This window comes from Clinocottus analis, unplaced genomic scaffold (genome assembly GCF_023055335.1).
Source record: "Clinocottus analis isolate CAN_PGR_092001 unplaced genomic scaffold, fCliAna1.0.p SCAF_1, whole genome shotgun sequence".
NCBI classification, from domain to species: Eukaryota; Metazoa; Chordata; class Actinopteri; order Perciformes; family Cottidae; genus Clinocottus; species Clinocottus analis.
In genome coordinates this window covers 21,930,125-21,982,773 of record NW_027175820.1, presented here as the reverse complement: position 1 = coordinate 21,982,773, position 52,649 = coordinate 21,930,125, and the positions used below count along the sequence as shown (strand labels likewise).

Below are 52,649 nucleotides of genomic sequence, written 5' to 3'. Positions count from 1 at the left end.
CCCCTTCCAGAAAATGATATTTTCATTGTTGTGTTTTTCCAATTATACCTCAGAAGAGTGTTTAACATAACGAGCAACAATCACGCTGACAATCCCTATCAATCAGTTCACAGCAGGTTTTCTTCCCTGAATTGTTTCTCTGCTTATTTCCCCGAAGGTTTCTTTCTGGTTTGGCATCGAGCAACAAATCTCCACTCTGTTTTCAGTGACAGTATTGACATTCAGCGCGTTTCCTGTCCACACGTTCTCGTTTACTGGAGCTAGTAATCATGCAGACGCCCTAAGGAACAGTCATGAATTAACACAGCACAAAAATAAGCAGAATGTTATTTTGTATGAAAATCATGCACAAAATCCCTCTGAGCAAACTGTTGAATGAAAGTAATCAGTGCTTGGTAAAATAAACTGGAACTTCGCAAAAGGAAATGGGAGCAGAGTGAAATAGAAACAAGCTCCTGTGTCAGTGTCAAGTACACAAGAATGCAGATGAGTCGCTTAATCAAATATGTATATATATATATATATATATATATATATATATATATATATATATATATATATATATATATATATATATATATATATATATATATGGCTGAACAATAGACAGACATATTACAGTTTAAGCTTCTTCAAAAATTGCTTCCTTGGATCTTCAAAGCCCACATGCAGTGTTGTAGATAGTGCAAAATCAAAATTAAAGGTTATTTGAGGGGTTCAAACAATATCCACTAGCGCACGACACTGTGGAGACATCCACTAAATCATTTAATAAACCATTTCAAATGTAAATACCACATTTGGTGTCTGAGTTCTCTTGTTGTCTCTTCTAGAATATCAATTATTGACGGGAAGAAGAAGCCTTTCTATCTGATAGGTGACTTTAAATGATAGTGTACGTCTCATGTGGATCACGTTCTGCTGCATGTTTACATAACCTCAATCTTTTTCACATCACTTGACTTGTGTTTTGTATAAGTGGAAGCATTTATCATATTTTATGCTGTGCGTGTGATTGCATTCATTATTTTTGTTTTCCCACTCCACATCCTACTACATTTGCCCTACAACAATCTATTTCCTCTCTCGACGGTGAGAGGGAGTTGACTGAATGGATCAAAACCGACATCCCTGAACACAAATGGCCGTTCCACTTCAGCTCACCACGCGGCAGCTTGATCTGCCCAGTTATCGTGTTGTGGGCTGGGAATGAGCTTTGATCGGTCGGCGAAATGGATCCTCGTTATGCCGGAAGGAAACATGTTTTCAAGATTTGTATAAGAACGGGACACATGATGCAAACATGTCACTTTATACTGGCTCTGAGCCACATATCATTTCACTGCATGTTGTGCACCCGAGGTTTGAAACTAGCATGCAAATTGTCTGAAATTCATCTTCAAAAACGTTTTCAATAAAGCTAAATTGTGCTTGTCTTTATGTACATTTAGGATATTTATAATCACCACAAATATGAAGATGATCCACTTTGATTATTCGCTTATATCACAGTGAGTAAGGTCCACCTCACTGGTGGATAAAGAAATCTTTCTCAAATGTTTTAAAAAAGAAGTTTTTCAGGTCTGTTTCATCCTCACGTACACTGTAAAAAACACACTGTGAAATTGACAGTTATTAACTGGAAGCCACTGACAAGTAACCTACTGTAAAAAACAAAGTGTACAACTACAGTAGATAATTAGTTACTCTCATTTTCTACAGACCTTTTTTTGGTGCATTTTTTTACAGTGAATTTTTGGTTTCTGTGATTTTCCCACAGCAATACTGTGTTTTTTAAAATACATTTTTACAGTAAAGCTTTGACTACTGTAATATTTGAATGGATACACAGTATTTTAGTAGGCTACTGCTCACAAACACAGTTAATTTTACAGGCGTTTTTTACAGTGTAGAACAGCGTTGTCTGAAGGAAGACCAGAGGCCGGGAGGGTCAAACCAATTGATCGGTTGCATTACAGGAAATGTAGGATCGGCTGTTTCTGGATCTCGACGCAAACTGAGAACCAAATGTTAGGAAGTCTCGACGTCTGCTGCTTTGATTCTGACCATTCATTTTGAAACCATAAAAAGTATCTTTCTTTAAACTTTTGTTAGTGTGAGCTTTTGCTTGAAAGCAGTGTTCAAGTGTGTTTCCGGGGGTTTTATTTTGAAAGGGGAAAACGGAAGGAGAGGTGGAGAGAAATGTTTTGTTGGGAAAGAAGGGAAATAAAGTGGTTGCCGACTTGGCTGAATGAACTATCATCGTGTTGTTCTTTTCTTATGATACAGTACAGGCGCAAGATAAACCCTCAGCTACATTAGTATAAGAGAAATTGTAATTCTCTCTCTTTCTCTCACCCTGGGTATCCCCCTCTCTCTGTGTTATATATATACTAAAATGATTATGAATAAACAGCACTTGATGTTCTCTGGGCTGCGTTTCCTCGGGTGTAGATCACAAAGACATTCACAGACATATACACTGTTTTATTTGTAAGAATATTACAGCTCTTCACACATCATCAAACAAAACAAACTGACATTCGTTGGTAACACCGGGAGGGTGCTGACATACTGTAAGCAATGTGCATTTACCGGACTCGTCTTTACGGCATCCGATTGCGACTCAGTTCCAGTTCCTCGTGAGAAATGCTTTGTTGAAATCCATGATGCCTGCAGAACTTTCTGCACATCCTTTTGCTCTGATGCAGTGCATGTTAAAAGGCATGCAACGTCTTGTAACTGGGTCAGTGACACAAAGCATTGTTGCTTAACTTTTAAAGTAATGCCGCAAACCACGTGGAAAATACTGAAAACCATTATAATATTTGAAAGGGTATAAAAAGGTACTTGACTATTTACAAAATTCAAGTTGATTTTGTACAAAAGTGCATTAAATGTTTAATGTTTTCCAGGAAGAAGTGAACTCTTAAGATGCAGGTTCAGAAGATTCTTCGCTGTCGAAAAAGATCAAGAAACGTCTCCAAGTTAAAACACTGTGAATCTTCATTGTACTCTGGCGACTTTCGTTCAGTTTTGCCTTCTCATAAATTATTTAATATGCAAGTGAGCTGAACATGTTGCAGATAAAATCATTCCAACATCGAATTCAATATACAGTATCGTTACTTTACATTTGTGGAAGCTTTTTTTTGGGTGGAAAAATCACCCCTGAGGTTTGTCATGCGTCTCAAAATTGACCATAAGAGTTAAATAAATACACATCAGGAAGAGACAAAAGAGTGATTGGCTAACGTTCGCCTCGAGGGCAAATTGTGGACGAAAACACTCGGGGACAGATCGTTCAAAAGCTCGCTCTGTTCTTCTTTGCAAAACGGACGGAGAGAGCCGAGGAGACGAGAGCTCGGAGATCTGTGGCGGTGCGACCCGAGCGGGGCGGTGAATACACAGGCGAAGGAGGCCCTAATGTCGCAACAGTGCAGGAGCGCAAAGTGTGTGTGTGACAGTGCTGACTCTGGGTGGATGGTGGGGGTCGTGGCGAGGGACAGATCCAGTGCACTGAATAAGCCTTTTGCTTCAGCGGTCATGCGGAGCCGTCCACTGTGGCGTCGGGGAGCAGGGAGAGAGGGAGGGAGGGGGGGGGGGGGGGGGGAGATGGGTTGGTCCCTGAGTGTCGGGTCCCCTGTGGAAAAGGTGTCTGCTGGGGGGCCCTCAGCCTGCGTTACCGCTCTTTGGCCACTTTCCCGTTGGCCTCCTGCTCGTCCTCGTCCCGCCGCTTCTGCCTCCGGAAGAAGCCCATCTGCGGAGGGAGTGAGACACGAGGTACAGCGTGTTCATCGTGGAGCATCGGTACGTTAAGTGTGATAACATCAGGATTTTAGATCCATTTAGCACTAGTGGTTCTCAAACTGTGGGGCGCGACCCCCTAGTGGGGCGCAGAGGTGTTACGGGTGGGGCGCAAGGGGAGGGGAAAATGTCGATGTTTTTTTATAATCCTTCATGAATCCCACAGTGGGGAAAGTATTCTCTGCATTCAACCCATCCTTGGTTATTAAGGAGCAGTGTGCTGCTGTGAAGCGGCCGGGGAGCAGCTGAGTTCAGAGTCTCGCTCGATGACCTGGAGCGGAGATTGGCTTTTTGTTGGGGCGTGACACACACAAAAAAAGTTTGAGAACCACTGATGCAGCGGCTTCCTTTCCTGAGCGCTCAACTGCGTCTTACAATCCTCATGCAGTGAAAGGAACAGGCTCAGGGGTTATTACCGGAGTTCATGTGATGATTCATGCCACTTCCATGTGCCGGGCTGTAATAAGCCGCTGTAAAAGTGCGGCTTATTAGTGTGTGGGCGTACTATGAGTGTTCGGGGCCTTTGAGTTTGATCAATGTTGTTGAGGCATTTCTTTGCCTTACATAAAGCACTTTTCACATGTATGTAGACAACAACCACAACAACAACAAATCAATTACATATAAACATCTTTACTTTTCCTACAAAGGGAAGATGACTTCTGAATGTATACATTCAGAGATGAAGTCATCTTGAGTGTGACTTCTCTGCGGGTGAAGCGAGTTGCAGTGTGTGTTTCAGTCAATGGCTGCTGTGTTGGCCGTGGGTGTGAGGCGGCCTTTGTTGTTTGTTTGACCTTCTTCTTCAAAATAAGCTTCTGCAAAAGGTTTCAGCTGCACCGTTATTTCTCCAAGTCGGGAGCTCACATGGTTTAACTGTTCAACTTTCAGATTTATTTGACTGTAGACAAAATACGAGGCAGACTTTAAAAGCTATCCTTTGCTATAGAAGCACTTTTTTCAAGTGAAATTTGATCACAGCCTCTTCATGCTATCACCGTCACATTCAACCTTTCTATATTTCAGTACAGATGTTATTTCCTTCCCGACCAGAGGGTGGCAGCATTGCCCCACACGGCATTAGATTGACAATAGAACAAAATGTGACTCCCTTCTTTAGAGAGTAACAGCAGCACTGAGGCCCACCAGCTCGTTGGCATGCTCAACTAATATTCAGCATCTTCTGTAGTTACTCTCAAATATGATGACTTACCTTCCAAAGAGCCAGACTGAGCAGCGCTAACAATAAGAGTCCTCCCAGCGTGCTACCAATGATAATCCAGTTAGAGATTCTGTAATCGCCCTCCTTCCTGATCTCCAGTATTATCTGTGGACCACATTCAAATCATTGTCATCTATTGTAAAGTGTTATGATGCAGAGTTTATTTGCTCACTCTTTACAACAAAAACAAATGTATAGTACATTATAATTCGGCACAAGGACACTCACAGGCCATTTATTGAACATGAGACAATGGTAATATTTCAGAACAGTACTGGCAACTTTCTTTCTGAACGTATAAAATGTCAGAACCAGGTTTGCCATTAAATCCCCTCCTCTTGTTACATCAATAAGACATTTAGAGCTTACATCAGCTCATAGAAATGGGTACATTGTGCTTACACAAGCACTAAAGAGAGACGCTGTATGGATGTTTGTACCGGCCAATAGATGGCAGTAAAGCTCAGTGTAGGAGTCCAGACTGTTACATGTTGTGCCGCTGGTCCTTTCGGTCCCTAAGCACCACACAGCACGTGTGCTCTCCGTTACCGTCTCATTCTTCACCGCTTCAGGTCTGCAGCGCCATGAGCTCCCTGCTATACTTCATAAAGCAGTCACTGCAGCAAAATATGATCTTGTTGAGTGTTATTATTTGTAATAGTTTCAGTTTGTGATTCCCCCCTAAGCACAAATCCCCGTATTCACACTTAGGATTGGACGTGTGATCGGATTTTGGTGCTATTACGAGCTCAGATTTGAGCCAGGGACCGAAGCAGTTCACAGAATTAGTCGGCGTTAACTCACATGTCTGACAGGCCTCTCTTCGTGTAAAAACATGGGACTGGAGGAGGGAAGCTCCACGGATGCACTGGTTCCCAGCTCCAAGATTTTAAACTTCAGCTGGAGGGGAAATCAAAAACACGCCGCCAGTTTTCACAAACACATCACACAGCTGGAAGACAAAGCTGTCGTCGCGACGGAGTCCAAGCAGGATAGCAGTGGGATGAAGAGTGTGTTGTGATGAAGCTGTAACTTGATGCACTCATGTTGAGCGGTTTCATACTCACTGCGTGTAAGGTGTCTATTCGGAGCGCTCCTGTGATTCGAACCGCTATTTCTTTGTAGGAGGCCACGTTGACGGCGCATTGGATCGGCAGAGTGAGAGTGTTGGATCGATTCTGTGCGAAGAAACCAGGCGTCAGTCTGAAGCTGACCCACGAAGGATGGATGGTTTGGTTGGTTGGTTGGTTTGTACTTTACCAAGCGGGAGAAGCGGGAGAGGTCCTCGGGGGACGCCCGGCTCTGTGCCACATGCTGAGGCGGTAAACAGCGGGATCCGTCTCGCTGAGGAGGGACAAGAGGGAAAACCCACCTGTTAGTGTGTTTTCCACCCTCAACTCTGAAGAGGACAGGTGATGTAACATAGTGACACGTTGAGAGCATTAACATTACAAAAAAAGCACATTAAACAATTGAATGCTGATACATCCTTGCTTTTCCTTAAAAATACAAGAAAACTTGATTTGAATCATTTGAATTTATTTTGTGACTTCTTCGTGCAACAACATGCATAAATGCATGAATGCATACATTCATATATGCATGTTTGTATGCATGCATGAAAGCATGTATGCATGTTTGTATGCACGCATATCCGTCTTGTTACACGTAGAAGTCCCATGGATGAATTCAAATCATTCAAACAGAGTTATCTTCCATTTTTAAGGGAAAGTAAGAATGTATTTTTGATTGTGTATCAGCTTTCAGTTGTGTCATGTGCTTCACATGTAATTGATGTTTTGTAATGTTGATGCACACATGCATCATTTGGAGGGTCTCTAAAATATTTTTACCACAAATGTGTCACTTGCAATTGAAAATACATTTTAAAAGCTGAGGCTACTGTGTAGAGAGAGCGGTAGTCATATTTCAAACGAACAAACAGTTTCCACATACAAATACCAAAAGAGAAACAATTTTCCGCTGTTATTGTCACAGCCAACCAGAGCCACAACAGTTTCAGGTTAAGAGTCTTCGCAACATGTGTGGTTGCTGAGTGTGTGGCCTCACTGTTGACGATGTTAGCCTTGGTGATGAGTGTGCCACGCAAGTAGCCTACTGCCATCGTGATTGTCTTGGCCTGCTTTTTAGTGCGCATTGAAGCACCATCAGGAACGTCACTCTGAATCAAACTAACCTCTAGTCTCCGCACTCACCTGGTCAATGTAAAAGTCAGATATCTGCAGGAGTTGGTTCCCATTTTTCGTCATCTCAGGGATCTCAATGTTCAGCTGCAGATCCTTTACGGGAAAGTAGCCGAGGTTCTGGATCTGAGAGGCAACGGAAACAAAAAGGAGGCGACGAAGGATGTTGTGAAAGCAGCGTTGTCCTGTGCAGTCGATATACGAAATGGTGACGACGATGCTCTTGGCTCTCACCTGGAAAGTGAAGTTGAAAGGAGGGCCGATGACTCCGGGCTCTTCCAGCGACAGCTCGGACTTGATATCGTATCGGGTCGGATTTGAATCCCTTTGGATGTACAGAATAAGCACAAAACAGGTATCATGTGAGAATCGTTCACTCATCTGGGCTTTAAAGCGACGCCGATTCAATGACATTTGTAATAATACAATATGACTTAAGTAATATGACTCAACTAAGACATTCAGAAATGGACAAACCTCGTGAAGAGAAGGTCTCCCTCGTATTTCAGTGAGTAATAGATATCATTGAAATTATCCGCTGTGCTCATCTCCTCGCCATCGCTGTCGAGACAACGGGATGAAAGCATTCAAAGAACGTAAGCAATGATGTCACAGCGGCACGTATACCAGTTGAAATATGTGTCCTTGTCGCTCAATTGCAGTTTCAGCTTTTGTGTGCGGTGGCAGTAATGCTGAGTCGCCTTCGTGAAACATTTGTACGTGTGCGACGTCCTTCGATGCAAACAGGAAACACAAGTAGAGGTTCGCACCTTCTGGCCTCCAGGATAACCCTGACGTGCTCGAGGAAGACGGTACGACTGAACTCAAACTCCAGACGAAATGAGACCTGCAGAGGAGGAAATAAAGTTTAGAAATAAATCATTTTCAGCAGTTTATTGTCAGACATTTGCACAACAAGAGGTCCATATGCTGCTGTTTAAATCCTGGCCAACGGCAACCCTCCTCTTGTGTTAGGGTTTTAGGCTTAAAATGCAAAAAAGAACCACATCAAATGTGTTTATTGCATCAAGGCTTTTTGACTTTGTCAGGAACTTCTATTTCGACAAAATAAAACAACCACTTTTTTTTCACTAAATGATAAAATGGTTGAAATGACGACCTTTGTGTTGTTGGGGTCGGTTCAGACCCAGTTATAAACATAAGACTTGCTTGATTGGTTGTTTTTACATTGCAAGTCTATATGTTGTGTTGTCACTCTGCTTTTCATTTTGTGTTTGTATTAAAGTGCTACTGCTGAAAAAAAACAACTTTTTAGCCTTTTTCTTGAAGTAAATGTACATAGGTCCAAATTGACCCGTAACACCACAGATGTTACTGTAGTTAATGATATTATAATAAAAGAAATAAATAAAACACATTTATTAAAGAGGTTCTAATATCCCTCAGTATTAGTCAGGTAACACAACAACCTTTTATTTATTGATATGATTCTCTTGAGGTTGATGTTTTAAATGAAATGACTAAGTGCACACATACAAGCAGTGAGAGGGTCAGACTCAGGGCAAAACAGAAGCCCAGAGGCGGAAAAGAGAAGAGAGGAGACACAGACAGAGAGAAAAAAGACAACGGGTGTGTCAGAAAATGGAAATCATTAGAGGAAGTCTAAACAGAAACAGAAGGAGAACCCGAGAGGAGAAGAGAGGAGAGGGGAGGAGAGGAGAGGAGAGGAGAGGAGAGGAGAGGAGAGGAGAGGAGAGGAGAGGAGAGGAGAGGAGAGGAGAGGTTATGAGAAGAGAGGAGAGGAGGGGAGAGGAGAGGAGAGGTTATGAGAGGAGAGGTTACAAGAGGAGAGGAGAGGAGGGGAGAGGTTAGGAGAGGAGACTGAGCCGAGCATTGTTTACAGTCCTCCGTGTCGTAATGAACTCCTAACGGACGTCTGGCCGAAGAGGAATGCATCCTCTCTATGCAGCTTCCCTCCTCCATAACGTAACCGCAGATAAGTTACATACATACAGAAGTTATGACCCATTTCCAGTGGTGGAAAATAGATTTGCTTAAGTACCGTACTCACGTATGGTTTGGAGGTACTTTGAGTACTTCCATCTTCTGCTACTTTTTACTTAATTTAAGGAAAATGATTGTGCGTTTGACCCGACTGCATTCATTTCACAGCTAGAGTTATTAGTAAGTTTTCAGTTGAAGATTTTACATTAAAGCTATTTGATTGAACTTACCCCAAAAATGTTTGCAGCTCAGAGAAGTAACAAAGAAGAGGTCCTTTACTTTTAAAACGTCTATTTTACATTTTGCTGATACTACTTTGACTTCAGTGGGAATTTGAATGGAATACTCTCTTTGTAAGGAAGTATTCCTCCACCACTGCCTATTTTCATATAATTGCATCCTATTAGTGGACAATTATCTCTTGTTTTTGTCTTTGTTATAATGACCTGGAAAAGAAAGCTTCAGCTTTCTGTCCGTTTCAAAAAAAAATTTGGATGAATCTATGTTAACGGAAGTCTATGAAGATCTATGTTGATTTCAAGGAAAGTTCGATACAAATACACACAAAAGTGCACAGACACACACATTCATCTGGGTTTGGAAGACGTGTCCGAGCGAGACGATGTTCATGCGCCAGAATAGTTGAACATGGAAACTCAGACGGAGCGTGAAGCTCCTCTTCCTCCTCCTCCTCCTCCTCCTCCTCCCAAGTTCGGCGTCTTCCACCCGCATCCTCGAACCACATCCACTGTCACCCGTCAAACAATTCATTTGCAGCGCTGGCGTTCCTCGTTCTCTGCGTTCGGCCTCGAGAACGCAGCGGCACGGACGTCACCACCAGCGCCCGGTCCGTAGGCCTCACTCTGCGGCCGCCGCAGTGAAGTTTACAGTACGTGCTACTTTCACGCAGGTCAAAACCAACCGGAAACGTCAAAACAAGAGTGATAACTGGCTGTTTTTAAAAGCTCGCCCCACGAGGTTACTACTTTCCCCTCAGATGAACGGCGGTTTTTTTGGCGGCGGGCTTGGCAGCGGCGCCGGTGTACAATCAGCCTCGTTTAACTCTGTGCCGCATATTTAAAATGCTCCCGAACCAGAGCCCATCAGCCTTGTGGCTCTGGATGCCGTCCTGGCTGCAGGAGCCGGTATGAATCACTCGGGGAGTTTGAAGGGGCGACCAGAATCCTCTCGGTTCAGCGTTGCAGAACCCCCAAAAAAAAAAACGCCGTGATATTTCCGTTGCTCCCAGAGACGACGATTGTTTGGGATAATGACGTCGTGGTTGGGACATTTCTTGAACTCTTTAAATCGCCTTCTTTATTCATTCCTACATTTGTCAGCAGACTTGTGATCAGACATCCGTGGAGAAGATGTCTCGGTATAATCTGCTCACCGTTTAAAAGCTTTTAATTGTTCCTTTAGTGTCATCCCTATCAAAGTTAGTTCAAACATCACCCTCTTAAAAATAAAACTCGATGCCTTGCCGTAAAACAAACGGGAGTCTCATAAATATCGTTGACATTACAAGCTTGTGGAAAGGCTTGAAACAGTAGAATTGAACGTGAGAATCAGGAACAGATGAGGACAAAAGGTCTCTTCCACTCTGTCTCACCTCGTTCGCCCGGCTAAAGCGGAGAGAAAATGATCTTAACGGCTGAGGAAGAAAGTGTTTTTGTTCTATTTACCGTGTTGCTAAGATGGTTTAGTGTAATAACAACCGAATGGGATGCTAATTTATTCTTTGGTGAATGTAGAGGGCATGATTTTTGTCTAAAAAAACCCCCCAAAACAGTTACTTTAAGAAATTGCTTTCAAAAGTTGAGAAGTCTTTGGTTAACAGGACTCACACATGTTTTAGCTTGTGTCCCAGAAAAACCCCAAACTGTAGTTTTGCAAACACACCCATATGTTTTCACAGTTAGCGTGTCCTCTCTCTTCTTTACTGAATGTTAAACATGTGAAACATGAGGAGGTTCATGCGTGACCTTGAGAACAAACTAAATGAATGAACTCAAATGAAGCTTCCTTGTCCTACTTGCAAGTTCAGATTTCTGTATCGGTATATGAATATGTGATTGAGACCATACACACCGCGTACAATGAGAAGTTTACTCATTTTCTCATAGTTCTTTTTGTTGTTGTCACAATTAAGTTGCACCATTGATATATGCTACCCTCCTTTATGCACAGTACTGTCACTATATATATATATTAAGAAAAGGATGCTGATCTTAACCTTTAATGTGTGTTTTTTTCTTGATAAGCCACCGAAAGTATGTAATAACAAAGACATGTTTAAGATTAAATCTATATTAGAGTTGCTTTCTACTCACATGTGTTATAGTTAGAGAGTTAAACAGAGAACGGGATGTTTTGGTGTCGACACTCTGGACTTTCATGTCAGAATTGAGGACGTTTAGTTCACAAATTAATCTTTTGGAAACCGTGCACGAAAATCCTCCAACTCCAATTTTAAGTCCCAGCATGCCCCATTGTGACAATCTTTTTGGCATGAAATACAGAACGACAGTCTTTTTGACTGAAACTCCTTCATAACAGGCCAAGGCTTTGTTTTATTGTGATTTTTGTTGGAGACTCCAATTCTTAAGGTCCTAATCTTTCCAAAAAGATGTCTTATTGATCGCTCGAGGAGGCATTTTTGAGGAATCTGGCTCATATCATGCTGGATATTCATAGTTATGATCAACACATCTTTTCAAAGTGATTTTTTTTTGCAGATATACATTTTTTTCCCAAGACTTTACTGAACAAATACATACAATAAACACAAGCATTGGAATTAATTTGGGGTTCCTACGATGACTCAAACACAGGGAAAAAGAGGTGCGTAGCCTAAATTGGTTCCACAGTTTCCAAAAGGTTAAACTGCGCTCTCCTGGTTGTCTTGTGTGTTTTACATTCACCAGCGTGGTCTGTCGCGGTCGTCTGAAGCCTGCAGCGTGTTTGGGCCCCTGTGATCTCATGTGGATGTCGGAAGCGTTTCATCACATTACGTGAGGGCTGAGCTGTTGCTCTGTCGGGGATTATCTCAGTCACAAGGGCCACCATCTTAACAGATTTCCATCATATATGGGAATCAGCATGAAATTGTTTTTTTTTTTTTCTCCATGATTGGAAAGATCAAAACGTCAAAAAACGTCAGATTTAATGGAAAGAGGAAAACCTGCCAATCCGTCATTTTGATTCAACATCAGCAAAACATACGTCTAGTTTTTTGGCTAAACAGCTGGATGATAAAATATGAAATCATTGTATTGATTCAGAGTGTGACGTCTCACCTGCGTTTTGGCCCTCATGAACGGAGCGCTGACATTGCAGATCTTCTCATTCCTCAGTTTGTCCTCCATTAAACACTCGATTTTGATGTCAGAGTTGTCCTGGATCAAAAAGAATAATAGTTTTTGGTAACACTTTCTATAACATCCATGACGTTAATGCATTATAAACATACTCAATGCATTATAATCTAATAATAGCACTGTATAATTATAATTATAAGCATGTATAATATATATAATGCTTTAAAGTATCATAATAATACTTCAGATTTGCTGGTCACTCAACATCATTCACACACAGGATCATAGTGTATTATTAATCTCATAGTTTTAAGACATTATCATCTTTTTTATTAGTGCATTATAATGTGACAGATACTTTAAAAGGTTAACTGGGTGTTTCACGTAAAATGCAAAATATCATTATATCTAAAAGGTCACTGAGTGACCAGCAGTGATGACATATTATAATAAAATGTTATGTTATGGAATAAAATTACAAATCCATTGGAGATTTGATGTGATGTCATAATTAAACTTGACCTGAATGTTTCCCACCTTCTTTAATATAGCATTATGAGTATTTATGAGTGCTTATAACTATAATCATGAAGTGCTGCAAGTGCTGTTTGTTGTCAAATACAATACTCGTGGCTTAAATTGATCTCATCTCATTTGTTGGCTAAGTCATCGACACACTTGAAGAAAATATCTTCTCATCATAATAGCGTACCTTGACGATGAGGCTGGAGAAGCGTAGATTGGGCGTGTAGGTGATATTGAGGCGAGCGTTGTAGGCGTTCTCTCCTTTGTTCTCCAACCGGACATCCACCACCATCCTCCTCCTGTTGCCCTCCAGAACGCGCAGAGAGCCCTCGCCGCCTCCTTCACTCAGGTGGCGGCAGAAAGCCCCGCGAGACTGAACAGGCTGCGCACAGAAGTGTCTGGGAGGGCGGGCAGGGGAGGAAATGTGAAATCATCAAGTACAGAGCGGCTGAGCACCAGTTTCACTCGGGCGCCTGCGTGTTCTCATGCTGGACTTGACTTCATTTATTTGATGTGGACCTCACAATGGCATTAGAATTCCTAGCACATATCGACGCACAAAAGGAAACCAGATGCACTGTGTTGAGAGTATATAGCGAATGCTAATTTCCAACACCTGTTCACAGGAGGCTTTTTTTTAAAAATAAAAAATAAAATATACAGTATATATATAATAAAATGTGATAAAATGGAGTAAAAAAGAGAATACATCCACATGTACACTGTAAAAAACGGCTGTGAAATCTACAGTTATTTACTGTGATTTAGCTGCTAGTTATTTACTGTTTTTTTTTTTTTTTAACAATAAGTTACTTGTCAATGGCTGCCAGTTATTAACTGTAAATTTCACAGTATGTTTCTTACAGTGTACATACATAGATACATACACAAAGTATGAGGGTGTTAAATGTGTGAACAATGTTGTTTTTCCTCTTAACCGTAATTGAAGACCTTGATGAAAAGGGCACCTACTTTCGAGTCATCAGGTCGGTCATGCTCTGCAGAGCCAGGTCCGGGATGCAGCGGTCGTCCTCGTCACAGCCGTTCCAGAAGGGCAGCTGGACAAAGAGACGAGCGACCGGCAAGTCAGAGAAACGACAAATTCTTTCCTTTGCATATTTGATAGAATCTGATCCATTTCTAGTGACTTTCAAAGCACAGAAGGGATAATCGGTCAGCTTGTCTCGCACCTCAGTCCTCACGACAGTCGGCCAGTTGTCGTCTAGCACTGGTCCCTGGTCGGGATCTTGGAGCCCCACTTGTACAGCAAACACGATGGGCCGTGCGTAGTCTGTGGTCTCCTGGAATAAAACATTAGGTGGAAAGATGAGTGAGTGGATTTACTCATTTATCGAGGCACTTTATCTATGGCAGTCCGTGTGTGCTGCTTTCAAGACATTTACAAAAATCTTCAAGATGCGAAAATTCTTAAAAGATATGATTTTAATCTCATTTTAATGCGCAGTGTGTGTTGGTTTGGACCAATGTGCCAGACAAATACCAATAATGGCTTTTAAAGACTGAGGGATGATTTGCTGAAATGTTAAAATTGGACTCTTTATATTTAATGAAAAATCCAGTGATTAAGACAATAAAATTCATTTAAAAAAACAACATTTTAAAACTTCCCATAGAATCGAACTTATAATATATATTGTCCAGTCATTTCAACTATTCTATGAACACTGGGATGCATTAGTCTTAAATGCAGACTTTAACAAACAAACAAAATGAATCACACACATGCATTTTAAAGCTAATCGTCTCTAATGAGACTTTAGTCACGGGCCTCACCATGACGTGGAAGTAGATGTGTTGGCAGGCCTCTTCTCCAGGGAAGATGGTCATGTTTTGAGGCTGCAGCTTGTTTGGGTTGTCCAGTATGGCCCGAGGATTGAAACGTCTCTCCGCAATAGAGACATTATATTTGATCCCTGGTGGGTCACATAGGAAGAGTTCAACACGGACTTTTCACTGTGAAAGCATGAAAAGATCCCGTCCTATTTGTGTTCACATATTTTGAAGATAGACGGGCTGCTGCTTGTCGTCGGGTAGGATGCAGACTAACCGACGAATGGCGGCATCAGGCTTTGGTAAATGACATCACTGACTCAGAACATCTGATGAATGTGTGACCAAAATATACAAGAATCCAAACCCCATGGCTTCAGACCCGAGTCCTTTCCAAGCCACATTGTTTAAACGGCTTCTCATTTATTGCCTCGTGTTTTCATGGCATAAAGAAACATCTACTGATGGTGAACTTGTGCTTGAGCTGCGTTTGGGGTCAACTAGAGAATTTGAGAGAGGGACGAATCGCACATGATGCACATAATGGACACTGTCAGGGTCAACTATTACATATTTTTTTCATGACATCTTAAAAGTAGTTGCTTGGGTGTTTTTTTTTTCTCAAACAATGTAGATAGATATTTGCATAAATATGATTATCTTGACGAAGATGGAAAAATAAATAGTTTCATTTTATGCAATAGACCACAGCGAACTCACAAACACCAGCGCATCTGGCCTGCATTACCAGCCAGACACGACAAGGAGGAGGGAAATCAAATAAACGTCTTCTACTGGAAGTAACCAGCAGAAACTAGATAAGTCCCTGTCTTCTTCCTCTCTGTTTTGGCACGTCTTACAGATTTGATAAAGATGCCGTGAGGACAAGAGGTTAACTCAGAACACGCTCCCTCGCACCTCTGCTTGCCCCTCCCCCCCCTGATACAGAGTGAAAATTGACCGGACCATTATATCTCTTAAAACAAATTGCAGGGACGCCCTGCGGTTGCACGCAGGTGGGCTAATATCTGCAGGAGCGAGTTGTCACCACCACCACCGCAACCAAGCAATTAGAAATAACTCTTTTTTTACTGAAGAGAATCAAAACAGTGATAAACTTCAATTCCAACCAGCGTTCACACAATAAAAGGAACAGTTTGATGGCGCCAGTGTGCTGAAGATATAACAGTTTTGGAGGCAGCAGTGTAGAGCAGTGAGATCAGAATCTTTCTAAAGAAACGCTTCGTTTTGTCGCCGCTCTGAACGCACGGTGCCATCACAGATATTACGGGAAGCCGCATGCTAAGACGTCCATTGGGGCCAGGAGAACATGAAGTATATATATACAGTGTGCCTTTTCTCATTTGAAGCCAGCCACGCTCCATCCTGTCATGTATCACTATCCAAACAACAGCTGAACTAAATTGCAAATACAGATCCAAAATGTAAATGTATCTGCCCAAGCGTAACGGTAAAAAGGATCCGCTAAAGGCTTGACAATATCCAGAGGTTTAGAACTCTGTGTCAGCATATTTTTGTTTCAGGAAATATGCATTTTTGTCTTCTTTTCTTAAGACTTGGTGTTTTATCTTTAGATTTGATAAGTTGTGCAACATGTCAAAGTATCTGCTTTACTAATATATTCATTTTATGAACCTCTGGAAGATGCCAAACATCAGGCAAAGACAAGGGGAGGAACGTGGAAAGATTTACTGGCATGCTTGGACAGCAGCGGATTATTTTTGCTGGCTTACCAATTTCCTGTGTGGGAGGAACGGCCGTCCTGGCGGTGATGTTGAAACATACAATGGCTGACATGCAGGTCACGTCTTTGCCACCTCTGTGACAGTCCTTCACAAAGATGTTGATCTTACTGGGCTCAAACCTGACAGTGGTGTATATCCGGACTACGCTCTTTGACCTGTGAGGGCACAAAAGGGGTTAAATACGTCTGAAGATACGTTTGTTTCTCTCCGTTCGAGCGTTTTAACAGGAACAGCAACAGTGGGCAAATCACAGCAGGAATAAGATGGATGTGATGAAATATATGTGGAGCTAACTTTAATAATAGTATTATTTACCGAGGGAAATACTAACCAAAGGAGAACAGCAGCACCAAGCGAACCTACTGCCAGGTCCACTAAACCATCATTGTTCATGTCCATTGTGCCATGAATACTGCGGCCAAAGTACAGCAGGCCAGGAGCCACATCTGCTGCTGCGATCCTCTGAGAAACAGACAGGAGAGGAGATGTGAGCAAACAGCGATCATCACAACAACAGATCAAAGCCATACGCGGCATGTGTGCAATTAAACTGTGCAGTTAAAACAATGTAGGATCCAGATTTAACACGTGTAGATTTACAAGAATTGACTCAAGAATAACAATAAAAGCTTCCTTCATCACTCAAAAAAAGTATTTCTTCAAATATAGTTTTTTAGTGGCACTGTAGGCGCATCTTATTTATTAATGACAAAGAGACAAAAAGAGTTTAGAAGTACTTCACACACGACTTTACTTTATTTTAACAAAAAATTTGAAAGGTCTATGTTTTAGTTTTTTTACGCATTGCAAATATTTTTTTCAAATTCAGACTTATTGGCCTTGGCTAATTTTCTGCAAAGAACATATATCAAACAATATACAAACAAGGTGTTTGGGTCACTAAGTGTGGAAATTATTATTATTATTAATAATAATTATTATTATTATGAACCACATTTGCTGTTTGTATTGCTTCTAATTGAGATGAAGAAAAAAATCTGTTGAGTATTTTAACATAAAATGATTTGATTGTGTATACAGCGGGTCCAACAGACCCACAACACCTGCTTAAAAACAAAAAAGTGAACACCATACAAGCCTTAAATTGTTCACTGTGGCGCTTCCTGCTTCGGTTTAAATCAGTATCGTCACTCGCAGCCGGCTGCCTCAGATCAATATATTTTGCACAGACCATCTGGTATTATTATCTCCCGTTATTGTCCACCTGTCCAGAAGCTGCTGTCATTCCTGCATCTACAGACACCTTCTTTCCACACCGACCTGTCCACCTGCCCCCTCAAACCCTAATATTTACTTTAACCTGTCTGGATGTGAATGACTACTACTGGTTCCCTGCTGGCCTCTTTGTTTTTTTGTCTGGTTTTGTTTGCCCTCGCTGACAGTTTTCCTCTTCCAGACTTTGGCCTTTTAGAGTCCAGCCTCACATCTGGGACACAGAACTCTTACAAATATAGAATGACACTTATTTAAGACACGTTTCAAGTCTTTTTTTTTTTAATGAACATTAATCAATGGCTACCTAGGTTGCAAATCAAATCAAAAACATAACGTATCCTATATGATTAACAGTACATTAAAGTCAGGAGGCGAAAACATACAAACACACTGACATTGGCCGCGTTTCCCAGATTCGTTAACAAGCTCTTAAGCGCTAAGAGCTTCTTAGGAGCGATCTTAAGAATGCTGTGAAAGAAGGACGTGTTTTCCAGAGTCATTCTTAGCTTAAAAAGATCTTCCACTAAGAAGGAAATGTAAGATCAGCCTGACCCACACTTAACAGCTTGAGGCAGTTAAGAGAAACACCCCTATTTTAGCGCTCCTTCTTAGCCGAATCCTTCTTAAGAGCCTTCTTAAGTCCTTAAGAAAGATTGAATCTGGGAAACACGGCCATTGCCTTTCAACCGTGCCCTTTGCACCCCTCCTACCTGTTTGTATTTGCGTAGTATTCTGTTGTGCTGGCTGAAGAACACGTAAATGGCTCCTTTGTGGTCGTCTTCCAGCGGGGCTCCGACCACCAAGTCATTGAAGCCGTCGCCGTTCAGATCTGGCACAGGAGCGAGCGATGAGCCAAAGCGAGCGTTCTGGCCACCATTGTGGATTTCCAAAGACCCCTCGAGGATGAAACGATTCTGGAGGATGAAGGGGAAACATCATGATGCACAATCATTACTACACATTTTATACGCCTCGCAGAGCGTCCTAGTTTTGCTGCGATCAGAGCCGTTTATTCTCCCGTTTCCCACTTCATTAATATCTGAACGCCATCAGCTCTTAAGGGAAAGCTGAGATTTGTTTTACTCTATTCATAAGCCTTGGTTTTGATGATGATGGATAGAGATTAACTTTATTGGGGAGTCCGGCAGTGGGAGATCTGTCTGCACACCACTAAAACATCTACTGCAAGAAACGGTAAAGAAAACATTTTAAAACCACAACACAAGATGGAAATAAAAACTTTAATAATAATTTCCAAAGCTTTATTCTCTTCCCAGACCTTGTTTCCATGTAAATAAGTAACTGGAAAATGCAGCATCGTGGGACATATTTTGGTGACGTTGTGCTCTTGTGATTGCCGAACAAGAAACCACAAGAAATATTGACTCGAACCAAAGAAATACGATCTTTTAATCTGTTCTTTCAACATGGAAATACGTCATCTCTCCACAGACTCATTGTGTTCAGCTCGTCACGTGCTCGCCGCGGGTCACTTCCCACAATACACTGCACAGACGACAGCAGCGTGCATCTTGGACTGATGAGTTGGGTCATAACCCAGATAGCTCGCCTCTGTTCGGGCCCCCCAAATACAGTCTGGATTTGGCTGAGGTGTTTATTTTTCAACCCAGCCAGGAAAGCAAAAAACAAAGAAAAACAACATTTGGCTGATGTAGCTATCGGTTTCTGTTCAGACGCTCCCGTGTTCCAGATGCTACATTTACCTCACTGCCTGCGAATAAATCAATATTACGACCATGAAGTAATTCACTGCATCTTGTGTCATAAATGCTGAATTATCTGAATCAGCTTTATTTGGACAAGTGGGCGTTCTGTTACGAGGGATTTTACTCTTGCGCCTCTCTCCTTAGATTTACACAGAAAAATAAAAACAGCTCGGGACAAGGGCAACAAAGCTGATCAGATTAAAGGTAAAGGGGAGTCTTAACACCTTTACACAAGTCAAGTGTGTATATATGTATGTAAATATGTCTCCTTACTGAAAATAATGTGTATAGGATTTATCTGGCGGACAACTAGAAAGCCTGTCTCACTCACATAGAAAGTATTTACAGTACACATGTTTCTATAATATGGATGTATACACAGATACAAGCTGGAAGGGATAAAAGATGTATTGGAATTAGAAGCATATGCCAAAAGCAAATGTTTCAAAAAAAGAGCATGAATGGTAAAGAAAGTGTACGGTTCGTCTCCTCCGGTGGGCTGGTCCATGCCTCTTGGCAGAGCTCAAGTCAAAGAGCCGATCTGTTCATCAAATGATCTCTCAGATGTCTCATAATACGACTAGAGGAGATCATGTTGTCCCCTTTGTCCTCAATCCAGCCGGGTTTGTTGTTTCAATCATGTCAAAACCATCTTTAGTCAACTAATTGTGTTGGAATTCATTCACGAAAAAACATACATAATCAAACGGAAGATAACGTTCGGATCGGGGTCTGTGTTTTCCACATAATACTTTAATTCTGCCTTTTTGAACTCAAGTGAAACATCTGGGAAACAAAAAGTGAGGAATCGCGGTCGTAAAAGAGCGGCGTATAGCTTTAGTGTATTTATTTGAAGTTCTATTCTTAGCGAGCTTAAAGTCAGATGGAAAATATCCACGTCTTTGAAAGCTTCTCGGCTGTTTTTTTTAAAGGTAAAATAGAGCCAAGTACTTCATTCCATCAGTGGCCATGCATATCATTGGTCCACTTGGCATTTCAGCTCATGATATAATTTCGGGGTCAGCAGACGAAACATGAGATCACTTGTTATTCCTGTTGAATGAACGGGAGGGGAGATGATTTAGGGAGGTGGCGTTTACTTACTGGGCTACCTGATGTGTGCGTGCGTGACAAAGAGGAAGGTTGATGGAGGAATCGGGGATAATATATTCAGCAGTGTTTAAATCTGAAACATATGGTTTGTGAGGAGGCCATGGAGGGTCACAACCATTGTGCAGCGCCTCAGGAGAAGGTTTTGCATCAGAATGGAATTTTATTTTTGACCAGCTGCCAGACTTTAGGCGACTTCGTTTCTCTTTGGACTTACTGTAGTTATTATCCTTTAAGTTTTGGTAAGGGCACAAAACAGCTGAGGATCATTCTGCTATCCCGCACCACACATGCACGCCTGAGCAAGACATCTGACTCATAGAGTGTAAAAATGAAAAAGAAACAATGACATATATGTGTAGTAGATCAAACCAGGCAAGAGTCTAAAGCCGCATTAGCTGCTCTGCGAGGTTGTGGGTTCAGAAGATGATCATTCTTGAGGTAACACTTTTGATTATATTCGCTTCAGCGTTTCATCATTTCTCATTTCATACATTTTTTACAGTAATGTACGGTTATTCAACCGAGGCGGCAGACATAGGCAGACATAGAAAAACACGTCTCTTTCTTTGCTGAAATATTTCAGTCTGGACCAGCATTGCCATATAAAGCCACGCAGCTAGCACGGCAAAAAAAAAAAAAAGTACTAAATTAGTAGCAAATATGCTCAATGCCAATGAAAATGCTTCTTTTTTTTAAATCAAGTCTGCAGAATCACAATGTGGTTCTGTAATATTCACTGTAACCACATAAACACATTTTTTAACCAGGGTGTCCAACCTTAAATAGCTTCCCAGAACAATATCACGGTGCAGCATCTACAGCAACCACCTGGATCAACCGCGTCATGATTGCTGTTGCTGCCCTGGTGTTGACAGACGTTTTTAAAAGAGGGATTTCACTTTGTTTGTGTTTTGTTTCGGACTGTTCAGCTTGGCCTGCCACCTGTGATGTGGTTTTGGTGCCAGACCAGATATTTAAATGCCTCTTCCATGCCCGGTCAATGGATTAAGAAAACAGCTGAAGAGGTTTATTATTCCAATGAGCAGATTTCGAGCACCGGGAAGTTTCCTTCTATTAGAGAAACCTCTCGCCTCCAAAAGGTTTTTGCTGGAAATGGGTTAAGAAGACGCAGAATATTTTCCTGTTGAGTTCATTCTGCGGCTCTATTAAAGTCTGCACACTGGCATGGCGGCATTTAATCTGCACATTGGATCTGCACAGGGTCAGGTGTCAAATGTCTGCATGCAGAATGTCAGCTGGAACACAGCGGAGTCTGGTTTGGCGAATGTTACCGGACTCCTCCGCTGAGGCAGAAATGACTGAGGATGTCTGCAAGTTTGAACAGGTGTTGACCCAATTCTGTGTCTCGTGGATTTCATGGATTGATCCCTGCATGTGTTATACCCACCAGCTCTGTCAATCTGTAGATATAGACCTTTCCCTTCTCCATGCCACCGCTGAAGAACATGGGCGCCGCCACCAAAAGGTTGTCAGTGACGCCGTCGCCATCGATATCCATAGGCGCAATCTCGCTGCCGTAGTAGGAGCCGATCTGAAAGAGACGTACACGTCGTGTAGATCTTTTATTATTCATCGGTTTGAACCCCTTAAAATCATTCACTCAACAGGTGTTTCTGTTTTCTGACATTTTTCGGCTCCTCCTCCGCTTTTTGTTGACCCACATGTTGTTTGCTGATTTACTGATGATCTGGAGTTGCTTATGATCCTGTATATTGAAAGCAAATGGGGGTCTGCGTTGCGTAAAAGCAAGCGGTCAGAGTCGTAATGATTCTGTAGATGCTCAGACTGTGAGAGCTTTTGGGGAGTCACTGGAGTGGATGGAACATCATCTATTGGTTTTCAGATCAGAAACATCTGCCTATTAAAAAGATCTTTCCTCAAGAGTTGTGAGATCAAAAAAAAGTTTTCTGCAAAAAAACATATGCTGTTCTGGATGAGCTGCTGCTGACAAGGGACAATGTAAGCTGCTGCAGGATCACTTCTTCAGGCCTGTGAAGGGTTGGCCAGTTATGAGTGTAGCGGTCATTAACACACATGGCCACATCCCTTCCAGCAGATGATTATTTTTAAAACAGAATTTGACTCAACTAGTGAGATTCAATCCCAACGGATCGTTTTATGTCCGCTTGAAAGTCCTAAAATAAACAATAATCATTTATAGCACCAGATCAAACTTGAATTGTTGTAGGGATTACACCAAATGCCATGTGTATGTTGTTTGGACGAGTTGTTGAGCAGTCATTTTATTGAGGTTCAATTTTAAACATCTCTTTGGCTGTTGGTCTTTTCCTCTAAAACAGACTGCACGTCATGATGATTTCTAACCATTGTGTCGTATTTTATTTGGTCAATAATTCAAACAACTGCAATGCTTTCACAAGTTAAATATACAGAATAAACTAGGGACTAAAATGAAGAAAAAAACAGAGAAGATTTACCCAGAAATCTGGCTGAATTGTTAAATAAAAGTGGATGGTGCAGCAGAGCTAATAAGCTCCAAGAGCTTCCTCTATTTCAGGCACCAAAGTTCACCCAAGTTGAACTTGACAGAAAAAAATGACACATATTTTCCTAACACCCGCAGCGATTCTATTTAAAAGAAGTTGTCTCGAGGTCACTATATAATCCCATTAATCCAAAAAAAAGCAGCTTTAAAGACTCATAAAGACTTAATGAACAACGGAGCTGCTCTTTAATAACGGGACAGGCGGAGTTTTATCACAATGTTTTATGACATTCTTTGTTGCTCTGCGGTATTCTCTCAAAGAAGACATGAGGAGTACATCAGCGTGCAGCTCACACTGATGTACTCCTCATGTACTCCTCATGTACTCGTCATGTACTCCTGAACTTGTAATGGGTGAAGTGCTGGTTGCCACAGTACCTGCTGGCCTTTGAGAGCGTGCAGGATGGTGAGGTTGCCCGAGTTCTTCAGAGTGAAGATGATGACTTTGCCGGTGTGGTTGAATCGCGGCGCTCCCGCTACGAGGAGACGACCGTTTTTGGCCGACACCACAGACGTCACGGTGTAGCCTGGATTTGTAAAAGCAAACGCACATTCAATCTGCCTGTGTTCACGGACAACAGCCTTCTGAAGTTAGATAAGATAATCCTTTATTCGTCCCTCAGTGGGGAAATTACAGGATTACAGCAGCACTGCTCACAAGTAATAAGATAAAAGAAACAAATAATATAAATAAACAGTAGAACAGTAATAAACAGATTAAGGATTTAAGAAAAAAAAATAGCAGTAAAAAAGAAAGAATATTAAATTTACAGATGGAATAAAATAAAATATACGGATGGGATCAAATTTATAAAATATACAGATGGAAGAAAAATATCCAGATGGAATAAAAAAAGTAAGTTGATATAGATAGTTATAACCCGTGTAGGATAATGATTACATTTTTCTTCCATTGACTGTGGATCTGCAAATGAACAAAGTTAATTTTGTGATAAAGACGAGAGGCACTATGTTTTGTTCCACTGTCTGAGTGCACTGAGAGGGATTAGTCCTGTCCTTCAGGTTTAATTTCATAGCAGTGATCTGCATGACTCAAGGAAAAATAGTAAAACTCCGCAACTTGAGGAGTCGAAGCTCGGCGAGCTGCATTCAGTTACGCAGAACGGGATGTTCTGGTTTCTCAGGTTTCTCAGATTTCTTCCTCTTTTTGGTCTTTTTCCCCCACTAAAGATTCCACTCGCTCCCCGTATACTTTTCCACCTTCATCTCCCTTTTTTCCCCCCAAGCTTTAACTTTCTCCCTGCCTGTCCAAAAATCCTGCTTCCACCTCATATTACTATTGAGTCTAGGATGGCGTCCATTGGCAGCCTGGTGGATAAGCTCAGAGGCAAACCACTGATGGTAAAAGCAGAAGTCTGTGGTGGTGAAGTGTGATGGGGTTGGATACAACGTGAAGGACCAGGGCAATGGGTACACTTAATAGAGATGGGTTGCACCTAATATAGTTAATGTTAAACCACAGGTCTTTGAGCAGGACTTGTGTTATAAACATTGTTCACGCGTAGCCTTCATCCACATCCATCACAATCCAGACAGGAATGTTTTCCCCGCTCCATCAAAATCATTTGTAGGGTTGTTACTCACCCAAGTAGGCACCGTGGTTCTTGAGCTCTTCGGGGAACTCGTGTGTGTAGGAAGACTTGGGAGGGACCACCTTCCCCTGTCGCGTTTCCTTCAACACGGCGCCGTTCCAATCGTAAGCGCCGACTGCGCCGACCAGAATCCCGTCCTGCAAGAGAGGTGTTGTTTATTTTTATCATAAGAAACTTCAAACAGCAGAGGAGGACAGAATGATCTGGTTGCACATGTTCTCAAGATGGTAATTGCTGTGTATGTTGACGATCCTCTTATGGAATTTAACAAAGTGCAACCACCATTTTGGAGCACACCCTGAGTGTTTGGCTCACCTTAGTTTCAGGCAGATTAATGAGCGTGTGGTGAAACGTAATCTTAGTAACAATGACAAACACTTGGGAGGTTCTAATTACATATGTGGTCACTTGAAAAGACTATGAAGGACATTCATTTCAATGTATTCCTCTCTCTCTTTCCCGCAGTCGATCAGATCACTTTCAGGTGCAGATGTTGCTACAACAAGAACATGTTGATGTATAAAAGAAACCAATGGTCCTTCTCAAGGTTTATGGCTTTTTCGCTCAGATTCCTCACTGGAGAAATCTATCTATAGCAGCTAACTGTCCCATTTCAAAATGAAGACACTGTGTACCAAACTTTCTTTTCTTTGGATTAAGAAAAACATAAAAACATCTTTACATCCTTAAATTTCACAATAAGTAAACAGCTTCGGTTGACTATTTCACATCGTGAGTCCTTTTTTTTCCCATTTAAGAAACAATATCAATCTCCCTCAGCTCACACATAGCATACAAGTTGCTTATTCAGGCCCCATTTTGTTGTTTATTCTTAAGTTTGTCTATTATCGTCCATCACAATCACAACCATCATGTCATGTGTTTGGTTGTGAATAAAGGATCACACAACAACACAGACACGTTACCCACAACTTTGACAATTTCAGTCGTAGTCAACGTTAGCTTGGCTGGTCACAACATCAGCATTGCTTACTAGCGCGCAAGCTAACATTAGCAAGGTAGGTGTCAGAATCAGCTTTATCTGTGTGACCCGGTTGTAGGACTACAACTAACGAATAGTTTCATTATTGATTAACCGTTAGTATATTTTCAAGATGAATCATTTCAGCTATAAAATGTCAGAAGAAAATTGGGAAATATGTCCATCACAAGTCCTTCAAATTGTCTTTAAATGTTTGGACTGTCAGTCCCAAACCCAAAGATATTAAAAACTGAGAAAAATCATATCCCATAGCCCTGACAAATCTTCTACTGATCTATCTCCTCTTATTGTTTAAGTTGGAGCAGAGCTATGAAAAGCAAAAAGTAATGAAAACTTCAAAAAACCTGCTCATCTATAGCTATATTTCAGACTTTTTCTCTCCAGGAAGTTAAAAGAAAACTAGCACTGGAAATGAACTCATGACAGCGATGAGCTAAACGTCATCAACAATCACAAAAGCTACAGTGGAACATTTTTACACAATCACAACCCACAGTGTGCAAGGAAAGTAAGTCTGCTTTAAAGTCCATCATCGAATCCCTGCTAAGTCCTGATCAGTGTGCAATTAACTGCAGACGCAAAGGAGAGATTTTCTAGCTTCCACGGTTCACCCTACATTATATCACTGACACTGTAATTACAGGGTTGCTCTGCCTAATGAGGGATGTGTTTTTTTTTTTTACCTCACACAATATGCCGACAACACATTTTCCAGCGTTTGAGCAGATGCTGGAAGGCTTGCGATTCCTTCCTGAAAGATGGAACCGTGTGCTCGCACTACGTCACTCTCTTGACAGCAGCTTTACGCCAATGTGGTTGTCTGTTTTGGTCAAATTGGTCTCCATGGCAAATGAATAAAAAAAACCCGAAGCCGTTCAACCCAATAAACCAGTGACCTATTTCAACTGCAGTTGCATGTACTGTGGTCAGGATGTCACCTCTTCAGTGCATTGGAAGGGAACCGATGTATGTGGTTGTACATAAATATACAGAAGTGCATGGAGGATATACTGTATATACACTTTATACTAGCTCAACAAACATGTGATGCACAGTATATTCTGCATTGTGTTAAATACAGAAATCTGTTGACCAAACAATCTCAGAGCCTTGAGATTGTTTTGTTTCGTTACAGCGAATAAAACAAACAGGAGACAGAGAAACTGCAATGTATGCTGGTTCATGAAACATCTATATGGATAGAATATTGCATAAGCACCCTTCAGAGTTGGCACATGCCACATTCAGCGAAACCATCTGGGCTTTTTAAGAACTGGTTTCCTCCTTTACAGCCCCGACATTCTTTTCAATAAGTTATCCCACTCTCAACGCTCAGGTTGCTGCTGTCGAGCATCTCTGGAATCTGGCCCTGCGGACTGAATTTCCAGCAATTTTTAACACCCAGCTGCGAATTCTGCTCTCTATTTTTTTTTTTTTTAATCCTAATCGGGATATATTTTCCCCTTCCTTGACTAATTACACTGTGAAGGGGAACTGGAAAATCAATGTAGGTTGCATCAACACGTGTCTGGACAGAGCCAGTGAGAGAGGAATGGAAATGATTGGTATGAACTGCAGTTACAGTAGAGGAGATGTGTCTTATCGCCGTCTGTCCTCCAGCTGCGTCACCCTTTAAAGCCAGCACACCTGCGGCTATCTGCTTTCAGATCAAAATCTCCACGGAAAAATAACCCATTCTGCAGCAGATCTGTCTCAATCTCGCCTCAGCTGCTCACCAGTATGTTTCCCTTGGGAACAAGTGGTGTCCTATTACCCGTCACCGCACGGTTGAAGTGGAAAAAAAGCCCTGTCTCTCCTGTCTGGGGGCTCCTAAATCAGGATGACCTAAACCTCTGGGGCCACACAGCAGGCACCCCGGAGAGAGGAGGGGGGAGGGGCTGGAAAGTGACAAATGGCAAGTTGTGGGGAGGATGAAGCGCCAGAAATTGAGACGATGTGTGCAGACAAATGATATGAGGCGATGTTAGAGCAGGCTTCAGACTCACCTCGACGTTGTGTGCGGAAAATCCAGCCTGAGACATCTGGAGGCCAAACGCTGTGCCGTTCTTACTGGTTCCTGTGTAAACAAGTCAGTCTTTTACCTTTATGAACCGCTGCAGCGGCTCTGCAATGTAAGCTGCAAGCCACAGTCTCAACCTGGTAAGAGCCATTGCAGTGGAGTTTCGATGTGGACGATTCATAATAAGAGATGTTTCAGGTATATACGCATTTTGAAAGGCTTTGTGTGAGCATTCCCACAGCACTAGTGATGACGTTCATAAGTTCTCCTATTCATTGTATATCAAATATAATGATTTTTTTTAAAATCACTGTCTCAATTTCCCAGCTTAAAGTTGAAAATAAAGATGAATTTATCTTAAAACTTCTTACTTTATCCAACCAAAAGTCCTAAAGCCAAATAATTACATATGAAATGTAAGAAAACAGATAAAAGCAGAAAATCCTCACATTTCATAAACTGGCCAATGTTTGTCATTTTTGCTTGATAAATAACGTAATAACCTAATATTAGAATGGTTGTACAGCCTGTTTCTGTCAAATTGAATAATGCATCATGGCTCTCTCACTTGATTTAAGGATTATCTCAGGGAATTTGTGTAAGGTTGTATCGCTCCACAGAAAAACATCACATCCTTTGGTTTAAGTGAATAATGTTGTGCTACATTTGCATGAAGATCTTCGTGGTTTCCATGATGTTTATCCTAAGAACTTGCACTGTAACACTGAACACATTTAGTTTTTTAGAAACGAAAACACTTATTATGAGTTGTTTTAAACAGAAATATCTCATAAACTAATGTAATGTATTGTAATTGAAGTTTTTGCGAACCTTCCAAACTGAAGATGCGTTCCCCGAGTGCGTCCACAATGTCCTTCAGCGCCGACTCATCCGTCACATTGAAGAAGTGTTTGTCGTCTGGGTCGCTGGCGATGTACTTGATCTCATTGAGGAAGGCCTCAGGGTTGATTCCACGACGGTTGTAGTAGCCAAGGACCTGCGGAAGATAAGACGAAGCAATCGTTCAGTACACGAGTGAAGAACTTGAGTGTCACTCCTTTGAGTTGATCGGTCATGTCTGAATGGCCTAAATAACAGCTTAACAACTCTCTTTCAGAAGGTTTCAGAGGATTTGAGCTCTCTACATCACTGCCAGTTCAGTCACCAGTTGGTTTTCAACCAAATTACTTCAGTGGATGGAATCAAGCGTGCCACTGGCTGCAGCAGCGACGGCTCAAACCAAAAGGAGCATGTGGTTTGGAGGAGATCATTTGCACATTTAACTGCACTTCCACTGGGCTTTTACAGTATTTTAATGTTTCCAGGTGCTTGAGCGTTTTTGGCATCCATACTGCACTGAACTCCATGAGCTCATTAATGCTAATGGTGTTTTTATGCAGCACTGGAAATGTATTAGCCTTCAAAAACTAAGTTAAAACCCATAAAGTGTAAGCCATCTATTGCAGGTAAATAATGGGACTCACAGCAATGGCATAACGGGTGATGCCGTCCTTCTCGCTGTCGTCGATGGCTTGCTGGAGATCGGGACTGTCGTGCGACTCTCCGTCAGTTATCACAATCATCACCTTCTTGGCGCCGCGGCGACCTCCTTGTTTGAACGCTTGTGAGCTGCGAGAACATGTTTGATATGTTCAGTAAAACTAATCGCAGAGGGAAGTGATGCAGCGTTGCTCGGTTGCACAAAGGGAGAGATTCTGTACCGCGCTACGTTGATGCCCAGAGCCGTGTTGGTCTCCTCCCCACCTCGTTGGTTGATGCTGCGCGCTCTTTTCACCACTTCCTCAACAGATTTGTAGTCGCTGAGTTTGAATTCATGGACCACCTTCTCGCCATACTGGACAACTCCAACCTGTCCGAAGAGAAACGATGAAAATCTATCGTTCTTTGGTTGGAGTCACCGTCAAAAAAACTACTTTCATGAACATATCACAGGCACAATAAACCTGAGAAGAGAGTCACAGGGATATTTAACATTACACTACCAATGTATCTTTTCTTCTTTTAGTACTTCCTCTTTCACACACCTGTATTTGACCCGGTCCAATATAGAACTTCTGAAGAATGTTGATGAGAAAAGCCTGCACTTCGTACCAGGGGTAGATGGAGTTTGAGCCATCCAGAACGATCACTATGTCCATATAGGTCTCACATCCTGAAATGCATTTAAAGAATCAATCATGAGAGCACACATGGAGAAAACAAATATTCATAAATAAGGGACATAACCCCCCCCCCTGCTGGACGAAGAACTCTCCATGAATGTTCATCAAACAGGGGGAAATACTTGTGGACTTACTCTGAAAGGCGGGCGCAATCGTCCTGGAGAACTTAAAGCTTGCGTTGACTCTGGAGCATATGCCAGTGCTGTAGTAAGAGCTGCCGCACTCGTAGGACCACAGCGGCCCACAGGCCTGAAACACCAGCAGATGACAGAACGTTAGGTCATGCTCTCAGAGAAGCTCGCATGGAGAGCTGCAGTATGACAACCGTGGAAGCAAAAGACAATCTTCTGGTATTTTTTTTTATCCCATTTTGACCATTGCTATTGAACTCCAAAAGGTTCTGCAGCAGTGGATCATCACTGTATGTTACATCCGAAAGAGTGAGTTTTAAACTAACCACAAAGCTGTTGTCCTTGGGGTTCGATGTGAGCGTCATTCCCAGCCTCATCTTGTCCTTCCGCTCCGATACGTTGGTCAGAGATATCCTTCCTTGAGGGAAAATGAATCTCACTGAGAGGATCTTACATGCACGGATCATATATACATAAATGCATGCACTATCCTCCAGAGACCGAACAGAAGGTCCACCATCTGGGACTTTGGTTTGTTATTGCTGTCTGGGCAGCCAAAGCAGCGTCTGCATCCCCAGACCTAAACGTTTTGGTGAGCCTGCCTAACCAGCTCAGCACATGTGCAACTGGATCTATGAAGAAGCGTGCGGTGAGATATGTGGTATAACACACATGTGGAAATGTCCATAAACTAGTAAAAAACACTGTAAAATGTGGAATGATTGGTATGGTACCCACACTTCTGCCTCACATATGTCCCCATGATGTGTACTGAGACGCATGCAGAAAAGCATGCAGACATAAACACTTCTGTATGCATGCACATTTATCATGACCGTTACTGTTACTGTGTGTGTAGTGTATTTAGTGTACTGGTTGTGTAATACTATACCTAAGTTGAGCTTGGAACAACCGTTGCCATTAGTTCGTCGACTGAGTGAACATTTATAAATATCCCCTGTCTGGTAGGGGCCATTCATTTCATACGGAGCGCCCACTAATAACCTGCAAAGACACAAAATCACACAGTTAGTGTCACTGAATATGCCTCTTAAAAGTTATTTAGTGATGGTCGGGGCATGATTGACAACCATCTTTGTTCAGTAAGTCTTTTTCTGGTCTCAAGTGCTGAACGAGAAGGTTTTAAACCTTTATTTATTGAAGGAAGTCACTCAGCATGTTTAATTATGTGCACCAGCACTAGACTTCGCCTTCATAAACAGTCTCACCCAGTACAACCAGTCATCTCCAGCCAGTTAGATCCTCAAGATGATACCATATGTCCTTTAATAAATGATTTTGCATTATCAAAACATGAGGAGGCAAACATATTTTGTCCCGTATAAGGCATAAAACTATATCTGCACTATTGTTACTGTCAGTTCACAATGACAGTGCTAAATCGCTGATGCTTAGCGGGTTTAATATCTCTTATGTTCACCTGCGGTGATTTGCAAATTAGCACTAAACTAAACTTTTAACTTAGAGTTAAGTTATAGCCTAAGTTTTAGTTATATTTGTTCTAGTATTCGTTGTATCCCTGATGTAAACGTGATGGTCGAGGAGAAGTAAGGCGCTAGTTCTGTATGAATGCTATTTCTAGGTGCTACGTTTAGCGCCTTGATCAAGTCCACCTTTACATTTGTTTGGGAATCATTTATTTTTCATCATTTTATTGGGATCTGTGAGGAAACATCCATTTAGGTTCATGAGAGCAGGTAAACCAGAGGAACGCTGTCGCCAGAGACCATCGTGGGATTTAGATTTCCACAGAAAGCGGCGCGATGGGAGTTCTGGACATTCTTTGCACATGACCGAGTGTGTGTGAGGAGTCGGTTCAGCACTTGACTTCCCAGTGGGTTTCCTGTGTGGGGTCAGTGTGGTCTCATAAAAGTCACAAAAAGGGTTTTAGACCACTTGATGTGATGGTGAATATAAAGCCATCTGGCGTGTTTACTTCAGGGCTGACGGAGGGCATAAAAGCCTTAAAGGGAGCCAGGATTCACAAGTTATCTCAGAGATGAGAACTCTCCATGTACAAAATGAAAATGGCAGTTTTATGCATAATTCACGATCTCCATAAAAGTCCTATAGGGTTTCATGCTATGTCTTGAGATGTGTGTCTGTTTATCGCTTGATACCTTTAGATTCAATGCTTCACAATTTTGAACATCTCACCATTGTCACAAGGTTCAATGTCTCAAGGCCTCAGGTAACAGATACAATAACATGACAATGAACACTCTATCTCTCCATGGGGAATTTTCTACCTTGTACATACATTAGAAACCAAACACAGTTGAAACAATATTAAACCCATTGCCCTAAACCATGAATAGATACAACAATATCAGTATTTACAGTAATACAGAGAACAGCAGTAGCAATGCAGTAAACTGTGCTAATAATGCTTTAAATAATCACAGCATCCTGCTCATAAACTCCGTAGTTTATTGTTACATTTAAATAGTTGTGTAAAAGGCAGATTAATAAATAAGACGTAAGAATTTTTTGCAGGTATTTCACTTTTCTCCTTCGAATTTCCTAAAGTTGACTGATTCAAGCATTCCATGGCAATCACATTCCTGGAAAAGCTTCAATGAATACATTTGGTCAACTAAGAATTCAAACAACGGTGCCGTCCAAGTGAAAATCGCAGCGGGCAAAGGAGCGATTCCCCCGTTCAGTGATCCCCCAGAGGAAAGACACATGACACCTCGATATAGCAAAAGCAGACTGTGGACTCGGGCTTCTAGGTCAACATTTAACAACTCAAGACGGATCTTGAACTTAAGGATGTGTAGGTCAGGTTCATGATCCCAGAGCGCCGCTGAAGTCCAAAGAAAACAAATTGGTAACAAAAAGCTGTGTGTTTAGAAACCCTCCTTGTATAATCACATTAAGTTAGTATGACATAACATGATGTTCATGATGATTTCAGAGGACATCAAAGGCTCTGGAAATTGTAATGTATAATTATACACTTTATTGAGAATGCTTTTGTAGCATTTGGTATTTGATATTTTGTATTAATTTGTTGCAGAGCACGTTCTCTAAGATACAAAAGACTATTTTCATCATTTCAACTGATCAGGTCCCAACAACAGCAGGCAAGAGTTGACAATCAATCAAAGTTTCTCCAAAACAGTAATGGCTTGTTCAAAAAAAATGTTTCTGTCTCTCTGCAAGTTAGTCTTATGAGCACAGCCTGGAAAGGCATTTAGACTTTTCACTCAGCAAGAACTTTAAAATGGTTCAGCTCAAATGTCAAATGGTTTCATCTGTTAGTTCTATAAAAGCTAAAATCCTGCGATATACTCTAAAACACAACATACGTGCTACATACAATTCATCTCTTGTGTATTTTCCGATGTCATTTTTTTGGCATGCTGTCTTTATTTGTGTATTTCTTTTACGGCCGACGCACAAGGGATGCCTACATATACAGAAAATGATGTCATATTTTACAGCAGCGATGAGGACAAGAGGAAATGTTGTTCGAACCGTCCATCAGCTCGCTTCAAAGAGCGACTCGTATGGAAGTAAGCTTTCATGTTATTGCACCTGAAGCCAACTTTGTAAAGTCTCACAGACTCTGGAAGTCATTTTCACCACAGTGGCTCCAACGGAGCTGCTATTTTCATAGCTATTAATATCATGATTATGACTTCAGTTATTGCTGTCCGTTGGCGAGGCGAGGCACTGCAGCACAAGTTCAGGTCAGGATACAGCTACCTTGATGAAAAGGGACCATTGTTGGCTTTGACTTGGACGCCTGCCTCGGGACCTCCTGAATTTCACCAGAAGCTGTTCAAACAATCATGTTCCAGAGCTCATTAGGGTCAAACGCTAGCCTCGGCGCATCATCGCTGCAGGAATGGTAATGACACCGAAACGAAATAACTTGACCCAAAATGAATGCGTGGACATTTTCTACCATGGTTACCGGGAGATACAGGATTTTGTGGGTTTCGAGAGAGCGCCATCCCCCAAGCACAGGCTGTCATTAATGTGGTGATGTTTTTCATATTTGGAAGGAAGAGATGTATACGCTGTGAAACCACATCCCTGACCCAAACACGAGCGCGCTACTCCAATGTCACGACTCGCGCTTGCTCATCACATTCCGCGTGTCTGCATTACCAGGACGCACGTTCTTTTGTTAATGTTGCCTCTTAAGTCTGATGAATTGCAATGATTACATAATGGTTTTCCATTTCTCGTTTAGCGTGCCTACTTGACCAGATTGTGACAGGGTGACTTATGAGGAAGCACTCTGTTGCATTCGTTCATTGTCCCACAAAGCATGTTGGTGTTTCTCAGCTCAAACAATGAGCTGTCTATGTCTCATTCTGAGATACATTTTAAGCCACAACAGTCCACCACTTTCCTCCAGACTGAAATATTTTAAAAGCTATGAGATGTGTTGGATTGGATGACATTTGTACAGACATTTATGGCCTAAAAAGCTAACTTATAGCAGCGGCAGCAGGTCAAAGTTTTCACTTATCTCAACATCTACAGGCTGCCCATGCGTCTTAGAGGTCCAGAGTAGATCACTGTCCATAATAGAGGCTTACAATAGTCAAAAAACATGCTAACAATATACAACATCTACATGGATTACCACACATTTACAATCATGTTTCCCCTCACGATGAACTGTAATAACTTTGATAATTGCTTAACTTTAATTGGCGTGACAATTCCAATGTGACCAATATTTTAGTTATGGACCAAATACCTGCAAAACTAATGGCGTTACAAATCAGCTCAGTTGGACTCGGTGTTCAATGCGAATTAGCCAACATTTGCATGCTAACACGCAAAGCTAAGATAGGGAATTTGGTCAAAATTACCTCCTAAAAGTCTGTTAGCATTGCCAGTTCGATCATGTTCGCATTTAGCTCAAAGCACTGTTGAGCCTGAGTCAACCTCACAGCGCAGAGTCCTATATTTGCTATATTCAGTGTAATAGGTATCTCTAGTCCAATTTAAAAAGTGTAAAACACTTCAAACTGATGGCGTGTGCATTACAATGACATGTACATGAGTGTTGTGTCTAAACTAAAATTTAATAGATTGAATTCTGTTTTCCTACCGAGCTCAGGGGGGTAAAACACTTTTCTTTGAAGCCTTGCCAACGAGCTAAATAAAAGGGAACACTATTTAAGGCCAGAGCTGAAAGACTTCACAGACTACCTGTAGTTCTTTGTGGTGAGCAACTCGTAACCGAGCTAAGGAGTAAAGGTCAGGCCTCTATTGAGGAGACCTGGTACAACTGTAGAACAATAAACAGTGGGAGTAAAAAGGAGCAGGCTTCTGTGGTGTATAGCTCAAGTGTGCAGGTTTGTGTATCCCATCAGGTTTAAACAGTCATGCTCTTCACCAATTGGGAGGTGAAGTGGCCTCTTCTCAGCTCCCCAAAGAGCGTTCGCTCTAGCAGTGTTTAGAGCCCCATGATGCTCAGTAGACGCGTGAGGAAATGACACATTCTTGACATTGTGACCTTTCCTCAACTTGGTAGCTCTATCAGCACTGATGGACAGAAACTGTCAGCAGACCTGACAAGGATATCTCAACTTCTCGACGTATCTGAAGCCAAATATCGTGAAAATGGTCATTTCCCAACACCACATGCTTGGATAAGGGGGGAAAAAAAAATAATCTTCTACACACACATTCATATTTTAAAACTCTGAAACACAAAATCTATTTTATATAACGCCAAGAACACTGGAATGAACAAACACCATTTCCATTAAGTCCTCAAAGAAAGCCTTTTAAATGAATGTCGATGCCTCTCTCCCTCCAGGTTTGGGTCTTAAAACCAGAGTCACTCTCCAGCTGTGATCCTGTTCCTATACAAACACAGAACTGAGGGTTTTGGAGAAATCCGACTGGAAATGTTGACAGCGCTGCAGTCGAGCACAGATGCTCACAGGCAACGTCAGTGATTGCAACAGTTCAAATTCTCGGTTGAGGTGAAACTACTTGAGGGGAAAGTGATGGTTGGAAAGCTGAAAGGCATTTATGTCCAGGCATAGTGTGTAGACTGTCCATTGCAATACCTTATAAGTGTATCACTCAATTTCTTTTGTACAATCGGCTAATCTAAGCGTGAAGTCACATTCGTGAATACATTGAATACAAAGATCAGGACATACAAATCTAGACAATGTGCAGAAAATCCCCCCTGAAGTTCTGACACATGTGAGCACATGTGCCTATGAAGAGTGGCTGCCTGGCACTTCAAAGATGCATTTTTATTGCCTGAAACCAAAACATAGCAGATTTTGTCTTAATCAGCGCAGACCATTGACTCATCAACACATGCATCTTGAGGAAAACAAACACGAATCCATCTCAAACCTCTTAGTTGACACATGTGGAGACAAAGTCCTCACAGCAGCAGCATGACGCTGATCTGAGAGCAGTGATGCAGAACAACTGAATAATGGATTTAAGCACAAGGCTGCATATATATGGAAGCTAATTTCAGCGCCAAAAATAATTAATTAGGACCAAAAAAAATTAATTAGCACAAAAAAAATAAAGAAAAATCAATCGACTTTTTTTTTGTTGTTGGATTTTTTCAAGTCAACGAAAAAAAGTAGTTGATTCATTTTATTTATTTTTTTTTTTTTTGGTCCGAATTTTTTATTTTTTTGGTCCGAATTTTTTTGGGGTGTGTCGCGGAAATGGGCTTTCATAAAAAAAATGTGGACAAAAAATAAAGAAAAATTAATCGATTTTATTTATATTTTTTTCGTTGACTTGAAAAAAGGCAACAAAAGTCGATTAATTTTTTTTGTTTTTGTTTTTGGTCCTAATATTTTTTTGGTGTGTGGCTGAAATGGGCTTCCATAGAAAACAGTACCTCTATTTATGAAAGAGCATTTTTATATTATAGTATGTTTTCCTCTTTCTTAGTTTTCTTAGAATCTAAATACTTTTTCTACATCTCTTTGATAAAAAATGCAAATTGTGTCAAAATGGAAGACAACATTACTTTTTAATATTTCTAATAATGCCTTTAACGCAGCATTTTCACATCTCTGTCCTGCAACATTCCTGAGTCCAGCTGAGAACCGTCAGACTATGCATCGCACAAACACTCCCACAGACACAAACACAAAAATACTGCTGAGCTTCAGCTTGTGCATGCAGCTGTGCGGCCACATATCCACACCTACGCACACTGCTGCACTGATTAAACAGTATTTTTGATTAATAAGTTGTCTGACGGGAAGAAAGACGAGTCATTGATAAGCCGGGACACAGTAAGTTGAGTGGGGCAGTACACTGAAAAGCCACAACAACGCTTTCAAACATATACAAATAGGAGACGTTTGCGGAAATGTTTTCCTTCCTTGCATGAATTTGAAGACTTTCCACCACAATAATGATCACCCAGACTTCAAAGATTCTGTTGCTCATGAATAAAGATGCTTGATACCAGATGTATGAACACTTCCTAAAGAAGCCAAATCCCCCGATCCCTGCAGCTCCATTTGGCTAGAAGTTGTTTTCACAGTCTGGTCTGCACCGTTCTTCCACTGAAAGTCTTCTCACCTCGTTCTCAGACGTTCAGCTCAGTAAGCAGTGTCTCTGATGACCTGTGTTCCACAAAAATCTGCCTCATCAGACATTTTTTTGCAGTTCTGGTAGTCAAGGCTGGCTCTGACGGTTGCTCCTTTGGATTTAAAAGTGTAATCCAGTCTGTCGCTGACATGTGCAAAGGAAGACTTTGACGTCTGTGAGCTGGCAGCTCTTGCCAGTTTGTCACTTCACTCTCCAAGTTTGTCACCGTCTCTGCCTGAACACCAAGAACACACACGTTTCCAGCCTCTCACCCCAACTTTTAAGAATATGCCTTGTGATATTTAGCACTTCAGACCAGAACCAACCAGGAGTGCTGTCTTACTGTGTGTGTCGCTTATTGAAGATGTACAATCGACACAATCACAAGTAAATTGTGCATTTGTTAGCGACTATTTTGAGCTGTAGGTTGTTGTTTTTTTTTATATGTGAGACTGATTGATGTATTTTTACTTGTTTATTGGACATTTTATTGAGTCTTTTGGCTCAACACAAAAGAAATAAGCCACATCAGGGTTAGGCTACACAGACATCAGCAGCAGCTCTGGGAAGTGAGATCCAAATAAACACCTCCAATTTAACCTTAACCCTTAAACTGTGGAGACGTTTTACTTGGATGTGAACAGACATTGTGATGTGTGATTAGATAAAGCAGAAGAATAACGTGAATTCATTGCCAAGTGCAATATTTTATAGCTTCTTTGAATCAATCCAACTCTCTCTTTTCACACACACACACACACACGAGGGTGATGGTTAACTTGCCAAGAGGAACAGTTAAAACAGTCAGCATGGGACCGTATGGTGTTTACGGCTACGTTGTACACTGGTCCCTTTATGGAAGCACAGCAGTTCTTACTGTACAAATTAGAATTATACCATTGAGCTGGTGATAAAATATTTATGAGCCATAGCTCAGTTCTACCACAAAGTTGTCAAGACAATGTTTAGATTAAACAACACTTATGTTACACTTATGCTCTGACTGATGTGAGTGTCTTCTGAACCATCTCCCTTATGGTTTAGTGTTTTCAACTAGCTGGATACACATTTTTACCTAATATAGTTTGCATCAAGTTGATCTTAGTTTAAGAGTAAATATTGAACATGTACGTGTCAAGATGTATTCACAATATCATCTAAAAAGTCCAGTTTGAGTCCCGATCCACGTATGCGAGTATGATTCTGATGCCAAAATGTTGCAAAGCAGTTTATTATTGTGAGGATGACTTTACTGCTCTGGAAAGTTAGCATGGCAGCAATTATTTTATGTTCCATACGGTCAATATACAGTACTTAAATTGAAAAAAAAGTACTATATATAAATATAACATTGGGTCCCAGTCTAAATAAAGTAAAATGTACTCTTGCCTCAGACTCAGACTCTACTTCGTGTTCATATGTAACTCTACATGATGATATTGGTTCGTGTATTGTGACATGATTTATTAGAATTGGATTAAATTCGATTCAGAATTGGATGCAACTCCCTTCAGCTCTCTTCCGTCCCATAAGCTCTTTTCAGCGTCGTGAGAGGTTTCATTGCGGAGGAAACGTAACTTAAGGAATCGTAGTGCCATGCTGTTTTACTCCAATAGATTTCATTCTGAATATTTGCTCCTACTCAACTGGCTGCGGCGAGTAATTACGCTCCAAAATGATGAAAGATTACTCCGGAAAAATGACTCCCCCGTTTTTTCCTGTGTACCAGCAATCAGTTAGTTGGTCTGTCTTTAGTTGGACAATGCGCTGTTTTCTTCAGAATTAAACTACATTGCATTGCTGTGGAAGTTGAGCCAAACAGCCCTGCATATATTTGCTGGAGGGCCGTTCCCACGTTGTTCCTATTCAAGTGAAAGAGGAGGCTTCATGTGTTCACATGCTTTTTCTGTCTGAACCTGGCTTGAGGACACTGAGACTGGTTAGAGGAAACTTCTGCTTATTTTTTGTTTGACTTTCACAATTAAAACAAGGTTGATCGTTGGAAAGAGACAAGAGGTGAACCACGGGCATCGTCACATGCATTGTACACCGAAGCATCCACCTTAAAACAAATGATCCTACTCCGGGGGACAGTCATTATTTGCTTGTCATGAAGTTGTAAACAAAAGTTGTTTTAAACATTTAAACAAACTACCAAAGCTATAACATTATATGTACAAATTACACTAATGATTTACACACACACACACACACACACACACACACACACACACACACACACACACACACAAACAGAAGCACAGCTGTAAGTTGGTATGGTACAAGCACAGTGTTTGCTACCAGAGATTTGGGGAAAGCCAGAGACTCATGTTGGCCACTGCACGGTGCCAGTTGGCCTAATAACAAGGCAAGTTTATTTTCAGTGTGCATCAGGAGCCGGTTTTTGCTGCGAGGTAACATAATGAACGAGACGCATCCAGCTCACTCTATAGTTTTTGTTTTGCAAGCACAAATTAATGGGAGGAAACTGTGCACACAGCACAGAAGATGCACACTAGATCACTATCTTTCTGGGGGGGAAATGTCTCACTGCCAAGTCCGACAGTCTGTTTGCACTAACGGCTTGTCTCTTGTGTTTTACAATCTTAATGTTTTTGACCTCTGAATCTTGCAATAAATCACACAAAAAATAAATTCATGTTGTTTTATAGAACCTAACATGTGCATCAAAATAGATGTGATTGAATGAGAACATTTGTAATTCAAGTGATCACTGTGGTGGAGCGATAACAATGTCAGTAGCTGTCCAGTACTTCACAGGTTCATCGAAAAGGTTTAGGAGTTTACATGACAGAAGTCTGTTAATCATATCGGCCTCTTACCATGTTTCTCCTCCAGCAACGTGTTGCTGGACCGTGTATCCGAACTGGGCTTGTTTCGGGCCTTTGATGATCCTGGGGTTCTTTGTGTCGATATTGAAGCAGTCATGGAAGCCTTGAAACAGAAAAAAAAAGACAATTTTCATCAGGAGATGCTAATAGTGACCTGATGTTACCTAGTTCTCTGGCGTTGGTATTATCTATACACAACAGATGTTCTGTATACACTAGCACTAGATAGCTTCATGGATGTCTGTGCTGAAAGAAACATTTACATCAACACTGATTAGATCTCAACATCTGGCCAAAGTGCAACAAACAGCTGCAAGCTCACGCTTACTCATCATGAAAATGATTCTTACTCTGCCTGGTGTCTCCGGTCTAAACACAGACTTCCCTGACAAAGAAAACAAATACTAGTCGTATACACATTGTAGAGTCTGTCACATTTGACATCCGTCCATCAGAAATCTGCAGACTCTGAGGGATTTCGGTTAAGCAGCGTGGTATCAACATGACCGCCTACATGAGCAATGTTTTCCCGCCTTCAGAACTTTTTGACAGGCAACGATCTGACATAAAACGTATCATATGTCTGAAACTGTTGCAAGACAGATGGCAAATCTGTGATTTACATTTCAGAGGTGAAGGAGCTGACAAAGCTGTCAAAATGTCCTTCCATGCGCCATATCAGCACCTAATATCTTACAAAATGCAACACACGCTTTGTTAAATCACCACTGCTACTCCCACGGAGCCACACTGTCACTAACGGCACTCGCTCCATAAATATTTGTGTTGGGAAAACAAAAAGCGATTTCAGGGAGAGGCAGACAGAAGAGTTTATTCTGTATGTTTGAAGGATATATAAGGAAGTCAAACTTATTCAGAAGCAAAAACAGGTTGAAAATATAAAAGATAGATGCTTTAGCCATCTGTAAAAATGACAACATCACCTGGCAATCCAGACAGAAGACAATGAAAAGAAGGAACAACTGTTCCTGGAAAGCCGAGTTCGTAAGGAAGCTTAGTAAGAGTTTTTTTTAGGAGTTAATAAAAGGTGAATGGTAACCTGACATGTCCTCAGAGGGTACAAAGTTAAAGATGCTGTGAGGTCTCATGAAAGTGAGTCTGTTTTCCCGATTGAGAACTTCAATTTCTCTCACATCTTTTGACAGCTGACCAGGTGGTAGAAAAGAGCAGCGGACAGTCTGTTTTCAATTAAAATACCAATCCCCATTTTCTTTTCTCCGGATTTTGCATGTCACCAAGTTACCCATTATGGCTCAGTAAATGTGATGGCATTATTTGGCTTTTAAGTTTCCATCAAAAGAGGAGGACTTGGAGGTGATGAGATTTTTCTTTTGGCGGAGGAGAAGGGGAAAAAACATAGTTGTCTCCCACACTGACTTCCTCTCAATCCATCTCTCTCCGTTCATCTGTCTTTGACTTAATCTCCGCTGATCTCTGTCTCACCAGTTGCCAGACGTGTCGTGAGTGTACGTGTTGACCAGCGCTGCTCCATTGATGTCTCAGCTACTGTGTGGTCAAGGATCATGTACACTGGAGCTCACTGATACTCTAAATCCTCAAATATCCAAAGTGTGATTGGGAGCTATTTCACTTCAGAGCCAAAAAACGCATGAAGGAAGGGAAGTAGCAGGAAAGGAAGCAGACTCTATGCTTAATGAGACAAAACAGGGTTTGTTGTGTGGGAGTTCCAGATTGTAGCTTAAAAATAAAGTGCTTTCTCACAGTTTGAGTTGCACAGCAAAGCTGAAAGCACAGAGGCTTCTTATTTAGTTTAAACCACCACAAACTCTCCCACTTCTTCCATGACCGTGGCTCTTATCCACACACTGTCGGGCTTATTCAATTCCTCGTCCTCACGCTAAACGACCGCGCTCTCAGCTCACCCCCTATCTGGGAGGCTCTGGGGTCACGTCAAGTTAAGTGAGCCTTTTTTTTTGGTTTCCTTGCATGAGGAAACGCAGTTAAATGTAAATAACAAGGTAAAGGAATGCTCAACAAAGTTGGAAACAATGTAAAATTCCCATTAACCCTCAACAAAGGACAGCTGAGGTCAAATTCAAGACGGTTGTATCCGGGGTTCTCTTGTAAAGATGTCGATCAAAAGTGAAAAACTTTTTACACACCTAATGAGCCACAAGTATGTGATTGTATGGGATGCAATGTTACATAAAATATATAGCAATAAAGAGAATCGTGCTATTACTCACTTATACAGAGCAAACAGTTTGAGTCTCTTAATTTGATTACTGTTGAAGATTTTTATTATGCCAGCCAATAGCCCATTAATTGTGAGTATAGCATCTGTTTTCACTTGTATCCCAGTGATGCTCATCTTCATTGCCAAGATAAATAGAAAAAAAAACATGTTACCCACCATGCATCACTGGTTGATGTCAAGGTCTGTGTGTCCTGTAACCCCCCAGACAATGTATACCAGCCTCTCATTAGAAAACTACAGCTGTTAAAGACACCTCACAGGAGCCGCCTGGCTTTCCATGAAAAACATGAACGATCAGAGTTTGCAGTCAGCTTGATTTAGACAAAGATTTGGCAAAAAAAGAAGAACAAACCAACATTTTGATAGATGAGTTGTGTGCTTTACTTTAGTTGATTATCAAGTCATGTCAATGTGTTGGTTTGCAGCCATGTCAAATACAAAGGTTTGCCATGTAGCAGCTCTGAGGTTTAGCTTTGGAGGTCTCTTAAGTTGCCTTTATACTTCAGCAGAACCTTTTTATAATTTCTACATTTACGAAGCAGATTTCTGAAGTCCTGATACACGTATTCATGTTTCAATCAGGGTGAAACTTCATCAACTTGTATGTACAGTTATCTGCATCGATATGCGACGCCCGCGGGCAAATTCACGTCTGATCACATCTTTACATTGATACATTGAAATTGTGCCGCATCTAAAATTTCATTTATGTTCTGTCTAAATTCATATTTAGAAGTTGATACGAGAAGACAAACTGGAGGCCATCTTGTATTGGGGGGTCACACTAGCTGTGATGTCAAATTGGGCCGCCGCATTTGCTCGGACCAAACCCGTCTTTCAACTCGGCCTTCATTTTGGTCTCGACCACACTCCTGATAAGGTCCATGAACGCATCTTGCACGGTTGTGACGCTACCGTGGTGGAAAAATCTGTCCAATATAAACAGCTTTGCAAAGTACTCAAACGCGCCTCAGTGGTAGTTCCCGCTACATCTGGGGTCTCAAAGAAGACGTGTTGGCACGATGACTCACACTCAGTCTCAAACAACACCAGCCTTGCAGCTGGAAAATGACTAATGGTAGACTTTTTTTGGGTTATCTAACGGATTTTCTAAATAAACGGCGGGATCATTTACACTATAATAGCATTATGTAATGAAGACGAGCCTCACCTTCACTTAGAAAACAAACCTCTGGCGCTCCACCCTCTGCTAAAACACAGTTGTTACCAAATAAGAAATTTGACACGATACAGGGTCAGATTTTTTATTTGGTAAGCACTCGGTTTGAATTATGACGTTACAAAATAGTTAAATTATTTCAGTTTCATGTATCAGCAGGTTAACAAAAACCCACATTTCTATGTGAAAAACACGACACTATACTTTTAAGTTCGAAAATACATTATTGTCGAATACCGGGTTCAGCTGCAACCTTTTGTTTGTGTACACAGCAGACAAGTTGTATTTGTTTGGGTGACTTTGAAAAGCAGAGGAGAGCTTACAGCTGTATTCCTCCAGCAGAAATGTGAAGTTGTCTCCATTTCTTAAGATACTGAACATTTTGCAGCGGTATTAGATTGTCTAAACACACCGCAAACTGAAGAGCTACTCCCACTGTTCCTCAGTAAGTATCTGTGAACCAGTTTCAAAAACCATCACAACCACAACTCTCCCACAGGACATAGTGGGAGTGGAGTGACCGCCACACAGTGTGTGAGTCATTCACTTCTCACGTCTGTCAAAAGACCAGGCAGGAGTACATCACACCTTGATTGGGACAACCATAAACCATTTGTTCCGTTTCATAAAAGCCCTCATTAAAATAAATGGCTATCACTGCCATGCAGACTGCTCTTGTAAATATTGACACATTCTCCACATCGCTCATTTCCTGTTGTATGAATGGCTCACGTGTTCAGCCGGTGTTTGATCCAACCCCCCAAATATCCTCCTGGAGTTTCTGTTTACCTAGAAACATAAAAGGGGTGACTGGAAATAGATTGTTTGGAACCGACAGGTGCATGAAAATAAATCCAAATCCGTCGGTAAGTGACGGTGTGGTGCGGCATCAATCATTTCACAGATGACAGGCAGTGGGGCTGCTTCATTTTCAAGTCTTTCTTCATCGTTGTTCAACTGGAGAACATGGATGTCAACAGTTCCGGTAGCAGGTATCACGCTCGGATGAATTTTAAGCCTATAAAATAAATCTCCCAAGGTGAAATCGCAGAGAGGCTGAAAGTCTGACCAGGAAATGAGCGAACGCTATCGGAAAGTGTCGGGAGGGGAAAGCATGAGAACGGAGGGGATCCGCTTTCCATTTCAAGCTACTAATGCGGCGGAGCATTTTAATATTCACAGTAATATCAGCAGCTTCCAACGCAATGTTAGAGACTTGCTGGGTTTCATGTGTACCGTGCTTTCCATGCCCAGATAAACAAACCTCAGGCCGGTGCGACCCACATAAGTCCGCCGGCTGCCTTTGGCCCAAAGCCAAGCTGCAGGAGCTCCACCACAGACCAAAGACACAGAGCAGCCAGTTGCGCTGTGCAAACTGCTGGCTTGGAAGCGTCCTCATATCAGACGAGCACGATGCAGTTCTTTCGTAAGTTGACACAACGTAACGCGGTTCAGGATTCATGAAAGCATACCTGTACATCACAGTGATGTGTGTCGACACTGCATTACTGCGTGTGATTGGTGTTTCTACAAATATGACAACTCCCCTTACGATTCCTCTCAAAAGCAACAGCGTGTACTGTTTTTCCATTGATCCATTCTGGGTTTCCATTACAATGGTTTCCTCTGGAAAGATATTTCACACTCGACAACACACGTTAAAAGATGTTGGCACCTTATGTCACATTCACCCCTCGCCAACGTAAATACCCCGTGAGGCACGGGGTATAAAACCAGATGTCCCCAATACGCCACAGCCAACCAGGCACTGCTTAACAAGCTGCTGACCCTCTGAGCTAACAAAAAAGCCCTGCGGGGATTCAAACCAAGTCTCTATGGCGGCGTTATATAAGACGTGCACCTTCAGCTGACACACACAACTGCAACAAGACATGTGCATAGAATTATTAGGTGGTAAGTTTATTGGTACAGAAATAACATGATGAGGATTTACTCATACGTAAAGTATTCCAAATGTATTTTTACTGTAACATTAAATGTAAAATCACTATGACTGATTAATGAGCACATAGTTTTTGCATCAGTATGACAGTCACCAATTTGTTTTATAGTTCATTTTGATGAGACATTTCTGAATATCCCATACGTGCCAATATGTGACTGACCTATGGAGTCTCAGTGGATGCCAACAGACAATAGGATCAAAGCTGAATCGACGCAGCATGAAAGAATGAAGGGATCCCGGACCAAACTAGGATTGTCGGATTCTTGGACCAATTGCAATCACTCCAGATATCTTACAAGGAAAACAACAGCGATGTGTGAAACCACCTGCTGCCAAAATGTGTTGGCAGAGGTACAGCAAATATCTGGGATTGCTGCACATCACGGGAGGCTTTTCAAACGTGGAAAAATTAGTTTTGTAAATAAGATAATCACATTTAATGGGTTATACAAAATGGCCGTGGAATTTGGAAATCTTTAATTATATGTGTCTATTAAAATCATGCAGAACACTTGACACCAAGCTTGAGTCAAGAGTTTAACGCACTAATTAAGCTTTTCTTTTATATAAATCAATGTGTAATTTGAAGTGTGCCACAGAAACCAATAAAAAAATACTATTAAACTCCAATGAGTTATGGGCTGTTTTAGCCAGTGGGTTTGTTTTATGCAAATTTACGGTGTGGTTCAGTCTCACCGCTGCCATGCACCATATTCTCAGCAGAAACAAGCTGTTGTTTTAGACACTGTCATTCCAAGACTAACAACAGCATTAGTTGTTTCAGAAAATGCTCCAAAACAAAACAGATTTCTGTTAAATGGTAAAGCCCTCTCGGAGGAAGTCTTGTCCGTGGATAGCAAAAGAGGCTGAGTGACTTTATGGTTGAGCCACAAAGTCTGCATGGAGGGTCAAAGTGGTTGGAGGTGTCAACAAAACTTTGGACTGCGTGAAGATGAGGATGAAGAACCACTGAAGATCACTGATCATTTCCTGCATCCTAATAAATGTCAACTTTGGTTTCATGGCACCTTAATCAAGCACCTTAAGCTTTTGAAAACCCATTTTTAAGCCTCTGCTTGAAAATTGCATACCCAAACTTTAAAAAAGGAATGTATCTCTGCAACCACTGGGGCTGTTTGAATAATTTTGGTGTTATAATAAAAGAGTATAACGTGAATTGTGTGTTCAGATGTGTAAATATCAGTCTATATGTTACTTGTTATGCGTAAATGAAGTTTTTATAGCAATATCTGCCTTACGGGCTCCACAGTTTTTTAAAGGGTTAATTAAGCACCCAAAAGCAACTTTCAACAAGGTATTTCATAATTACATTTCAGATGACTTGTTGTCAGCAAACCCACCGTCCACTAGCGGCCCAGCACGTGAAGGCGTTGAGCGGCTAAAGAGCCAAATTACAGAATTATTATTCCAAATGTAACATTAATGTTGCTTCATGTTAGCCAAAGCAACCATAAGAAGGAATATTATGAAAAGGGCTGAGTGTCTGTCAGCTAGTTCTGGAGTTAATCTGATCTCTAGTGGCCCAAAACTGTAAATGCAGCTCTATTAAGGTAACTTTTAGGTGGGTGACAGTAAGGTGTGGTACTCAGGGGTTTTTACAAGTTTGGCAGTAATTGATTAACGTTGTCATTTTCAGTGCACTCTTCACCTGCTATATTAATTTGACTCGTCTTCCCGACAGCTTGATCATCCCTGAATGGAGCGGCCACAGCAAACGCCCATTTAAATGAGGACATTCTGAGTTTACACAAGAAATAAACTTGAGTCCACATATCCTGCTGGCACAGTGCTACAGAGTGCGTTGCGTATCTTCTGAGGACAAATCGGGTGAATGCGCCTTTAAGTCAAATAGTAGCTTCTTGAGGCAAACAGTTGGTGCAACTGTTTGGACGTGTCGTCTCTATGAGATTTCCCTACTTGAAGTTATCTGGATGGGATCATTGATCCAAAAGTCCCAGGATTCCATAAACAGCGGACAAAAATGCAGCCTCCTTCTCATGCGGCTGCCAAAACATCTCCCACCACAGCGAGCATCCAGTGTTTCGCCGCAGACTCGAGCTACAAGGTCAGTGTTTCCGTCACTGGGGCGTCAGTCCAAAACTGGTTTCCAACAAATTCCAAAATCAAACCAAATATTTACAATAGAGACGTCCTCTCCTCCACATCTTAGTTTTTTTTGTTGTTATTTTCCAAATGTCTTAATCGAAGATTAAATAGTTTCTTCTTCTTTAACAAATTCCACTCTCGTAGACCTCAGCATGATGCCGCATCACAGAACATAATTGAATAATGCAAAAAAAAACTGTCCAGCCACGGTGACAACATGCACAGTACCCTATGGAAATGTTGGCCAACGATGTGGTTACAGACCACAGTTTGCTGTGTTCACCATCCAGAGTTCTCTACTGAAGCGCTGCATACGTTGCTTATGGTTTATATAAATAGGTGCACTTGGTTTGGTACGCTCTGAAACATACTTTTCTTGCCATGCATTCACGCTCTGTCTCTCTTTTACTTTCCTCCTGTCTAGATGTGTGGTATGGTAATTGACCAAAGTTCTGGCTGAGCACCAGCAACTCTTCGGTTGCTGGAAACGTCACTTTGAAAAGACGGCATTAACTTTCACTTGAGAGGACAAGCCTGCTTTCAATGAGACGCACAGCACCTCTGTGGACCTGCGGGGGGGGGGGGGGGGGCTGAGCACTCTTCAGTGAAGCCACGGAGCTCTGCCCTTCCTGTCACTCACCATGACTCTGGGTCAAGATGTCAGGTTATGATGTCATTCACACCGGCGGCCATTCATTCATGGAAGACGTTCAGCTACTGCCATTCCTCCAAGTGCAGAATATACTGTATGCGGACATAAAAACCCTTTAACAGCAACAGTCTCAAAGTTTCCAGTTGCTGTTGGAACGGGTCAACGTAGAACTAACAATTAAAGAGCCATTATTATACTGCAAAGCTACATGTAGGGAGACAGAAGGTCTGATTCACACACCAGCACAACACAAGCCTGTAGGGATGCATACGGTGCACACACACACACTGAAAACAATAAAAAAAAAACAACACACACACTCACACAGACACACTTCACTTACCTATATTCTGGTTGCAGATCCAGAGCAGGAGGAAACAGTAGTACTCCATATGTTTGCCGGTGCAAGCATGCACGTGTGTGTGTGTGTGTGTGTGTGAGTGTGTGAGAGTGATGATTGCTGTGAGTGTGTATGTGGGGGGCCGTGGCAAAGAGACCCAGTGGCGGGCGCAGTTAAAGATCCCACTGTGATTGACTCTAAGTCTAAGTTAAAGTGCTGCCTATATCTTGGGGAAGTGGGAGGGGACTGTAGGAGGAGAAGAAGAAGAAGAAGGAGGTCCAGGAGTACTCAGTCTCTCACACACACTCATTCAACTCACTTTGACTGGGTCAAGGCTCTCAAGGGGCTCATTTTTAGGCAGCGTCTTTTTGTGGTGGACTCTTCAGTCGTGGAAAGTAACTACGTACGTTTACTCTTGAGTACTTCCATTTCATGCCACTTTCTACTTCAACGCCACAACATTTCTAAAGGAAATATACTCCACTCGACTTATCTGACATTAAAGTTACCTTTTACATTAAAGAACATATATTATGCTTATATGTTACGGGGTCGTATTATTAACCTCTGTATGCTACCCAGTAGCATACTGGGCAACTGGGAACTGGGCAACTGGCAACACAGAATAATGCAATTAACACGGAAAGGAGCCATTCAGCATAATGAGCACGTTTGAGTACATTTTGCTGATAATCCTTCTGTTCTTTTACTTATTTTGAGTTTATTTTTTGAGTTCATGAATATTACAACAACACATGCTGTTTCTGGGTCTAAGCTTTTATTCTAAAAATAGAATAAATACAATATAAATTGAGCCAAGTTGTAAACTTTAGTCAGACCTGTTTACTAATTTCCTAAAATAATTGATCACTTAACAAAAAAAGTCTGATATATAAAAAATGTACATCTTGAAAGACAGTAGATATTCTCTTCATAGCACATTTATTCAAACAATGGACCAAACAAACTTAGACCAATAACTTTCATGACACACCTAAAACGTCTTCTGTCGGACTCCAGCTATGCACCACACGTGCGATCATCATGGCACGACCACAAACTAACCAGAGTATTAACAGTGGAACACAAATGTGGGCTTTGTATGTTACCTCATACCGTTGCAGCTGAACCATCCAGTCCTAACTACAGAATGTATAATGATCCCACTTATGTAAAGAGACATCGTTTGTGTACATTAGCTCTCCTAAAATCCGTTTGTGGTCACCTGGTAGATCTCCAATTCCCGACTTAACCACTATATGTGACATAAATGCACATCTGTCCTAACACTGATTTTCACTTTGGTTTGGAAGTGTACTTTTTCAGTGGTAATGAGACTTTGTTTGAATAAAAAATATAGATACATCGACAAAAATGTTTTGTTTATTATGAAAATATGTGAAATTGGTTGTTTGTATAAAATGGCCACTCTACCCATAAGTTATACACAAATGAAGTTATCATGAACAGGGAAATAAGCTATGGAGACCAAAATCGTGATTCATAACAAGCTTTAAATATGTTTATTTCTGCTTTAAAGTTGGGCCTTTAATAAGTAGGAATGTTACGATACTTCAGGTTGAGATCATGTTATATTGAATGAGCTAAGAGGTGAGGCTTACAGGAAGGGTTGAATGAAGGGTTTAGGGAGTAGAAATAAGTACTGTAGCTTTCAGAAATAGGTGTCCGGTACATCTTTCCACAAGTACCACACATACTGGTCCAGACAAGCGGTCAAACAGCCCATGTGAGACTGTGAGGTGCCTGTAAAACTCATCATGGAGATACATCCATGTCCCACATCCAGATCTGATATCCATCCTGTGAGCAGCTGTCTATCTGGAAATCTTTCAAACTGATAAAAAACATACATATTTGGTTCCAACAGACACTTCCTCTGGGTTTGCATCGTCAGCCATCTTTTTTTTTCTTCCTTTTTTTCAACACAGTGCAACCACAGATCGGACAAATCAAGCCAGTGTTTTCACTTCCGCGACTGAGGATAACCAAGCCTTCAGGAACATAAAAAGAGTCAAGACTTGCTTTCATTAAGGATGCTTAAAAGCTCATTGGGTTTGTACCCCCTCCTTAATCACTTCTACTCAGTAGACTGCTGACCCCCTTTTCACTTTCAAGTCAGGAAATTAAGCATTCTGCCGACAGCTGGTGCCTGAAAACACTCACATACTACCGCGGATGTAAATATTAACGGGCAGAGTTCTTGAAATGAGTTACTGCATTCGGTGTGTGAAAGAAAGCGATACTTCATGGTTGGAAACGTTACAAATGTCGGGAGGGCTTCCCCTCTGTCTTCAACTTTAGAAGCATCAACATGACACTTGTGTTGTGGAATGAAACGTTCCCAAATTGGAGGGCAAATTAAGAAGTTAAAGATGTTTGAAAGTTTCTTAATCATGATAAGTTTCAAGGATTGCTTCCTCCAGTAATCTAGGTAAAAAGTCATAGCTCAACTATCCCCCACTGTCAACTCGTAAGACAAATGATAGATCAAAGAGGAACCTACAATTAAGATCTGGCCCTCTGAATGAAGGCAGTGTGCCGGTGCACTTAAGGATTTGGGCTCTATTTGTCAGTGTTTCAGCACCAGAAGGGGGTGGTGGGCAATCCTCCCCAATGCATTGCTGCTAACCTAAATTGCCATGTAGATATTTGGAGTTAGAGAGACCAAAGGTGATTTAAACAAGTGTGAAAAACTCCCGCAGAGTCCTACTGCAAAGTGCAGCCTGAAATCAATACGGCACAGGGGCTGCACTTACTTCACTTCTTGAGGCCCTCGGCAACACCATACCACAACTGCAAGCAATTACCTCAATCACCCCGGGATTATCTGTTTGTGTGCGATGTATGGACCGTCTCCGCAGGCAAGAACGGGAGCTTTAGCCAGACGCAAGACAAGTCCTCTGGGATTAGACATAAAGAGTCCAACAGCCAACCCTTCAACAGAGTTCAGGCCGGTGTGCGTGCCTCATGTTGAGACCCTTTCACGCGTCATATTGTAGTCAGCGGCGTCTGCGTTGCTTCTTTCTGAGGAGTCATTACTTAGGCATGAGGTCAACTTTTGATGACAATGCTAATCCTGAAAGCCAATTCAGAAATCCACATTTAAATCGGACTGTTTTCTCAAACTTTTTTTCCACTTTGATCCAGTGTTTCTGCCATTTAATTCATGACTGTGCATCGTATCTCGACAGGTCAGGAATAAAAGTGAAAACACAAGCGCTTCATATCATTTAAATCTGTTCGATAAAGACACATTAATTGACTTGTGGCGACTGGAGTGTAGAAAAAAAAACACAGTTATTTCAAATCCTTTACTGCTAACGAAAATTGCCGTGCGGACATTTAATTTGGTGCATGTAAATCTGCATTAGCGTCTCGATAAATCCAACAACACAAGTGTAACAACATTGCAAAACAATGCAATTGTTTGCGTTGTTTGAGTTTTACACATAAAAAAATAAATGGTTTCTTTCTTTCTCTAAACAGACAAAAATACAAATAGTGATGACTACGACCACCTCGAAGAGCTAAAGAC

At 41.5% G+C, this 52,649-nt stretch overlaps 1 protein-coding gene across 1 annotated transcript; it reads right to left on the bottom strand.

Moving 5' to 3' along the window:
* Positions 1-3,682: 3,682 nt before the first annotated feature.
* Positions 3,683-49,163, bottom strand: itga11a (integrin, alpha 11a). The gene is made up of 30 exons (XM_068573372.1): positions 49,097-49,163; positions 40,581-40,692; positions 31,046-31,158; positions 30,480-30,571; positions 30,157-30,271; positions 29,885-30,012; positions 29,561-29,709; positions 29,324-29,468; positions 28,671-28,836; positions 27,826-27,896; positions 24,809-24,953; positions 23,582-23,730; positions 22,085-22,228; positions 18,547-18,750; positions 16,932-17,062; positions 16,589-16,755; positions 14,838-14,977; positions 14,234-14,344; positions 14,016-14,101; positions 13,231-13,441; positions 12,498-12,596; positions 8,004-8,080; positions 7,711-7,794; positions 7,468-7,558; positions 7,246-7,359; positions 6,290-6,373; positions 6,097-6,207; positions 5,834-5,929; positions 5,021-5,134; positions 3,683-3,760 (listed from the first exon to the last, which is right to left on the bottom strand). Exons 1-30 carry the CDS (start codon positions 49,143-49,145, stop codon positions 3,683-3,685), a joined length of 3,576 nt encoding a protein of 1,191 aa, XP_068429473.1. The 5' UTR covers positions 49,146-49,163.
* Positions 49,164-52,649: the final 3,486 nt, after the last annotated feature.

What these genes read in the sequence shown, in the direction of transcription:
- itga11a (XM_068573372.1), bottom strand. Translation starts at nt 49,145, where the DNA reads ATGGAGTACTACTGTTTCCTCCTGCTCTGGATCTGCAACCAGAATATA. An exon ending in ACGCTCTCAAAGGCCAGCAG is followed by an intron (nt 22,229 to 23,581) that starts GTACTGTGGCAA and finishes CGTCTCTTTCAG; the next exon opens with ATCGGCTCCTACTACGGCAG. An exon ending in GTTATCCTGGAGGCCAGAAG is followed by an intron (nt 7,795 to 8,003) that starts GTGCGAACCTCT and finishes TTGTCTCGACAG; the next exon opens with CGATGGCGAGGAGATGAGCA.